A 53,977-nucleotide genomic window follows, 5' to 3' on the forward strand; every position below is an offset into this window, starting at 1 on the left:
CAAAATTAAATTATGAGAGAATAAATTATTTGAATGAGTTCAAATATTAGTTTAATGTGAATTAGATTCATATTAAAACTATAGGTTAAAATTTAATGTGTATGTGATACATATTAAAACTATAGGTTATGAGAGAAATTTATATTTGAATATGATTCAAATTTTGGATTAAATTAAATATAAGATATTTAATTTAGAAATTAATTAATTGGAGAATTAATTAATAGTTTAGTTTAATTAAATTTGATTTAATTAAATTAATTAAATTAAAATTATAGGTTATGTGAGAAATATTCATTTAAATATGATTTAAATGAAATATTAATTAAATATGATTTAATTAATTAATTAATTATTTTAATATATATTAATTTAATATTTATTTATTAAATTAATAAGAAACGTGGATGGTTTTCTCACGTTCCCATTTATTCTCTCTAACTTCCGAAAGAAGAGGGAATTCTTTGCGTACCAAAAACACAGAAGGCGTTCTCTGATTTTTTTAGCAAAAAAAAAAAAAAAGATCATCGCATTCTCTTTAGAAAACTTTTTCTCTCTAAAAAAAATTCCCTCAATCCAATTTTGGTTCCCACAAACCATCTCAATCAAAGAATAGGAAGGTTTTCAAGTGGTTGTGCCCCAAGTGGTGTTTGGTAGATTCAGAGTCGTCAACGAGAGTAAGTTCTTCTTCTCTGTATTTTCTTCACAGCGTGTTTAACCATAAAAAATTAGTTTTGTAATTTTTGCCAATGTATTGGTATTTTTAAGGTTGTAATTAAAATTGGGTCTCTGTAATTCTTCCGCTGGAAAATGTTTTCATCCCTTCAAATACAGAGTCAAGTGACATAAATTGGGGTGAATGGTGATCAAAAGAAGCCAATTTGGCTTTTTCCTTGTAGTGCCGCAACGCTCCAAGATGCTAGTTCCTATGTCGTAAGGTAGAGAGGCCGTTTTTCGAGCATATGGCATAGTGTCACGGTGCCATCTTGGAGCGTTGCGACACTCTGAACTTGTCTTGCACATGAGGATCTGTTAGCGCCACGACGCTACTGCAACAAATTTATAAAAGGTTCTTGCATCACTTAGAATAGGGGGATCCGCTTAGCAGCTGACAATTGCACGAGTTCTCTCAAGTGTTCTCTACTTTTTAGTTCTGTCTTTGAACTATTTCATTTCCCATCGTTCGACATGTCGAGAATGGGCTAAGGTACTCGTTCTAGCTTGAATTTTTGGAAATCTCCCTTTGTTCCTTTAGATTTGTGAGAGTTCGAACTTGTTTATTGTAATTTTGGTTTCAATTAAGTTCTTGAATGATAATTTGTTATATGTTTAGATGCATGGGGAATGTATGACTCCCCCTTTCAACTGAATCTTTGACTCGTGACAATTTTGATAGGATTTAGTTAGAAGTAATAGGTTAGGTTAGCTTGTTATTCTATTTTGATGGAAATTGTTCTAACCAACCTATAATTGAATCTAATGAATGTCAATTAGATGCATGAAAATTAGAAATTCTACCTAAAAGATCCGTTGAACTTGATGAGGTTGGGAAAGTCATGAATTATGCATGCTTAATGTTGTTGAATTAGAACAATTAAAATTTAGTCACCTTAAGTAGTTAAATTGGTTAGGTGAAGTTGCATATAGATAAGTGATGATAACATGAACAAATTCTTTGGATAGGGAGAGATATAGTATATCAGAAATTTAAATCTAAGGTAGGACTTTGATCTCATTTTAAAAGACCCTTCCCTTGTCCAAAGGACCAACTAAACCTCCCCCAAAGTAGTCCTTTATGCATTTAACTCTTATCTAGGCAAGCTTCCTTTCACTAGAGCATACCTCCTATCTGATAGTACTTCAATCATTGATTACATCATTAGTACTTTAAAAGTTTCACTACATCTTTGTTTGACACTTTTATTTATATCATATGATTACAAATAAGAAAAAGGTAGTTAAGGCTTAAGAAATTATGACCAAAACTTTTCTCGATTATTTGTCTTTGACTTCTTCTAGGTTCAATTTCATGCACACTTGTAGAAGAAGAAAGTAAAGAAATAGTTGCTTTAACATTATTAGGTGCACTATATGCCTCATTAACTACTTTGATCATGAGAAGTATATGCTAAAAGATCCGGCATCTCTATATTCACATATTGATATTTAGTTTAAACATATAATATATATGTAACACTATACGATCATAACCACTAAACACAATGAAAAGTTTGTGATCATACCATAGGCTTCTTCATTAGCCAAGCACCCCACACATTCTCAGGTACTTAAGTGCATAATGTCTCTAAATTAGTTCGTATGACTTCTTAACTAGTTTTTGTGCGTATCCTTATTTAGCTAGGATGAACCAGATATAAAAAGCACCACTTCCACCCCACATTTTATTTTAGATAGCCTCAAACTTATATGCATTACGTCGATCAACTTTATGGAAGAAACATAATATGAAAATGTACGACGTAAGCCATATATAATCTCTATCAACCATGACATATGGAATATTACTTTCATTTATGAAAATTAGGCTTCCTCAAATTTATCACAATAACATTTCATCTGAGGTATGGAAAGCAATGCAAAAACCATAACATTATTATTTTCTTGCTACTCACAAAATATAGTATATCAAATATATATATATCGAATGTCGTATTCAAATATATAGCAAAGAAATAAACTTGCTAAATTCTCACAAGGAACAAACCACCAATCAAGAAAACCCACCAAATCAAATCTAGAATAATTTGAAAATAAATAAATTGGAAGCATATATTTATGTAATAAGCCATGAAAACCAAAATAGCTTTAATCACAATCATATTGTAGATTGGATGTATTCTGTGTCTCTATCAAAAGCATAAATAAATGAGAGTCAACATAAACATGAGAAAGTGAAAATTTAATATGTTGAGCTCTGTCGTCCAAAGTTCTCAAACCATAACGTCAATTGAATGACTTAGTAAACACACCGTTTAAAAAATGAGCATTGAACGAAATCAATTCACCCACGAAATATTTTTCAAAAAGAAAATTTGACAATCATCATCATCATCTAATTTCTGTCAATACTAAACACATGACAATTAGCATAAATTAATCAAGAACTCTCTGTCACAAATTAAAAAACTCAATATGCTAAGTTATCCATTGATTTAATTATATGCCCAAATACCCACTTGCCTCCAACAAGTCAACGAATAAGAGAGTTACGTAAACGCTGAAGCTTCATTTGGGTACATAATTATTTTCTAATTCTGTAGAACTGTTCTATTGTACCCATCTATATATACATTATCTATATATATTGCAACTATTACACATTATTATTAATTTCCATTCTGTTGGTAATTTAATTGAAGAAAATTTCTCCCAAAATTATTCACTCCCTGGAAATTAATTAAGTGTTGGAAAACTCTTCAAAATATTTTATATTATTTCTAACCATTTTATAGAAAAGCCTTCTTCTCACCTTTTTATATATATATATGTATGTAAGGCAATATTATGAACAAATATTAATATTATTACCATTTTAAGATTAAAAATAATCAACATTATATATATTATTCACTAACCATCAAATCTGATCTAAAAACTTATGCCAAAAACAATACCGACAATGATTTCTGAGAGTTTGGTATATTTATGTCAAATTCAAGATCATTTGTTCTTATCACATAAAAATTTCTCCAAACAGTAGTTGGCTTAAGAATTATGTTTCGAAACAACCCAGGTGTTATTATACAATGTTCAATATGTCATGTAATTAAACTAAATTATTTTTTTAGAAAAGGAAAATATGTGTTATGTAAAGTATTATAACTTATATAATATTAAAAAAAATAATCATACATTTTTGGACATAAAAAAATGCAAAAAATTAATTAATAGTAATTTATAGGCGTCCTAATATGAAGAGTTGACTAAAGTTGAAATCCCTTTCAAAGAGTTTGGCATTAACTTTGTTTTTTCAGATATTTGATCATATATAAATGTAAAAATAGTGAATCCGCAAATCACAGTCTTAATAGTTAAAAGAAGTATAGATACTATCACGTACGCCAACCAAACTCGTTCATAACTCAACTGCCCACGTCTATGCTTCAACTCTTCCCACCTTCTATTCTACTCTATGAGATTATGGGTAATTATAATAGGTAGCAATTTTTAGAATAATTATTAAGTATGTAGCAATATTTTAAAAAAATTGCAAATATAGCAAAATCTATCAGTGATACACTTCTATCGTTGATAGACTCTTATGGTTTATCAGTGATAGACCAACATTTGCTACATGGTCTATCGATGATAGACTCCTATCATTGATAGATTTTGACAGATTTTGCTATATTTGCAATTTTTTTTAAAATGTTGCTATATACTTAATTATTTTGAATATAATTGCTAAATTTGCAACTATCCCTATGATTATTTTAGAAGAATACAAGGTCCTATTTTCATGTTTTTCACTTTTTAGAATATGTGTTTTTTTTTTTAAATTAATTTAGAATTAGCAAAAATATATTTTGAAATAGAAGAATTTTTGAAAATGACAAATTTGACAAAATATTTTTAATATACGACAAAATTTCAAGTCTTTCAATGATAGACATTTGATAGAAACTGATATGTTTCTATCGGTCATATTGATAGATAGTAATAGAAGGTTATCAATGTTGATAAAATCTAAAATTTTGTTAGATGTTGTAAATATTTTAGTTTATTTTACTATATTTTAAAATGTCCCTTCGAAATATAGAAAATTTTTATTCTACTAATGATAGACTTTGGGGCAACTAGCAATAAACCAAGATATCTAGTAGTCTATTACAGTTTAATGATATTTTACTATATTTGTAAATAGTTTTAATATTTTATTATATTTTATAAAGGACGTTTGTAAAAATAGCAAAATTTTTTATGATAATTGAACCTATATCATTATATTTTCTAAATTACAAAATTAGCAAATTTAAAAACATATGATATATCCAATACAATTTATCTTTTATAAATAGTTTTAATATTTTGCTATTAAATACAATCGCATAATATTCTTTATAAAAGTTCCCACAAAAAGAAAATTCATTCATTGGGTTGATTGCCTAAAAACAAGTAAACCAATAAGTTAAACATAGAGAAGATGCCAAACACATCCTTAAATTTGGCTTTTGAGTGTAACGTTTGTCTATAAAAAAGTCCAAAAATAAAAACAAAAACAAAACTTAATGCCTTTTCCATTATCATATATAAATCCAAACTAATTAAGGTAATAAGTTAGAAATAAACCAAAGATTTCATAAATCACAAACCTTATACTACATTACATGGCAAATATTACACTACCTTATACACCTCATTATTCTTCTTCTTATTTTGTATATGGCTATAATCATTAAGACTTCTTCTTTGAAGGGTTTTATTGGTATCACACAAATTTTCCTAATTATAGAGCAGATGCTATGAACAATGGTTTCTTATTGTCAACTCCATCAATGGTTTTTCCTGCCTTCAACAAAGCATCAAGTTCTTTCACAAATCTTTCCATAGCTGGAGCAGGCAGACATAGAGGCACCAATATTCCTCTCTCTCCTTTCTTATTCTTGAATGGTATATAGAAGCTTGCCACGCCTGGGATTGCTCCTACGCCTCCTTTCGCCGGTCCTCCATACATAGCCTTTCCCCACCCGAAGTCCACATCCTCGAACCCCGCTCTCGTCACGTCTGATACAAGGTACGTCCTCACCACAGTGAAATGGGGCCTTCCTTTTATCACCATAAGATCTGCCACTGACTTCATGTAATCCTCCGTCACGTCCGCCTTAGCCTTTCGGACTAATTCCAAAGCATACCCTAATGGGTTTTGACAAAGCTTCCCTGCAGTCGTCAGTGCTACTGGAAAAGCAAACGCGTTACCGTAATATCCGGTTGGCAATGGAGGGTTGAACTTGGAGCGAGAGTTGACGATGCAGAGTACTCGCACTTCCTCTTCGGGATCGGGCTGGAGAGATATAGTGCGGAAGCGCCAGAGGCAAGCAGTGAGGACCTCAAAGGAAGAGCACTGACGAAGGTGGCTAGGTAAGGCCTTACGGATAGCAGAGATCTCGGATGGGCCAAAGAAAAAGGACCGATGTGCCATGTCATCAAGCGGGATGATAGTGCCTTTGGTATCGACAACTTCATCGTACTCGCGATGATGACATGTAACTTTTGGTGGATCCCTTGCATTTAAGAGAGCCCTTTGCCAAACAGGACGAACCGAGGGAGCAGTTGCGCCACGAGCCATCTCACCAACAGCCATCATGAATTGAACAAGTCCAGAAGCATCACTCATGGTATGATTCAAACGAAGAGCAAAGATAAAACCTCCACACTTGAGTCTTGTAACTTGGATGAGCAATAACGGACAATCGAGAACCCCGCTAGAGTTCGGAACATCAAAAAGAAGCTCTTCCAGACAAGGAAACGGAGGTTGAAGTGCATCGCCGAATTGTTCCAAACTAACATCCGCATCCGCTTCAATAAACATAACACCTTCTCCCGTACATTCAACAAAAAGCTTACGTCCGGGCCCTTCTCTAAGCCGACCGGCAAAGGGATAATAAAACACCAAGGCCTTGGCAATGGCTTCCTTTATAACCCTAGCCGGGTCAGTCCCTGCCATTCTCGGATCGTGACGGTAGAATTGAATAACAGGGATTTGAAAGCGAAGGCCTTCTTGGTCATCAATATCAGAGAGTTGCTTGAACTCATGAGGAGTAGGGTCTGATGGAGGAATTAGTTGAGGTTGGGATCTTTGAACTTGAAAGACAAGAGAAGAAGCCATATTGAGGGATTGAATATAACTAGAATATTGTCTGATTTGTGAGATTTGAGTGATAGTAAAAATGGAGAGGAAGATGGATTTATAGAGAGAAAGAAATGGGAAAAGAAATTGAAAGTAGTTTGGGAATCTAACAGGAAATTGTGGGAGGGAGGTAGCTATAGGAGGAGGGATATCAGAAATTGTGGTGGCAGTTTCATGTCAAATATATTAATTCTAACAAACTTTCATGGTTTGAAAGACTAGACTTTTGGTTTTAGTATTGCATGAGGTGGGGTACTGGTGGTGCATTTTCACACTTACATATATGTAACAACAATTTGTAATAATATTATATATACATTATTATATTTAGGACTTTCAAGTAAACGGGGAAGAGTCACTATCAAAGTGGGAAAATATCGAGGGCCATTTATTTCTTTAATACAGTCAACATTTTCTATGTGTGAAGAAATCAGTAGAAACTTCATTGGTGTTTCGAATCTAATTCAAGGAAGTTTTGTTGTGATCTTCATCAAAATTAAGAAAGAAAAATTGTTGTCCACTTGAATTAGAATCTTCCTTTACAATTGCTATCCCATTTGATTGTAATTATTGTTTTGTTTTTGTTTTTCTGACTAGGTGATAAAATCTAGTCTCTCTCTATACTTTACACATACATTTACATATATTCTTAAATATGAATTGAATTCTCAATCAAATTTAAATTTTTCTTAAATTTTTATCTTTTTTTTAGTTTTCAAATCTTGGACTAGTTTTTGAAACCCAAATTTTAAAAACATTGATAAGAAATAGACAATAAAGTAAAAATTTTAGAGAGATAAAATAGTAAGTTTATGAACTTAGTTTTTGAAAAAAAAAAAAAGGTTATAATTTCTTTTTTTAATGACTTGATTTTATAAATTATATATAGAAAATACGCAATATAGCATGAAAACCATGAGTAGAATAGAAGTGAAAATTATAAAGTTGATTTTCAAGGTTTAAAATAAAATGATCAAATGGGTCTTAAAATTTTTAATTACAATATACAATCTTTATCTTTGACTCAATCTAAGATTATGTGCTGTAGCTTTAAAATAATGGCAATTAAAGTTTTAGTTGTGAAATGAAGTCAAACAATATTTGGAAAAGATTTCTTTTAAACTATTAAAAATAAGATCAAGTAGCGATAATGTTTAGTACTAATACTATAATAAGATATAATAATGTTTTGTACGAAATGATTGTGGTTTAGATATGATATTGAGTAGGTAGACATTACGTTAATCTATATTTCTGTTTATATTTAATTTCTAACTCTTTTTTTTCAAACAACTTTCTAAGTTAGTATAAGATAGATAATATAAAATTTTATATAATTTAAATTTCATGTATGCTTGTAATTTTAACTTATTTGAAAATGTTCAAAAGCTATCCTTTTACGACTTTGGGTTTTTAAGGGTGTTTGATACGCTAACATCAGATGAATTGAGTTGGTATAATATACTGACTAATTGTTTGACCTACCAACTTATGTTTGATTTGACATTTTTATAAATGTTTATATACAAAATTGTGTTTGCTTTGGTTTATATTTACGAACAACTTTCATAAAAAAATGCACACATTTTGAAATTTTTTTCATAAATATATTTTAAAAGTAATTGTACGTTATCTTGAAATTATTAATTTTTTAGTTACTTCAAACTAAACATTAATTTCATTTTTTGTATTAATTGTTTTTTGAAAAATTCAATTTTAAAAGCACAAATATATTGAAATGTAAATATATAATCATAAAAAAAATATTGATTTCCATAGACAAAATATAAATAAGATAAATAATTTTTTTCGAGACAATATAATATCAATTAGACAAAAAGATGTGTAATTTGATCACGTTCTTCATTCATCTTTATTTCACGAACCGAACGATCGTGTTCTTCATTGACGTCCTCATGATTTCTTTCACAGATGTTAAGTCGAAATAGATTTGACTGAGAGAGAAACATTTGCTAATCTCTGTATTTAAATGTGTGTTCATATACATTGAAAAAAAATATTCAAAGTATTTAAAAATAGAAGAAAAAACAAAAAGAAAGACGGAGTAAAAAATAGATATTAAAAAGGAATAGAAAAATAAAGGAAGAAAAATAGATATTTGGAAGGAATTTCTTATTGAACATAAAATAAAAATTTATTTTAAAATTTGGTTGTATGTGTTTTCTCTAAAATGATTTATTTCATAATCTTATTTTTCCAAAAATTATTTCAAATGAATGCCAAACACCTCCATTTATCTTAAAAATGAATTATTTTAAAATAAACACTTCAAAAACCAATCCAAACACTCTTAATATGTTGGTGGAGTTGAGTTGATATATTATATCAACTCACCAATGTACCAACTGACCCGAAGTCACTTTTCTTCCCAATATTTCCAATGGGTCCACCCATCAATACCATTTTACCACATCGAACTTTGACGACTGACTTTTAACTTTGACAACCACCTTTGACGATCGATTTCTGGCTTCGGCAACCACCTTCAACGATTAATTTTTTGCTCCTACAACCACCTTCGACAACCAATTTTTGGCTCCTACGATCAACTCCATCAATCGATTTTTGGCTCCAACAACCACCTTTGATGACAAAATCTGGTGAGCACCTCTAACGACCACTTATGTGTAACCAACTCCGGCAACCAATTTTTGGCTCCAATAACAAACTTCGATGAAAATAAACTTGGATGACCACCATTTTCGCGTGATGAATTTCAGGCTTCGACAACAAACTACCATTTTCTAAATCAATTTTGTGCAACCAACTTGTTATGATGTAGTCCAACTCCCTTTATTATATTGATTTATTTATTATATTGATTTATTAATTATATATTTAAATATGGTTGTTGAGAGTTTTTGGTTTGATGTTACCATATTCCACCTTTCTTAGATAGTTTGGATCTTTATTCTTTTAGATTATTTGAAAGTTGGTTTTACATAGAGAATCTTTTATGAAAGAAATCTTCCCCTTTCTGCGTTGGTTGGAATATATATTTTGACAAGTGGTAAGCGGAATGTGCACTTTAGAGAACTAATATGTGAAGATACAACATTCTGAACATAAGAGATCAATAATCTATTCAAGAATGTTTGAAGCTAAGATTGCACATGAATATTGATTAAGGGGACGTTGTCCTTATTAATGTTATGACAATTGTTATTGTACAGTATAGTTTTGATTGTTGAAGTCAAACTGTAGTCAGCACGTTGATATTACTACACGAGCAATATAATCTCTTATCATGGGTCTAACACCTCCCACATGTAGATGTTGTGTCATCAAACTGGGTTACCAAAGTTCGATGTGTTCTCTGTACTTTAATGTGCTTTCATAGTTGTTCTTTCAATTGGTATCAGAGAGGGTTGTGTTCTAGTTCATTAAGTTTTCTATGGCGTCAATAAGGAATGGTGAGTCAACAAATCGAAGCTTTTAGTTGTCATGAATGTGAATGATTTAAACATTATCAAACTAAGTGTGCTACATTTCTGAAAAAGAAAAAGAAAAGCCTGACATTTACTTTATCGGATGGTGAACTCACGTCTGATAGTGATGCTGAAGAATTTGGGCGAGCTCTCATTAACATAACTACATATAAAAAATTGATTGATGAAGATGACTCTAGCAAACGAAAAGATATTGCTCTAATCAGTGATCACCAGATGATTTATTAAAGAAATGGGATGTAGATCAAATTGCCTTGAAATAACAAAATGAAAGAATACAAGTTTTGATGGAGGACAATCATCGTTACCTATCATCTATTGCAACTCTAAAAAAGAATCGAAACTGGCCCATCATGAATTTGAATCTCTATCAAAGTATGTCAAAATGCTAACATCTGGAACATAAAGTCTAGACAATATTTTGAATGATGGAAAATCAACATCAGATAAAATGGGGTTGGGTTTATCTGAAAATTGCTCTACTAGCACAAAATCCTCTACTGTGTTTGACGTGACGAGCCTCCAGTACTGTTGATGATAGTACTGGTGTTTCGATAGTTAAAGAAGAACAGTTGGCGACTAAAAATAAGAGAAAAAATTGTGTCTGTCATTTTTTGTAGAAAGTCTGGTCATATACTACCATTTTATTATAAATTGCATGATTATTCTAATAGAAGATATTATGGAAACTCAATAGGAAATATTTTGATCGTATAGATTAGATAGAGTGGAGAGTGAAAAGAAAAGAAAATCTAGACAAATGTAATGTGATTTATACCTTTGTACATGATTCGAGCTCAGAAGACTGGTATTTCGATAGTGGGTGTTCTAGATATATGATTGGAAACTCAGTTTTTTCTTAGAATTCAAGGAATGCAGTGTTGGGCATGTGATTTTTGGTGATGATGTGAAGAGAAAAGTTATTGAAAAAGGAAACATGAGTAAACCAGGATTACCAATTCTAAAAGATGTCAGACTTGTAAAGGGATTATTGGCAAATTTGATTAGTATCAGTCAACTGTGTGATCAAGGTTTCAATGTTAAATTCTTAAAAGACAGATGTTTTGTGACTGATAGAGATGAGACTCTTATCATGACAGGTACCGATCTTATGATAATTGTTATTTCTGAATTCCTAATGTTCTTAAATTTAGTTGCAGCATCCTTAAGCACTATGAGTTTGTATCATCTTTTAAAAAATGCAAAAAATCCTTATAGCAACTAAAGTTTTCTCATCGGAAAGCCGAGATTGGTTAAGCCTTACTTTGATCAAAACAAGATATTTGTTGAGCTTCATGTGATGTGTGATGACATTATTGTTAAGGTTGCTTTTATTAAATCTCTAGCTTATGATGATTGTATTGATAAGCCTTATGTTTTTAGAATGGGTGAGATGCTAATTGTTGTTGATTTTGCCTGTTTTTGTAAAACAAAGAAAAGGGGAGAATGAATGTGGTTATGACATCATGTTGCTCTTGTTTGTTTGGTTTGTTTCCGTGGTCAAAGTTGTCAAAGCTCCTTGGATTGTTGTATGGTTTGTGTTAATCTGGATACTCAATGATGTGTTTTGTATTCTCTTAAAAAATAGGCAAAGGGGGAGATTTGTTACTAAGGTTGGTTGACTTATTTTAATGAATTAGCATGCACATAGGTCAACATCTTAAAAAAAATTACAAACATCGCAAAATTTGTCAGAATATATAAATGATAGAAGCATATCACTATATATATAGATGACCATTTTAAAAATATTAGTTTATAACTGATAAATTATAAGAGTTCTATAACCGTTAGACTTTAATATATTTGTAATTTTTTTAAAATTATTATTATACACTTGATTATTATACCTAAATTTGCTACTTATTATAATTATCTTTAATTATATTGGGATGATGTGATTCAATTTTGATGACAATTCTAAAACTAATAGTTTTCGGTGGTCTTTTGAAATATAATAAAAACTCACAAAATATTTGGAAAATATCTCTCAAGTTAAAAAAACAAACTGTGTATAAATATTTGACCATTTTTTTTTTCCTTTTTATACTTTTTGTTGACAATTTCCCTAATTTTCTGTTTTGATTATGTATCCAAATTTTGAATTAATTTAAAATGCTAACTTATAAAGGGCTCCTCGCATATATATATATATAGCAAAATGAGGGTAAGATATTGCCAAGGCAGCAAAACTTAAAATTAATTGCGCATATATTAAAATTTATATATATATATATATATATATATATATATATATATATATATATATATATATATATATATATATATATATTCTAAAATAATATTATTTTTTAACATAATGTAAAAAATAAGGCAGTCGGAAAAGTAATGTAAAAAAGAGCGTCGTAAAATCGTAGAGTGGGTACGAGTCTACGGTCCACGACGCAGAATTGAAGTTGTGTATGAGGTACATAACTCCACTCACATGTCTATCTTGTGTGACAGTTAACGCTGGTTGACTGCAACAATGTCTGATATGCAAGGCGTTGTAGACAAGGTACACAAATTTACAAATGTTGATAGCACATCGTATTATTGAAAATATAACAATTTATCAATGATCACTAATCTATTAGCTAATGGACTTTTATAACCAACAAACTTTCATACTTGATTGTTGTATATGAATGAAAATATATTAGCATGGTTCGAGATGTTTTAGTTTCTATGAATGATAACAATTTATCATTGATGATTCAATCATCGATAGATTCTATCATTATAGGATTTGATAATTAGTAAACAAGATTCACAAATTTTATTTATTAATATCAATAATAAATAGAAGTCCACCACTAATGCTTCTATTAGTAATAAATTCTTATAATCGATAAACTTCTATCAACAATAGAAGCATATCATTAAAAAGATATTGTAGTGATTTATGAATTTTGTTTAGCTTCAGTTCATCACTAATTTTTTTTTATAGGCGAAAGACGTCTATCAGTAATAAACTATATTACTATTTTATAGATTTCTATCACCTATGGACTTTGTAACAATGATATAAACTTTAATAGTTGTTTATCAATTTTGAAAGTGTTGATATTATTTTCATGAAAAATAAGTATATAGTTTTGTTGATGTTTTTCAATGTTATTGATTAGAGTCTATCGGTGACAGATTTCTACTACCAATAGACACCATTTATAGAGATTGATTTTAATAAAAAACATCATAAAATGACACATAAGAGCCAAATGAATGCAAATATTACAATCGTATATTAAATATTTTTTCAATCATCGATTGACTTTTTGACTTCTATCAATCACAAAATGGTTTGGAATTTTATATGAAGAGATGAAAATAAGAGCAAATCAGTATAGTAAATTAACTCTAACAGACACTTTAATTAAACAAAAATCAACACTATAAAAACAGAAAAAAGGGATTGCAGACAAAAATTGAAAAAGATGAGAATGAGGAAATGAAATAGATGAATCGAAGGGGGAAGGGGCGAGAGAGGATGGGTATCGATGTTGTTGGCTTATCGAAACAATCGGATGGCACGAGGAAAAGATGAAAGAATAATCATTGATTGGAGGAGAAAAGCATGAGAGAAATGGCAGAAAAGGATGGATGGAGGATAGGACGGATAACGTGAGGGAGAAAAAAGAAAGAAGAAAACATCCGGCCTTTCACGTAGGAGAGGCCGATAGATGAGATTATTTTTCCATATTAAAATCAAGTACGTGTATCTTTAGTAATTAAAAATAATAAATCAACATAATTTTTCCATCTTTTCTCACCATTCTTTCCCTTCCATGGGCTACGCACATTTTTTGTTTGGGTATGTTTTTTACTTGTCGGTTGTGCCTATCCAAGACCAAGGTTCACATTCTTGAAGTCTTTAAATTAAAAAAAAAAAAAAAAAAAAGTTCTTTTGGAAAAATTCGTAGCCTTTGGCAAGTTCACAAAATGTATTTTTAAAAAATTAGTTTACAAAACAATTCATTTTAAAGAAATCAATCAAAACCAACTTTTTAGAAAATGGATTATCGAGTGATTGATTAGGAATCCAATTTTGGGCAATCCCAAGACCTAGTCTGACCGACATTGGAAGAAAAAAAAGGAAGTATTGAGGGATCTCGGGCAATCCTAAAGTCCGATTGAGATTATTGAAGACAGAAAGAATGAAAGTAAAAGGTTCTCGAGCTATCACAAGCTGTGTTCGGTTGAGATTGGTGATAGAGAGGTTTTTTTTTTTTTTTAAGGTTGCTTGGGTAATCTTAGGTCAATTTCAACCAAGAGCGTTGAAGAATAAGTGTTCAGTAGAGTGGATTAAAGGTGCTAAGCATGCAAGAAGTTAAATTTCTAAAACAATCTATAGTTTCAAAATATCGTGATATTAATTTTGAAATATATTTCTTTCTAAAAAATCAATATATATATTTCTTTATGAAATTAGGTCATAGTGTTTAGTAGTCCTTTATTGTAATTCCACTTAAAGTATAAAACAATTTTGGTATATGACAAACCAAAATAAATTATTCATATAAACACTTATAAAAAGATCTATCCAAACATGTAAGTGTTTAAAATTTAAACTCGTTTTCAAGAAAATGTTTTGAAGGAAATGTATTCTTTAAAGACGTTTTTTTCATAGATAATCCAAACATATCCTAAGTTATGTGTCTTTGCTAGGGTTGCCATCTTCGAGTAAACTAGTTGGAAGACACATTGTGAGGCATGTGACTAAAATTTTTCTTAGCATAAAGTTTTGAGATATAATTTGAATATTCATTGAATTTAATTCTATTAGTAAATGTTTAAGCATGAAATGTAGTAATTTTTAAAAAATAAAATTAGCACTTAAAATGAAAAATTAAATAGAATAATATAAAAAATGGCAGGTGAGCAAAATATTCACTTTATACTAAAATTAAATGGGGTGAGTTTTTGTCGTTTAGTGGTATTTTACCATGAAATGTAAATTGCTAAAAGGAACATTACCTATTTGAAAACGTTTAACTGAAGTTCCATGATCCACATGAAAAATAATGCAAAATAAAATTTATATTACTACAAATTTAACATTTCTTGACACACACAAATTTTGATTTCTTGATGGTGTCATGATAAAAAAACATCAAGAAAAATATTTTTCTTGATACAATGGTTATTTTGATGGTCATGATCGTCAATAAAAGATCCCTTATTTTGCGGACACATGTAAAAACCGTAAAATACGTGAGTTTTTGAGTTGTGGTTTCGTTGACGGTTAAAAACTGTCAAGAAAAACCTTACTTGATGGACAATACATATAAAAAACATATCATATTGGTTGACGAACAATTGACATTAAGTAATCGTGGAAAAGAAATTTGGCACAAAAATGCTAGGTTTTCTGGATTGTTTTAGCCCATCAAGACATAGCGTTAAGTTGGGCACTAGTTGGCCATCAAGCAAAGACTGAACTTTTCTTTATTTGATGGAGGACTAAACAGGGCGCCCATCAAGAAAGGTCGATGCTCATCAAAGAAAACATTTCAGCTTAGTTATTTTAATTATTTTCATGGATGGGCCTAAAAAAGGAGTTTTAAGTATAAATAAAATAATTAATATAATAAATAAATACTTTTATTTGATGGACCTAAAAAAGTCCAATTTTTAAATAGTTTTTCTGGATGGGCATCGACAAGAAAAACTATTAAAGGAAAATGTTTCAGCTTGATGGTCCTAAACCAAGAAGAAAAACTATTTAAAACTTTGCATGGGCCTAAAAAGTTGCTCATCAAGGAAATTTTTTTTTTCACGAGAACAAACCATCAAGGAAAAATTTTCTTCATCGGCATGAACCATATATATCAAGAAAGGTTCGAATCTAACTCCTCTTCCTTTTCTGATTTCAATTTACTTTTCATAAAAATTGCACCTTTAAAGATTTTCCATCTGAAAACACCTCAATGGAAAGCCCTACCCCCTAAATTAAAGGTCTGCTACTCAAAGGTCACCGTTCGTCGTCGTTCGATGGTCAAAGTTGCTACATGTCGCTTGAAGATCCCTATTCGTCGTAGTTCAAATGTCTAAGTCGCCGTCTCCAACTCGAAGGTCCTTGTTCGCCATTGTCACTATCGTTGTTCGAAGGTCAAAATCCCCATCTATCGCTTCAAGGTCCATTGAAGGTCCAAGTCGTCGTCTGTTATTCGAAGATCAAAATCGACGCTATTCACCATCGATCCTCACCGTATCTTTATCGAGTAGCAGTCCTTTCTGACAACCACCCAACAGACCGGTGATGAGTCTCTTCCCTGGTCGAGTAACATTCGCCACATATAAAGGCTTCGAAATGCTTCAGTCTCTTGATTCACACCTCTATCGATCTCACATTTGAGCATCTACTGTCCAATACTCGGTAAGTCGATCCATTTACATGTCGAGTTTAAGTGCTAATATGGTTGTCTTATTCATAAATTAAGTTGTAATATTGGGAACCTTACTTAGTGTATTTTCATATTAATTTGTTAAAATTACATTGAGTGAAGGATGAAGACTCTTATTGAGTAATTGTATGAGAATTCCTTAGTGCTTAGTTTGAACATTGAAGAATTTAATCTCTAGCCATTACTACATAATAGTATTACTTGATGCATTTTCCCAATCAAGTAACTGATAAAGTATTTTTTACTTGACACTTTTAAATATGTCAAGTAATCTAGTATTAGGAATAAGATTTTTTTTTCTACATTGTATAAGCATCAAGATGAAATGTAATGTCAAGTATATAAGATCTGTTGATATGTTTTATGTGTAGAATTTGTTTAGTCTTAACGTTTATTATTCATCAAGAATATTTAACTTTCATGCTTATTACTTGTCAAATGGAAGCTTTTCTTGACACTCACAAATTGACAATTGTGCTAATTCTTGACACGTTTTGTATGTCAAGACTTTTTTTGCCAAATGAAAAGTTTTACAATTTGAAATACCCATATAATTATATTGTACCTATTTTGAAGTCCAACATGAAGGAAAACGTGACATGCACAACAAAAATTAAGGATCAATTTTACTCTAATTTCATCTAAGCAATTTAGAAATTAACATACATATATTACCCTAATTAAACTAAATTAATGTTAAAGAAAATATGTACCTTTGTAACTTTCCATTCCTCAAAATCTCCTCAGAAACAAGATCCCGAGACAACCACTAGAGTTTACCTGCTATTCTCCGGACTTAGAACCGGGTTTGGGAACTTGATAAATAAAGAAAATTGAGGAGAGAAATAATGAAAATTGGAGGGTTTGATTTTAGGTTTGAGATTTGGGAGAGAAAAACCAAAAAGAATTTGGTATTATTTTGAAAATAATAAAAATTACCAAAATTTTCAAAAGGCTTCAACTATTTGAAAAAGGGTCGTTAAATAACCTAATTACATGAAAAAAAATGCATGTAATTACTATACCAAATCTCAACACCTAACATTCCACTAACCATTGGTGAAACTTAGTGGGCTAGGTGTCTACATCTCATGTTGCCACTTATCCCACTGAGTGTTAGTGGGATTATCCAACAAAATATTGGATTTTTCTATTAACTTTAGTCCAAGGACAATATGGTCATTTGACCATTCAAGTCAAAGTTAAACTTTGACTTTTTACCATTTTGTCTATTTTGACTAATTCCAACCTCCCGAGCATGAACCTGTGTTCATTTTTTTGAAATTTAAATCATATTTGAATAAAAAGCCAGTCAAAGTTTAACTTTTCAAAGTCAAAAGTTGACATTTTGACTTTTTACAACTTTCACTATTTACATGAATTCTGAGCTTCTAAATATGAATTTCTATTCATATTTTTAATATTTAAATCACATGTAAACATCAAGCTCTATCTCATACTTATAACCAATGGTTATATCAAATATATTCGTTGGTTTATCTTTCTTTACCTAATTCGAACAATTCAAATTATTCCAAAATATTGTTCTAAGTTAATTCCATATGAGCTAGTAAGGGAACCTAATGGATCTATAGATCATGGGCTTCAAGACCTTTCAGGTATGAATAACTTTTATACATCAAAATAATTCGGAAGAATATTTGTTACTTTCTCATTAACAAATACATTTGGATATAGGAAAAAAGATAATTGTAACAAGATAGACGATCAAAGAACAAATATAATCATAGAATCTCACCGACGACGAGCTCATCACTTTCGACCAGATCCGTCTGCCAGTCCAAGATCCATCAAAGGTTCCAGCTTCGCCACCATGAAACTCCCGTTCGTGAAGCATTCTACGTTCATGAAACCCATGCACGCCTCGAACTCCCTTTGTTTAGATCCTATTCCATCGCAAAATCTTGTCGACCACCGTCAGACGAAACCAGTCATTGCTTCTTCCTGTTACGTCCACCATCGCAAAATGCAAGTCTCTATTCGTGATTGTTCGTGGCGAGTCCTCACTAGATCTGGTTTTACAGATCTCCATCCTCAAAGATCCGTCTGCTGTCCAACCCTCTCCTGTCCGCCCAACTCCACTCAAATCTACTTTATCCTCAGATTTAGTATAGTTCAGTTTTGGTTTTAACCGTTATCATATTTGTTCTGATTTCAAATCAATAGTTATTGGATTCCGTTATAGATCTCTTTATGAAAATCTCTGTTCTTGCTTAGAAGTTCTTGTTTCGTTCTTCGTAGGTTCTGTTATAGATCTCTATGTGAGGATCTATGTTTCTATCCCAAAAGTTCTTCATTTTGTTCTTCGTGGGTCCTGTCTCTTCCCTAGAAGTTCCTTGTGTTTTTGTTCTTTGTGGGTTTTTAATTCTATCCTAGGTCTATTGATTTAATTAAAAAGCTTTCTTAGCAAACTCAAGTTTGTGATAACCTTGAGTTTGAGTATTTTTGGGAAATATTATTCTTATATATTTTCTTTCCTTTAGTGTCTTTTAATTTTGTTATATATAGGGTTGTAATTTTTTATTATTATCAATCAAATATCAATATTCTATACAAACTAGCATAGTTAAAAAATTTAATTAATTAATATTGTATCATTTTGGCTTATAAGTTCATTATGTTTCTTTGGAAGCTCTCAGCGGGTTAAACAAGAAAACTTTAGTGTTGAAAATATTTTAATTGTTGTTTAAATTATTTAAGAGAACTTATGTTAATCGTTTATGTTATAATTAATTAATACAACGTATATAAAAACATTACAATATCAATTTAATATTGAATTAGATTCAAATTTAAACTTTACAATTTGATATGATTAATATTCGAATGAGATTCACATATGAAATTAATGTTAATTAAATTCATATTAAAACTACAAGTTAAAATTAATATGAATGAGATATTTATTAAAGTTATGGGTTATATGTGAGGTCCTGATCAAGGAAGTCTTGTTGAAGAGGAGTTTCGTTGAGATGAGTTATTTTGACCAAACATAAATAGAGGCATTCTACGAAAAAGGATGCGATTGGAGAAAGGGTGATGCCAAGAGAAGTATTTAAGTGTAAGAGCTAACGCGTAAAAGTAAGTAATGCATTGAGGTTGCTGGCAAAGAAGAAGTTTGTGTTTAACGGTAAGAGTTAGATGATTGGAGAAGAGTATATATTATAACCATTGTAACATACTTCTAATGCATGAATGGTGAAATTTTGAATCTATATGACATAACAATATATACATATAATTTAATTTTAATTGAAACATATATCAAACATGTATAATTAATAAAAAGATTCTAAAATGAAATGGCTAAAATCTTAATATAGTTTTATAACGATAGTTTGATTTAGTACAAACCTACTCCCGGACACTTGAACCAACTGAATAAATATCAAAATTGGGCTAAATCAGCCTAAAATACCTTGAACCAGCCCAATTTTTGGTTGAACCGGCCCAATCTAAACTCAAACCAATAAGATCATGGCGCCGGTTAGAAAGCCGGTCAGACCGGTGCACAAGCGGGCGCGCGGGCGTGAGAGTGTGGGTTGTGGGCTAAGTCGAGCGTGGGCCGAGTGGGAGCGTCGGGCGCGCGGGGCAGCATAGATCCGAGCGGTGGGTCAAGCCTTCAGGTTTGACAGCTCAAACAGGGTCTGATGCATTTTTCTTCGATTTTTCCACTTTTCTCTCTCCCGGTTCTTACAATGACAACCTAATTTGAACTTTAACGAAAGTTACAATACCCGGGAAAATTATAACATTTAATTGCAAAACTACAATTATTTATTTTAGTCCAATCTACAATTTATTAATAAAATTAAACATGTACAGTAGAAATTAGATTGAAATTTTATTTTAATTACTCTTAATTAAGATGAAACCCTAGATATTTACCAATGGCAACTGTAGTCTGAAGCTTTGTAGATCATCCAAATCAGAAAGTTGTTCCAATGGCAATTCATGAGGTGTAGGATTTTCTGGGTGCAATCAACTCTGGTTGGAATTTTTCGTACTTGAAAAGAAAAGTCGAGAATGAGTTAAGAGAGAATTGATATTGAAAGAGAATTGTATCAGAATGGGAAGGGAAGGGAAGGCATAAGAGACGAGTGAAGCTAAAAGGAAAAAGAAAGAAACGTAGAAGTAAGTTAAGTACATGGTACATTATATTAACCAATAAGTTGATCACGAAACTTTACGTAATTTCAATTAAAACACACCTATGCCTAATTAACTACTCATTTATTACTGCATGACAATCTATGTGTTATAAATTTTTAAAATACAAACCTATTTTATAGGAGTTATATTTGATTTGATTATATACCGATAATTATACGATCTGTTTAATGAAAATCTTAATTATTTTGGGGTCTTTTCAAAAACATAAAAAAACACTAAAATATTTACACTGTAATGGAAAATACCAAATATGCTTAATCAACAACACCGTCAACAACGCGTAATATATTTGATACATGATCGTTTAAATTTGACTATTGTTTGGTATATGATCGTTTAGATTTGATCATCAAAATTTGGTTATCCAACTCTAATTGATTTTTTTTTAAAGATTTGTTGTACATGATCGTTTAATTTGGTTACACGATCGTTTAGATTTGAACGGTTCAGTTTGATTTCGGATGAGATTTGTTTTACATTTTTCAGTTTGGTGTAGTTTTAGCTTCAAACCGAACCATGAACACCTCTAGGGGTAGCAATGCGGGGAGAGGTACCTACGCTAAGAGTGTTACGATGAGGTAGATATTCGGTTTAGGTGACTAGACGACCTTCTGAGGAAAAGTAAATGTATGTTGCTTCCCGAGAAGAGAGTTAGACGAGTAAAAATGTTTAGCTTTCCAAGGAGATAAGGTTAGCATCTTAAGGAAAATATCTAATCCTAGCAACTTTAGTTTATGCCTGGCGTTTGAGTTGGCTTGCATAGCGCGGCGAAATGGTAAGGTGACATGTGTAAACCATAGAAGCAACCTCTGGATGTGAAAGGTTGCTATAAATAGGACCCAGGGCTAGAAGAAAAAGGTGGAAAATGCTAAATGTTTTACTAAGTTGTTGAGAGGAGATTTTGGAGTATTGAAAAGTCGGTTGAAGGGAACCACTAGGAAAGAAGAGAAAGCCGAAAGCCAAAAGGGGAAAGAGTTGAGACTAATTATTGTAGTGTGAGTGATCCTTGTAAAAAAATTGATTGTTTGTAAATGGTTTTATGAATGAATGATCTTTCTAAATGTATGCATGTTGTTTATCACATAAACGTTGTAATTATGATTTTTTTTTTTTTTTAAAAAAAGTACTTTATATGAAAAACATTCCAAATCGTGACGATGAGTAGAGAATGGTTTGATGACTTTTTTAATACATGGAAGGAAAAAGACATGCATTAAAGTCATATAAGGCTATATTTAAGTCGTTTTTAGTTTTGATGTTGAAAGCCCCAACCCTACATAAATTTTGGTGTCTTCAGAATCTTTTTCTCACATGGCCCGTTTCTTACATTTCATTTGGTTCCTTAATGTGATTATTCTTATTTTGGTTTTGACTCTGGGCAGTTTACCATCTTCAGATCGTCATTCTTACTCTAGAAATGACCTATAATATAGAACCAAAACAAAATATAAAAAGAAAAATCAAAATAAATTTATGAAATAAGTCTGAAATTCATAGTGAAGATAAAAATTTAAGTGGAGTGGTGAAAACAAAGAAGAATAGAATTTGTGAATTTTTTTTTTCTTTTTTTATCACTTGTTTTATATTTAATTAATTTCGTGTGGCTTAGAAATAGAGTTTTGGAAACGTTTAAAATGGAAGTAGCTAGAAACCCCACATTATTAATTTTTCCTTTTATTTATTTATTATTATTATTTTTTTTTGGTGAAAGACGATGTTCCATAAACCCCGCATTATTAGTTTTTTCTTTCTTGGACATCTCCCTGTCTAAAACTAATGAACAAGAAGAATGCCGCGTTTCACCCACTAGGAAACATTTAATAAGATGGGGTTACTAGAAAACTACATTTTAAAGGTTTCCCAACTCTATTTCTATAAGCCACCCAAAATTAATTAAATATAAAATAAATAAAAGACAAAAAAATGGAATTTGGTTTTTCGATCTTATAATTTTAACTTTAAGTTTTGAGTTTAATTCTTATTTCTTGGTTTCAAAATGCTACAATTTTACCATTGAGTTTTATTTTTGGGGAATCCGTGGAAATGACAAATATAAGAATAGAAAATAGAAAAATAGCAAACTGTTATTTTTTTTATTTATGACAAAGCTAACTGTCTTAAATATTTTTCCACTTTTCTGGGTCGAAATTACCCCTCAACGGATGAGAACTATCCAGATACAAATACAATGTATTTCATGAGATTGAAAAATCAAATAAAATATCACATATCCGATTAAAGTGTATTTGTAAACACACTCACTTATGATAATTATTAACTAAATCAAAAAATTATTATATTCTTTCAGAGATCCCTAAACATATTCAATTGGTTTTAATATCCCATAATTATTCCGATTTTTACCTTCAAATTAATGAAAAATAACTTCGAATATTTAATTTTTTAATGCAATAATTATAGATTCAAAACTATATAATGCAGTAATTATTTATTATCATAAAAAAAAATAAGAAATTAACGAAAAAGATATTCAAATCTTCATTTTTGAAATTTTGGAATTATACATTCGAATGTGAATACGTCCTAAAATAATGGCAAAGATAATGCAATAATTAATTATTAACAAAAACATTAAAAAAGTAACAAAAAATCATTTAAAAGATTCAAATTTCAAACCGCACGTAAATACCAATCATTCCCTAAAATTATGGCAAATATAATGCAAATAGTTAAGTTTAGATTCAAATCTCAACCCTCCCTAAAATCATGCAAAATACAATGCAAATATTAATTATCTAGGGAAAAAAATGTGGAATTAAGGGAAACGAAATTAAAAGATTTGCCGGAAGACCATATTGACAATCAACCGAAACGCTCATGGATGAAAAATGTAAATTTGAACGAAGAACGTAGCAAAGGATATTATTTTCGAAATTTTAACTGCAAAAATCCAATGAAAGATTGAAAAACAAACACAATGGTACAAACGATCAAAAGGTTGAAGATCGATGGAAAGAGATCTGGGAACGGTTCCGATGAAAAGCAATTAGTGGTGCAAAGCGATTAAGTGGGGAGCAATTTTAAAAGTTCCAGTGAAAAGCAATCGATGGTGCAAACCAATTAAAAAAGGAAGGTCGCACGTACCTAGAGTGAGGGTGGAAAGCGTTTAAAAAACGGAAGAGAAAGCGATTGTATTTTAAGAAGGAAAAGGGAAGGAAAAATCAGGGTTCTCTTGGAGAAGTGGAGTGGTTGCATGCAGAAGATGTGATGTTTTACATAAGATAATTTCTTTTTTTGGGGGAAAAAATAGAAGATTGAACGGAGTGCATAGTATGTATTAATTATAGGGTATTTGTGGTTTTTCTTACTATTGTATTTAGGAATCTATATTGTCAATTAAGCAGGGGCATTTAAGGCATAGTTGTCCCATTAATTATGTGGAAATTAATTGTTTTGCTATTTTGACAATTTAAAAATAAAATTGTCATTTATCCAAAGTAAACCTTATATTTTGCTATTCTTCTTATCGCCCCTTTATTTTTACTCTTTAGTATAAACTTTAAGGGGTTGTTTGGGCTTAGTATTAACACTGTGGGGTTGGTTTGGATAACCCTAACCCACGTTTGGGCCTCATTTTATGGAACCTTAGTTTTAGGGTTTCCATAATACCCATTTTACCCCTTTAACCCTTCATTCTTCCTTCCTCAAACTTGCCGAGTTTTCTTCTTTCTTTCTCCCCTTCAACCCGTGTTTTGTCTCTTCAATCAGTGTTCCCCCTTTCTTGAATCCTTCTACAAACCATCTTCAACCTATCCTTAACCCTTCTCTTTTTCTCCCTCAACTGCTTGATACACGCTACACAATTTTTTTTAGCCGATCCGTATGTTTGTGAGAGCTTCGCCATTTGTTTTCTTGCCAAAATTTTTTTCCCTTGGATCTAAAAGCTCCTTCTGTTCTCTTCACAATCCATCTCTAAATCGGTTCCATATTCTCTCTCACTCTTCCAAACTATGATTCGTCTTGTTGAAGGCTAGTTCCAACCGTGTTGCCTCCGAGACTTTTTGGTGTCGTTGAACGGTTGGGACGATTCCTTGCCTCTGAAACCTTGCCTTGCATATTCGATGAGTCTTCTCGGTGAACATGCAAGTCCTTCATTGTTGTCCCTTGGAATTCCTTTTGTCGCTCAACTTCTTTTTTGTCGAGGTCTTTCCCTTGTCGATCGATGTTTTCCTTCACTGAGTTAGGACAGGTGCTATACATTCCTTGTTGTGGCAATAGGTGATTTTCGAGCATGGTTGGGAGGTAATTCTTAGTTTGAATTGTTAGAATTTATGTCCTAAAACTCATAGTTTGTAGTTAAAACTATATTTTATCTAATAAAGTGTTTATTAAGGATTTATTAGTGAAAATAGAATACTATAATCTTGAATCAAATAAACTAAGGTCTAGAGGCTATCTAGTGTAGACTTGAAATTTATGTAGAGACATAAACTTAGATCAAGTTCGAGTATATAGCCCTAACGGTCTATAGTGAATGAATAAGGTTGGACACCTTATTCTAGAATCACTATGGATGCGGCCCGCTTTGTAATTAGTACAAATGAAGTGATCCTAAATCGTTCATGTAGATACATGGAAGTGGGGCCATCCTCTATAAAGAGTTTACATAAGATTGGAACCATGAAATAGTCATTTTTTAGTTATAACACCATGGACTATATAAACTGACTATTTCGTTTATGTTGACCTAGGTGACTTATTTTTAATCCTCAACTAACTATGAACTTCTGTTCAAACGGTATTATCCTTAAATCTGCATAGGTAAGGGCAACTCAACAAGCCTTCCATTTCAAGGGTAAGACCGGGTGGATGGCTAGGGACATAAGGTGCAAGATGGAATTCACTCTTACCCACTTTAGAGTTAGTAGATAGGTTGTTCCCTTAAAGACTGAATCCAATTCTTGAACAAGGGATCCCACCCTCTCATTAGCCTGAGAGGGATTCGGTTTATAGGTTGGACCTTAAACCAAATGTTCAATAGTAGATCAGTGGGACTTAAGGAACAAGATGTAATCTCGGGGATAAAACGGTATTTTGACCTAATCGAGGTTACAAACAACCTGTGAAGGACTAACTTACTGATCATGGTTATATCAAATGGACAAAAATATATTTATAGTGAGGGGAGTGCAACTACAGGACTTTAGTGGAATGACCCGTTAGTTAACGAATGTTAATTAGCTCGGTTTAAAAGGGTTTAGCCAATTAATCTTAGATCGTTGGAGCCCACGATCTATAGGTTCATTAGGTTCCCCTGCTAGCTCATACAGAATTAACTTAGAACAATATGTTGGAATAATTCGAATTGTTCGAATTAGGTAAAGAGAGAGAAACTGACGAATATATGTGATATAGTCATCGGTTATAGGGCTTTATGTTTAAATTCAATTTAAATGTTAAAAATATGAATATGGATTCATATTTGGAAGCTCGAAATTGATGGAAATGGTCAAAGTTGTGAAAAGTCAAAATGTTGACTTTTGACTTTAAAAAGTCAAACTTTGACCCGTTTTATATTCAAATGTGATTTGAATTTCAAGAAAATGAATGCGGATTCATGTTTGGGAATTCGATATTAGTCAAGATGGACAAAATGATAAAAAGTCAAAATGTTGACTTTTGACTTTGACTAGAATGGTCAAATGACCATTTTGCCCATTGACTAAAGTTAGTGGAAAAATTCAACATTTTGTTGGATAATTTGACTAACTCTTAGTGGACTATGTCGAAGCTTATGGTGATGACACCAAGCCTACTAAGAGAAAATGGAATGGTGAATAATCCATTAATGGATAGTGGATTATGAGGTGTTGGGCTTTGTTGGTCTAATTACATGCAAATTTTGAATGTAATTTGTATATTTAATGGACAATTTTCATTTGGAAGAGAATTTTTGCCAATTTTGCAATTTTGAAATACAAAATAAAACCTTATTCTCTCCCAAATCTCACACCAAATTCCCCCTCTAATTTCCATCTCTTTCTCTAATTCTTTCACTTAACGGGTCCCACAACCTGGTTCTTAGTCCGGAGAATAGCGGGTTAACACTAGTGGTGGTCCGGTTCGAGTTTGAGAAAAAATTTGGAGCTTCTGGAAGCTACAAAGGTAATTGTTTTATCTTAACCCTAATTAGTATAATTAGGACTTTTTAGTCTTAAGCATGTTAATCACTAAATCAAGTTTAGTTGCAATTAGGATAAAAATTCCATCTTATTTTCGCTGCGTTCGTATGCTTTCCATCATGAATTTTTTTTTTTATTTTCGAAGTCGATGATGATGTCTATGATTTTGATTTCAATTTTTTTTAGCATATTTGAATTTGTTTCCTTTTTTATATGTTATTTTAAATTTTCATACTCTGTGCTAGTTGGGATCTGTTATTTTAATTTGTTTTTGCATCCTGTTTGTTTAGGTTTGTATTCTGCTATGTTTTACCGATATTGGTTTGATATGTTTCTATGTTTGTATGTACAATAGTTTTTGTTAAGGTTGTTCTTTCGTCTCGATGAGGATTGTACCTCTTTGGAGACTGTTCATTTTGAACTTATGCTACCTCTGTTTTTGTGATTTCCATTCACTTGCATTTACTTGTTTATTTCAATATCTGTATAATGATTGGTCTTTTGAGGAATTCATTTGGTCGCTGTCTCTATTCCTTGTTGATTGTTTTGTCTCTTCAATCCTTATGACAATCGATGTTTTGTTGATATGTTATTTTAATTGATGTTTCTACTACTAGAAATTTGGTTGAAATTATTGAACGAATTTCTTTCCTCTGAGGCTATTTTTTTTTCTAAAACCATTTACATTTTTGAAACAATGTTACTGAGGTTATTTTAGGAGTAAAAAATAATATTTACTGTAGCAAGAGGGTGATTATTGTAATGATAGTTTTTGCTCCAAACATGCTCCAAACATGTGTACACTTATTGACGCACAAAGTTTTTGTTCAGCTAATGCTCTAAAAAAAATCACATCGATAAAACTGTTATTTAATTACATTTTAAAAATATGTTTAATTAAAAATAACTCAGATTAAGCTGGGTTGGAAGAAAATTATGAACCAACCCAAAGTATCAAGTTAGTAGAAAATGATCCCTATCTGTTCAATATGTAAGCGTCAACGATCCAACCCAACCTAAAAAACTAGGTTGGGTTGGCGGGTTGGTTTTTTTTCATCTCTCTATAATTTAGACAAATTGTGACATTGTTTTTTAATATATAAGGGAAGAAGTTCTCATTCAAAATGCAAGGTGACATATATATGTTATACATTCAAATTCCAAGTCTACAATATCCATTCAAAATGAGGTTTATTTTTAGTTTTTAGGTTTATATATAGATATATATACATACATAATTTGATTGTGCCATATCAACCTAACCTCTTACTTGCACGACCCGACTGGCTACCTTGTTAAATTTTTTTTTCTCCAATTTTTTAGTCCAACCCAACCCAACACAAAATTTAACCTAACCTAACCCTTACGATTTGAATTGGGTAATTCAGGTTGGTTAGGTTACCAATTTTTTTAACATCCCTAGCTATCAAATCCATTCATCAAATAATGTGAAGAAAATTTTCAATAGTAGATCGAAGAAAATGAAATATCGTATTGTTGATGAAAATTTTTGATGGTTACAAACGTTTAAACCGTTATCGGACCATTTTGATCGCTACGATTGTTATTGATCGTTTTGATCATTACACCATTTATCATGTAGAACTGTTACGTTTTCCTCCACAATATATGTACGACACACCTCCTTCTCATTTCAACATATAAAAACAAAATACACATTCCTCTCCTCCTATCTTCTACCTTGTATTCTCTCCCTTTATGTTTTTTTTTCTAATTTTTTTTTTCGAGCAACTAAGTATCTAGCGAGTGTTGGTACACTGGTTGGTTCAAGTGCAGTTCCTATCAACGAATTAGAGGACCAGAGGTTGTTTTATCCTAGAGATGATGTGACAGTTTACATCTGTTTACACATCTGAGTAGAGTTGCGAAACGTCTTAAAGAGAGCGAGATCCACGACTCAGTCATTTTGTTAACGTACTTTTATTTTGCAGGTTTCTTCTACTATGATTCTTAGCTCCACCTAAGTGCAACGACACATGTATACTAAAAAAGCTAAAATATCCTTTTTGACGAAGAATACCAATGAATGCATTCAAAAATTTTTCCAGGGCGTTTGGAAAAATAGTAAAATAATTTATGATTATAGGGTCCATGCCACTACATTTTATAATTTGCAAAAGTAGCAAATTTAAAAGCGCATAACCCTCATAGAGATGCCCACGAAGTAGGGCAGAGCCGGGGATGCCACTCCCCGTCCTCATCCCCCTATCCCATTCCCTATCCCCACAAATTTTCCATGAAGATTAGGTTCCCCAAAGGGAAATATTTCCCCTTTTTTTTTTTTTAAGTTTAATCTCATTTTTTTAATATTTTCTTGAAATGTATATACTTTTCCAACGTTGTTTTATTTTCGATAGAGTATTATCAATTTCTTATTTAAAACAATTCAAAATGTCAAATTCTTTATTGGTTATAAATGTAAAAATTCAATTACTAGAGAATGCATTTAGAAATCCATCCATAAAATTCAAAACAACTTATAAAAAAAATTAAAGATCAACCCATAAGTATTCCAACAAAGCCTTCAATTACATCATATTTTTTAACACACAACAACATATTTTTTAAGAAAAGTTTACAAATCACAAGACAAGAAGCAACATGTACATTAAGAAAAGTTCACAACATAAAAATGAATTAAAAAAAAAAAAGAAATGAAATAGTCAAAAGAAGGAAAGGAAGAATATCAAAATAGTTTTTTTTTACTCTTTTACGTATTATTAAATAAGTAAACAAAGAAATACTTATATTTATATTTATTTAATTAATTATATATATATATATATAGATATATGTATGTATAAGTTTAATTATAGTTTTGTTCGGGGCATGGTGGGGGATCGAAGTGGGGTCGAGGTTGCGGTCGGGTTATGTATTCCCCATCCCCAGCCCCGTGTTGTCAATGGAGAAAAGAATTTTCCCACTCCCTCTCCCATTCCCCGCCTAGTTACTGATAGCCCTCTGATAGTTCGTTGATAGCCATTTGATATATCTAATTACTTGTCATATTTGTCATATGCAAAAAGTTAGGTGTTATGGGTTGCTTAGTTGTTTTTTCTAAACGTTTTTGTCATTTAATACAATTTTTCTAATATTAATCTTTTTAAAAAAATATCAATTTTTTATTGAACATTATTATAAATAACATAATTACTATTAAACTTATAAATATAATAAAATTTCAGATTCTATCACTAATAGACATTGATAAATTGTTAATAATTTTTATTAATATGTCATTGGATGTCTATCTATGTCTATCACATTGATAGACATTTAAAATATTGTTATATTTTATAAATATTTTGGTCCATCTCATTATATTTTTAATAATGCCTCATTTTTATTAAGTGCAGTAACTGTTCTTAAGAAAGCTCATCATATAAGAAATATTCATCCAATTGTGTATTACCTCCAAAAGTGAAGTTGATGTTGGCCATTTCAAGTTTATCTATACGTAGTCTTTCTCTCTCTTTTTTTTTTTTAGGACAATAATCGTGGAGAATGGATTGAAACTTTTACTTTTAGATGCAAGGTCATGCGAAATACTATTGAACTAAGCTTACTTCTCTCTTCTCCTTTATCAAAATTTCAAATTATTTGATCTTTATGATTTGAGAATAGGGATCTTTTTTTATAAATAATGTATTTTAAAAAACTAATGTCAAAAATAGGGTGGAAGCCAAACTATTGACAAAAATAGGGTAGTTTTGTGGAAGTCGTGTACCCCGTACACGACTTTGCTTGCGTGTACCCCACTTCCTTTATTTTAAAATTTAAAGATATTGAATATATATATATATATATATATATATATATATATATATTTATTTATATATATATATTTATTTAATTAATATTTAATACGTGGGTCCCACATGTTTTTAATTTTTAAATTTAAAGATATTATATACGTGGGCCCCATCCTATCCCATCATCTTCTCCACGCCGTCCCCCACCATCTTCTTGTCATCCCTCTCCATTTTTCCACAGCGGTCGACGCACGATAGGATGGAGGACGGCGGCGATTGAGGCGAGGAGAAATCGAAAAGATAGGGTGGAGGAGGGCGGCGAGCGACAGGGTAGGAAATTGACTCCCGGCGAAAAATGAATCCTGTCGCTCCCCGCCGTCCTCCACCCTATCTTTTCGATTTCTCCTCGCCTCAATCGCCGCCGTCCTCCATCCTATCGTGCGTCGACCGCTGTGGGAAAATGGAGAGGGATGAGAAGATGGTGGAGGACGGCGAATGGAGAGGGATGAGAAGAAGATGGTGGAGGACGGCGAATGGAGAGGGATGAGAAGAAGATGGTGGAGGACGGCGAGGAGAAGATGATCGGGTAGGGTGGGGCCCACGTATATAATATCTTTAAATTTAAAAATTAAAAACCTGTGGGACCCACGTATTAAATATTAAATAAATAAAAAAAAATATATTCAATATCTTTAAATTTTAAAATAAAGGAAGTAGGTCCACGCAAGCAAAGTCGTGTACGGGGTACACGACTTCCACAAAACCACCCTATTTTTGTCAATAATTTGGCTTCCACCTATTTTTGACATTAGTTTTTAAAATACATTATTTTAGAAAAAGATTCTATATAAATTCTAATCTGTTTATTGTTTATACCTAAAAAAGGTTAATTCCTATAGTATTTGACAACCCTCTCCTCAATATTTTGTATAATAATTGGAATAGTGAGAGTTTTTGTTTTTATGAAGTTTTGTCAAATTATTAAAAAGAACATTGAAAATAGTTTCAATTTTCATTTTATTCATAACAATTTTTCTTACTAAAAATTAAATTTGAACTTTTACAAAACCATAAAAATTAAAATTTTTATTTAATTATTTGCATGGATTAGTTTTCACTCGTTCCCTTTGCATATCCCCTCCCACCTATCCACACACACCCCACCCTCACCACATACGTGGCTTCACCATCACCTTCGAGTGAAAAACAATATATTGAAGACAGGTGTCAAATAATAGACCATTAACCACATATGTTTTAGAAAAATAAAAACGTTTTTCATCGCAATATAATCCAAATAATTTTCAAATCAATTTATATGTTTCAATTCATTACTTTCTAAACATTTAAATAAATGTTTTTTATTCCAGATGATAAATGTGTTTTTTAGGTAGAATAGTTATCTTCTCTCTTCGAGGAACGTAAACTAGTAAAAGACAGAAGGCTCTCAATCATTCTTTACGGATGAGATATGCGAGATTGTTTTGGGTAGGCGATTGAGCTACTCAAAAGGTCTTAGTTTGGGCCTGAAGCCTAAGTGATGAAAGAGTACTGCTACTAGTTCTTCCTTTTCATATGAGTAAAAGATGCACTCAAAGATGTTAGCGAATTCAGCTAACCTTGAGACCCCTAATTGATTAATTAAAGAACAACGAAGAACATTAAAGTTGCATGCCTGACAAATGGAAGAAAATGTCCGACAAATGAAAGGAAATGCCCAAAAACTGGAAGAAATGAGGAAGATGATTCAGGAAATGAGTTGGACATAGAGATAACCGTGAACACATGGGGTACATATTTTTCAACTTTTAATTTATTTAATTTGTCATTGGTGATATATATCTAAATTACTTTTATGTTATTTGTAGGTTTGGAATTCTTTGAATTTAGCGTCCGTGACAATAGTTAGGAGTTCTTTTTTTTTTCCTTTTCATGTAATTGTTTTGAACAATTCAAACAATTTGTGATTTTTCTTATTCATTGAGATTTAGTATTTAATTTTATAAATTACAATTTTTTGTTTTAATAATTTGTTATTAATTTTGTTTATTGTCTTTCGAATCGGAACCCAAAAGAGTACCTCAAGATAGAAAAAAATAATTTGAATAAAATAATTTAAAAAATAGATAAAAATTTCTTTCGATGCCTTATGTGCATCTAGAATAAAGCCCTTTCCTCGACATCGTGGAGAAAGCATCAGGGCAAGCTTCTCCAATGCTGTGTCGAGAGAAAGGTACACTCGACGCATGGAGGGGATGTCAAGAGTATACCACTATCGACGTCCACCACCCGTCGGCATTGACGGTGCCGAGAAGAAAGTATTCTTGACGATGTCTCATTTGGGCATCGGTTCTCCCGAGACGCATTATGGTCGATGGTTTTTTCGATGGTGCTTCTGGCGTCAAGGGAGGTTTTTCCAATGCTGTTGGGTACAAATATCAATGTTGGATGACGTCGAGAGTTTTTCAATTCCTTGCAGTGAAAATTAATGAAAATTAATTTAATTATTACCAAAATTCTTTTAAAATTAACTAAACAAAAGAAGTAAGTTTTTGGTAAAAAAAGGTAAAAGGGTAAATCTTAAAAATTGAAGATGTAATGAAATAAATCATAAATCTTAAAAATTGAAGATGAAATGAAATAAATCTACAAATCTTAGGAGTAAAATTGTTCAAAACTCTATATTATGGAAGTAAAAACATAACATTTCAAAACCCAATTACCAATCAAAAAGGCCGAGAAAAGAAAAAAAAGCATTCCCTCCCCCAACCTTTTTTATCGACAACTATTCCTTTCCCCACTCTCACTTTTTCCCTATAAAATACTACTTTCGAACGCTAAAAAAATCAAATCACACATCTCTTCTCTCTAGCAACAATTATAATTTCTTCATCTTCATTGCCTTTCTTTTTCTAAATGGCAATATCATCCCATAATAATTTTGTGTTTGAAGTACGTCGATGCCAACCTGAATTTGTTGCTCCAGCAAAACCTACACCCTATGAATTTAAGCAACTTTCAGACATTGATGACCAAGAATGTTTCAGATTTCATGTTCCATTATTATTTTTCTATGCTAATAATCCAAGAATGGAAGGAAGTGATCCGGTGAAAGTGATAAAGAAGGCAATTTCAGAAACATTGGTATTTTATTATCCTTTTGCTGGAAGATTAAGGGAAGGCCCTGGAAAAAAGTTGTTTGTTGAATGTACTGCTGAAGGTATTTTATTTATTGAAGCTGATGCAAATGTAGATTTACAACAATTTGGTGATGCTGTTCAACCTCCTTTTGCATTTCTGGATGATGTTTTGTACAATGTTCCCAACTCCGATGGGATTATTAATTCTCCATTGTTGCTTGTTCAGGTATGTACATGTATATATACATATATATACACTAGAAGAGTAAAAAGAGAACTTAAAGTTCGATGGATAATTGTACTGATCCTCAATTAATATATTGTAGGTGACGCGACTCAGGTGTGGTGGTTTCATCTTTGCCATTCGTTTAAATCACACGATGACCGATGGTTTTGGTTTAATGCAATTCATGAACGCAGTATGTGAGATGGCTTGTGGTGATACTGCACCATCTGTGCTTCCAGTTTGGCAAAGAACTCTCTTAAATGCAAGAGACCCTCCAAGAGTCACCCATCGCCACCATGAATACGACCAAGTTGTTGACACAAAACAAATCAACATTCCTCTCAACGAGATGGCTCATCGCTCCGTTTTCTTTGGTCCTACAGAGATCTCTACCCTTCGCAAAACCTTACCTATCCACCTTCGCCATTGCTCTTCCTTCGACCTCATCACAGCTTGCCTTTGGCGCATCCGTACCATAGCCCTTCAACCAAACCCAAACGATGAAATGCGCTTACTTTGCGTCGCGAATTTACGCTCCAAATCAAAGTATTTACCCTCAGGATATTATGGCAACTCGTTTGCTTTACCAGCAGCAGTCGCTACTGCAGGCAACCTTTGCCAAAACCCATTAAGTTATGCAGTAGAATTGATTAGGAAAGCTAAAGCAAAGATGACAGAGGAGTACATGAAGTCTGTGGCGGATTTTATGGTAATCAATGGAAGACCTAATTTAACTGCTGTGAGATCGTATGCTGTGTCAGACGTGACAAAAACCGATTTTGAGAAGTTAGATTTTGGATGGGGAAAACCAATTTTTGGAGGCCCTGCTATGGGAGGGGTTGCAACTGTCCCTGGTTTGACAAGCTTTTATATAAGTTATAAAAACAAAAAAGGGGAACAAGGAATAGTGGTGCCTTTCTCATTGCCTGTTCAAGCCATGGAAAGATTTGTGGTAGAACTTGATGCTGTGTTCAAAACAAAACCATTGAATGAAGTGGGAAACACTAAAAAAGGGTTCATTCGAGCTGCTTTATGATGGAAAAAACAATTAGGTTTTGGGAAACAAACATGAGAATTATATTGTAACAAAAAAAAACTATTGCTCTATGTAAAACAAGGAAAGTATGAGGGGAATTTGTAGGGTTTTGTGATGTGATTTGAAAAATGTTATTTCCCTTTGATGTTTGATAATATAAGTTATTGAATGCTTGATTGTTTTACTAATTCTTGAAAATTTTTATGCCTCACCCTTATAAATTTTGGAGATGTTTTGGGCAATAAATTGGTTATTATAATTGATTATAATAGTTTGTGTTTGTGTATGTGTTTAAAGATGTACCCTATTTTAGTTCGAGAAAAAAGGATAATAAAAAATAAAAAATTGATAAATGTAAAATAATATAAGTGGTAGTACATAGCAAATATATTGTAACAAATAAGGGTTTTGAAACAATGTTACCGTGGTTATTTTAGGAGTAAAAAATAATATTTACTGTAGCAGCAAGAGGGTGATTATTATAATGGTAGTTTTTGCTCCAAACACGTGTCCACTTATTGACGCACAAAGTTTTTGTTCAGCTAACGCTCTTGAAAAAATCACATCGGTAAACCTGTTATTTAATTACATTTCAAAAATATGTTTAATTAATAATAAGTCAGATTGAGTTGGGTTGGAGAAAAATTATGAACCAACCCAAAGTATAAAGTTAGTAGAAAATGATCCCTATATGTTCAATATGCTAGGGTCAACGCTCCAACCCAACCTAAAAAACTAGGTTGGGTTGGTTATTTTTTTTTTCATCTCTCTATAATTTAGACATATTTTGATATTGTTTTTTAATATGTAAGAGAACAAGTTCTCATTCAAAATGCAAGGTGACATATATATGTTATACATTCAAATTCCAAGTCTACAATATCCATTCAAAATGAGGTTTATTTTTATTTTTTAGGTTTATATATACATACATACATGCATATATATATATATATATATATAATTTGATTGAGCTATGTAAACCCAACCCCTTACTTGCACGACTCGGCTGGCTATCTGGCTCACCTTTTTTTTTTTCTACAATTTTCTAATCCAATCCAACCCAACCCAACACAAAATTTAACCTAACCTAACCTAACCCTTACGGTTTGGGTTGGGTAATTTGGGTTGGTCAGGTTACCGATTTTTTTAACTTCCCTAGCTATCAAATCCATTCATCAAATAATGTGAAGAAATTTTTCAATAGTAGATCGAGGAAAATGAAATATCATATTGTTGATGATAAATTTTGATGGTTACAAACGTTTCAACCGTTTATCGAATAGTTTTGACCTCTACGACTGTTACTGATCGTTTTGATCGTTACACCATTTATCACGTTGAACCGTTACGTTTTGCTCCACTATATATATGGCACACCTGCTTCTCATTTCAACATATAAAAACAAAATACACATTTCTCTTCTCTTATTGTCTACCTTGTATTCTCTCCCTTTCTGTTTTTTTTTCTAATTTTGTTTTTTTAGCAACTAAATATCTAGCGAGTGTTGATACACTAGTTGGTTCAAGTGCAGTTCCTACCAACGAATTAGAGGCTGTTTTATCCTAGAGATGATGGGGCACTTTACATCTGTTTACACATCTGAGTAGAGCTGCGAAACATCTTAAAGATAGCGAGATCCACGACTCAATCATTTTGTTACCGTACTTATGTTTTGCAGGTTTCTTCTACTACGATTCTTAGCTCCACCTAAATGCAACAACACATATATACTAAAAAAGCTAAAATATCATTTTTGACGAAGAATACCCATGAATGCTTTCAAAAAAATTCACAGGGCGTTCGCAAAAATAGCAAAAGAATTTATGATTATAGGATCCATGTCACTACATTTTATAATTTGCAAAAGTAGCAAATTTAAAAGCGGATAACCCTCATAGAGATGTCCACGGGATAGGGCAGGGCCGGGGATGCCACTCCCCGTCCCCGTCCCCCTGTTCCATTCCTCAACCCCCCAATTTCTTTGCAGGGACTTCTCAGGGATTGGTTTCCCCACAGGTAAATATGCCCATTTTTTTAAGTTTAATCTCATTTTTCAATATTTACTTGAAATGTATATACTTTTCCAATGTTGTTTTATTTTCGATAGAATATTATCAAGTTTCTTATTTAAAACAATTCAAAATGCCAAATTCTTATTGGTTATAAAAGTAAAAATTCAATTATTAGAGGATACATTTAGAAATCCATCCATAAAATTCAAAACACCATATAAAAAATATTAAAGATCAATCCATAAGTATTCTAACAAAGCCTTCAATTACATCATATCTTTTCAACAACATATTTTTTAAGAAAAGTTCATATATATATTTCAACAACAAAAACTATATATATATTCTAATTATATTTTTGTTCGGTAGGGGATGGGGGATCGGAGTGGGGCCGGGGTTGGGGTCAGGGAATGTATTCCCCATCCCCAGTCCCGTGTTGCCAACGAAGAAAAGATTTCTCCACTCCCTCCCCCATTCCCTGCCCAGTTACTGTAGCCATCTGATAGTTCTTTGATAGCAATTTGATATATCTAATTACTTGTCATCTTGCTCATATTTGTAATAATATGCAAAAAAAAAAAAAAAAAGATGCTATAGGCTGCTTGGCTGCTTTTTTCTAAAAGTTTTTGTCATGTGATGCAATTTCTCTAATATTAATCCTTTTAAAAAAATATCAATTTTTTATTGAACATTATTATAAATAACATAATTACTATTAATACTTATAAATATAATAAAATTTCAGATTATATCATAGATATTGATAGATTGTTCATAATTTTTATTAATATATCATTTGATGTCTATATCATTGATAGACTTTTAAAATTTTATTATATTTTATAAATATTTTGGTCCATCTCATTATATTTTTAATAATGCCTCATTCAGTAACTGTTCTTAAGAAAGCTCACCATATAAGAAATATTCATCCAGTTGTGTATTACCTCCAAAAGTGAAATTGATGTTGGCCATTTCAAGTTTATCTCTACGTAGTCTTTCTCTCTTCTTTCTTTTTTCAGGACAATAATCGTGGAGAATGGATGAAAACTTTCACTTTTAGATGCAAGGTCATGCGAAATACTACTGAACTAAGCTTACTTCTCTCTTCTCCTTTACTAAAATTTCAAATTATTTGATCTTTAGGATTTGAGAAAAGAAATAAATTCTTAGTCTCTTTATAGTTTATACCTAAAAAAATTAATTCCTATAGTACTTTACAACCCTCTCCTAAATATTTTGTATAACAATTGGAATAGTGAGTTTTTGTTTTTCTGTAGTTTTATCAAATTATCAAAAACAACATTGAAAATAGTTTCAATGTTGATCATTTTATTCATAACAATTTTTCTTACTAAAAATTAAATTTTAACTTTTACAAAAGCATAAAAATTAAAATTTTAATTTAATTATTTTACATGGATTATTTTTCAGTCACTCTCTTTGCATATCCCCTCCCACCTATCCACACACACCACCCTTACCACATACGTCCCTTAACCATCACCTTCTAGTGAAAAACAACATATTAAAGACAGGTGTCAAATAATAGACCATTAACCACATATGTTTTTGAAAAATAAAAACGTTTTTCATCGCAATATAATCCAAACACTTTTCAAATCAATTTATATGTTTCAATTCATCACTTTCTAAACGTTTAAATAAGTGCTTTTCAATTCACTTTCTTTTCTTTCTTCAAGATACGTAACCCACAACAAATTAAAAGCATGCTTTTGGCCTAAAAAACTAAATGGAAATCATTAAAGTAATTTTTTTTATCCGTTACATGTATAATATTAAATTTTCATCGATATGTTAATATTTCCATGGATATTTGTACGTTTTCGTAAGTTTAATATTGATATGATGTACAAATGAATATTTCCATTATATTATAGAATAAGTTTCAAAACATAGAAAATAAGTATTAAAATGCAACTAATAATTTAATAAAATATTTATTTATTAATTGAAATATGTTTTTTGAATTTTTTGTTTTTATATTCTTTTTCAAAAATATCAATCGAAACCAACATTTTAACGATATCTTTATCCTGATTTTCATAAAATTAAGATTTCGATATTTCCGTAGATATGGATACTTCAAAACTTGGTTGCTTGGAAGCATGGTTTGTGTGTTTAATGTACCCAATAGAACAGTCATAAATATCCCAGGTGGGATAATAAGTAAAAGCTATTTTTGAGAAATAATTCTCAATAATCTTCCATGAATTAATAATTAAAAGGAAAAAAAGTCTCAAATAAATAAAGAATAATAAATTTGAACATCAATACTGTTCAATTTTAATGAACTATGGATAGTGAAATAGGACAATAACCTGACTTAACTAAAATGAGTCTTCAACTCTATCTCTCTCTCTCCACCATAGCATGTTTTAGTCATGTGTTTTCAATAATTTTGCGATACACAGTGAAACATGTCGTAGTTAATTAATGTCATGTATTGAGACCTTTGGTTACCATGTTCATCCTAGCTAGAAAGATACCCTTAAACATGTGTGTAGGACCATGGAATTGTATAGAAACTAAAGAGTTTTGACTGAAATATGAATGAAAAAAACAAAAATCCTAAAGAGAGAGAAAGAGAACACATTTAACGTATTAAAGTCTTTAGGTTCTCTCGGTCTGTTTTCATATTTCATCAAAACTCTTGAACTCTCCGATTTCATCAAAACCCCTACTAAAAAAAAGAGGCTTTCTTGACGGTTGCATTTTTTTTTCTTGATGATTTTTGGAAAAAACGTCAAGAAAGGGGTGGTTTAATAGGAAAACCGTCAAGAATTTTTATGAAAAAATGGAGGGTAGGCAATTTTTAGTTTTCTTGACGGTTTTAAACCGTCAAGAAATATGAACATTTTCTTGACGGTTATAAACTGTCAAGGATTATCTTCTAAATTATTGACGTTTTTAAAACGTCAAGAATTTTTATAAAGTTGACATTCTTGACGTTTTTCAAGATGTCAAATAATATGTAGTTATCCTTGACATTTTAAAAACGTCAAGAAATATCGATTAAATTCTTGATGTTTTAAAACGTCAAGAATGTTTATGAAATGCAGAGAGGAGTAATTTTAAAATTTCTTGACATTTTTAACGTCAAGTAAGAGGATTTTTTCTTGATGTTTCAGAAACGTCAAGAATTACTAAATAATTGAAAAAAAATTTAAACATAATTTTTTTAAAAAAAAAAACCTATTTTTTTTTTTTACTTTTTAAATAAAAAACTAATTTCATTTTAAAAAAAAATAAACGTCCAATTTCCCTTTCGCTATTTTCCCACACAATTCCCCCCTCCCACCATAAAATAAATTTATTAAAATAAACTTATTAGAAATTATTTTAATAAAAAATTTATTAAAATAAATTATTTCATTAAAACTTTCCCTCCAACCCCTTCATCTCCCCCTCTCCCTTCCCCCTTTATTAATAAAAAAAAATTAAAATTTTGTTTTTAAATAAAAACATAATTTCCTTCAAACTTTACCAAACATCCAAAATTTTCCCATTTATTTCTAATTTCCCTTCAACCACTTTTCATTAAATAATTAATAAAAAAAATCATTATCTCCTACTTTCTCCCTATCTAAATATTTTTCTTTTCCCTTTTTTATAAACAAATCTTTTCCCTCTTTTTTTTCCCCCTAAATTTCCTTTCTTCTCTCACAATACACGAAAATACCTTCTTCCTCTTCCTCAATTTTTTCTCTCAAACCCTATCTTCTTCCTCTTCCCCAATTTTTTCCAATCACACGCACTCCCCATTCTCCACCACTGCGCGAGTCCTCGCTCTATCAAGCTCCAGACGAAAGTCATTCGCGCATCGTAGACGTTCCCCACGGCCGGTTACCGAACGTTCCCGCACCACAGATAGCAAATGTTCCACCATAAACGTTCGCGCACGGGTGGTTTCCAAACATCTAGGCCGCCCCAACTACGCTCCACCACACACGGCTGAGGATAACTACAAAACTTCTTGGTCCACCCAAACGCATAGCCATTCCGGACGCCGACCATGAAAACGCTAAAAATGTTGAAATACTTTTTTGACAAAATTTCAACGAACTCCTCCTTTTGTCAAAAAGAGGAGATTTCTTTTTTGGTTCAAGTCAACACTTCTCAGAACCTTCTCATGAAGCAACAGACAGCAAACATCCATATTCATCGACATAACAACACAACAGATCAACACAAACATTAATAGATCATCACAGATTAACATATCAACACATCCAACACCATATTCATCCAATAATAGACTAACTAGCACATCATTTGATTTCATTAATTTTTAAACATCATAACGAAAGGAATTAAACAACATACTAACTTTCAACAGTTCAACAATAAACTTCAAAAGAAAAAACTTAAAAAAAATTTCAAGACAAACAACAACCCCGCTTCAGCTTCATCCAACCAGCTCCAACTTCTTTTGCCTGCCCCTACTACTCCTCCCTTGAATCAAAAAGAAATATCACTCGGGACCATGCTCTCCCGTACTAGTAGAAGGAATCAACGTTTTCAAGTGGCAGATAAGCGAATCAACCTCCAACCGTTGATCAGAAAACAAGTTAATGGAAGTAGAGAGAGCGCGAGACTCAGCAGTAAACATATTAACGATTCTGGAGACTAAGTCTCGATGAACAAAGAAGCCTTCAACACCTTCAGTCAAATATTCCATGTCAAAAATACGAGTATGTAATTCAAAGATAAAGTCTTAGAAGCTGATTGTATATAAATAAACCAGCATCTACTATTTCATCATTGCAAATCTTATGAAGGATGACATATTTTACACTGAGAGAGACAGCTAAAATTCTATTCGCAAGCCAAGAAGATAAAGTTCCACCAAATACATAGAAGCCAAAACTTCATTAGATGAGTTTGATGTAAAGAGTTGGGTTTGACATTGTTACCCAGAAATCTATTAATTAACGCACGAGAAATCTTGAATTTTAAGCACTGAATGTGAACTGTCTGGTAGTCCAGACTACTAGGATCGTTAAAATTAAAAGGCAAATTTACAATGAATTTCATAATCCGCTAAGGATAGAAGGGCCCGACATTTGATATCGTCTTAGAGAGACCTGCCTTTTCAATAAGACCCATGACACTCAAACATGAATGATGCTTATTAGAAACATTTACCTCATCTGCAATCCTTCGCTGCACACAACATATTTCCATCTTTGAACACTTTCTTCGAGATGAAACGAGATTTCATCAATGGGAATAGATGAAATGTTCGGGGGTATCTTCTTTCTTTCAGTCTTTGTAGTAATATTCCATCGGTTTTGTTGAAACTTCTTACCCTATGACCTAGATATACCAGAAGATTGTTGAGTCTCGAGTTGGAGTTCTTCATTAACATCTGGTTCGACAGTATTGGTTGCACAAGTATTAGTAGGTTCAACATGGGCATCAGCAGCTAGAGACTCACGAGTAGGAACATTATTCCTTTCCACATTCTCAATTGATTCATCAACATGATTAAGTTTAGGCGCTAAATGTTAATCAGTAACAGAAGCATCGACCTGAATCGATGACTTAACAGGTGGAGATCGATGCGATTAACCAGCTCCTTCATTTGTCGCTAGCGGATGACCAGGTGTTGAAACAAAATATCTTTAAAGGACGATCTCTCATGAGAAAGAACATATGTGACATGATTTACAGATTTAGCCAGGACAACATTGAAAAACAACCCTTTCTTCAACAATCTAGCTAAAGGAACATTGTCACGCTCATCTGAATCCATATCGGTAGTATGAGTTTCAAAGACACTTGGTGCAATTTCAACTCCCTCTGCAGCACTTTCAGTAACAATCTCATCATGTACAGGCAAATAAGAACTTTCAGAGACATTTACCTGAGGTTTCTCGGAAGTCGATACAATCTCCGTTTGAGAGTGCTTTTGAAACGACGACCCCTCATCCGTACACCATGCATGTTAGACTGAGATGTAGGAGCTTCATTAACAGCACCAAACGATTTTGCCTGATAGTTACCTTTCCAGGTGTTCACCATTGTTGACTCTGAAGGAATAATAGCAACAATCACGACTTCAAAGTACAATTCTGAATTTTTGAAGATAAACGATTACTTTTGAAAAACAGGAGCCTTAAAATATCAAATACTTCCGGCTCAAAAGCCATAATAACCTCTATTAATGCCTATTATGGTGCTGACATGCCCATTAACTTTGATCATGACATACTTTCTCTACCTTTTTAGACAATAATAAAAGAATAAAAATCAATTTTATATACTCCTAACCCTGCGCGTAAATGCTCAAAATAAATTTGCGTCTAAAGGTTTAGGGAATATATCTGCTAATTGTAAGTTTGAACAAACATGTTCTAAAGTGATAATTCCTATCTTCAATAAGGTCTTTGATAAAATGATACGTGATATCAATATGCCTTGTTCGGCTGTGCTGGATGGATTTTTGGAGATATCAATAGCACTCATATTATCACAATATAGATTCCTAAAATTCTACAGAAAGCCATACTCCTGCAACATTTGCTTCATCCATATAAGTTGAGTACATGCACTCCCTACTGCAATGTATTTACCCTCAACCGTAGAAAGTGAAACATAGTTGTGTTTCTTACAAAACCATGAGATTAGATTGTTTCCTCGAAAGAAACATCCCCTATAAGTGCTTTTCCTGTCATCCGAACATCCGCCCAATCCGCATCACAATATCCAACAAGAATGAAATTTATATCATAAGAATTATCCGCAATATATATATATATATATATATATATATATTTCTTCAATAATAATTTCACAAAGATTTTGATGCAAGATTCCTAAAATAAAAAGGATCTTTTTATCTTTTAGAAATTAAATATCTTAACACTTAAAAAGATAATCTCATAAAATATTTTTGACAAAATCCCAACAAATATCTATAAAGTTTTAAAGGGATCACTGGCCAAGTATAAGTATTTGTTTGGTAGAGATATATATGTTAGGATATGGAACCCAAAACATCCCAAGTCTATTTTTTTTTATTTAATCCATAAGAATTTCTTTGATTGTTAAATCATGGAGGTGGAAAAATTGAGGTTACAACAAAATATACATATAAATATGTGGTTATGTCTGAAGAAGAAATTGCAAAAGATGGCTGCCGTGAAGGTCCTCGTTGTTGCCAGAGAAACAAAAATGCACCACACGGCAATTTGAAGACTTTACTTTGAAGTTCTTTAAATTCAAGCATGTCATTTTTAGTGTAAAAGGGAGAAATTGTACTGAAGGTTTCTGTTATTGTACTTAAATTAAAATCATTTGTGAATTTTGAAATGTGTTATGGGTACTATATATTTATAAATAATAAAATTAGTTATATAATTATCTACTAATATTTAGTTGACAATAAACAATTTGTTACGAAAAAGAACAAATAAACAAAACAAAAGAAAAACGTGAGAAAACAATAGAGCAACCAACACTTAAACTTCAAGTACAAACTCTCTTGACGTTTTTTAACGGTCAAGCATTATTATTTTTTAGTGTTTTTAGACTTTCATTAAAGCCAGTGTCAGGAAAGTCGAAGTTCACGATAGTTAATAAACTTCAAGAATAATAAACATTGATAATTTATAAACGCCAAGTATACAAATGTTCATGACAAGTAAAAACATGTCAAGTATGTTGATATTAACGACATTTAAAAAATGTTAAGAATGTATTTGTTTATGACATTTAAAAAATGTCAAGAATATACTTGTTTATGAAATTTGAAAACGTCAAGAATATACTTGTTTATAATATTTAAAAAACATCGTCAATCCTAGATTTTTTTTTTTAATTTGTAACTCAGTTACATTTTTGTTCCTATATATATTGCTCATGTAATTCCTGTAGTGTTGTCCAACAATCTCATAAATATGCATGAGGACGATTTCAAAACTTTAACGTATATTACATTCACCATATATATATATATATATATATATATATATATAAACATTTTGAAACCTTACATATTTGTTCAATATTGTCATATACAAAACATTACTTCCATCAACTCCAACCTAACATGATAATTCCAAAATTATAAAACTAATCCAACTATGCTATTCCAAAAATCACAAGATTATAATTCTAGTTCAAAAAGCACAAACTTAATCAAAGAAGCCTTGAAACTCAATGACCTTGGATGAACTTGGCTTCAAATACAAACTTGGAGATTCCACAACCTAAACCAAAATATAACAATATCAAGTTAAAATGGATTCACATAGGAAAATTTTATCAAATAGTTGCATTCTTTATGCTACTAAAGAATTTTAAAAAAATAAAAACAGGGAAGAATTGTCAAAAACTACAAAATCTAATAGTTCCAACAAGAAGATCAAAACAATGAAGAATGCCAAAAACTAGTCTAATTACATAGTAGACTAGCTCTAGAGTTTTAAACAGGGATTGGCAAGCATACCTGCACCAGAATTTCTATAACATTTTCCACGTTGAACTAATTAACCTTTAGGTTCTTTAAGCTGGCCAGTTCCTTGGCAGCAAAATCTGTTAAACTATCATAGATGCTCTCCAAGCATTCACCAACACCAAAAAGGAGAGAAATTAATTTTGGAGACCTAAATTTTTAATATTAAAACATCATTTATATTTTCCTAGTATTCTTGATGTTTTTCAAACGTCAAGTAAACATAGATAGCACTTGATGTGTTTAAAAACGTCAACAAATGTCGCTATGTGAAAATTTTTTGAAAATTCGGCCACCTCCACTTTTTTATAAAAATTCTTGATGTTTTAGGTCAAGAATTTAATAGATATTACTTGATGTTTTAAAAACGTCAAGTAAAGATACATAGCACTTGCATTTTTTAAACATCAAGAAATGTTTCATAGTGAAAAACTTTTCATAAAAATTACCCCACCTCCACCTTTTCGTAATATTTTTTTTATGTTTTTGAAAATGTCTAGAAAACAAAAGATATTACTTGACATTTTTGAAACGTCAAGAAAAAGTACTTATCACTTACATTTAAAAAATGTTTAAAAAAGCTGAAAATTGGCCCACCTCCGGCTTTTCATAAAGTTCGACATTTTATCTTTGAAATCACCAATTTCTTGACGTTTTTTTTTAACTCATCAAGTACTTAAAATCACAAACGTCAAGAAAAAGTCCATTTTTCTAGTAGTGAATAAGTAGATATAACAGAAGTAACACTAGACATTGTTAACCCAGTTCGATGACACAACATCTACATCTAGGGGTCCTTGACCCATGATAAGAGATTTTGTATTGCTTTGTGATATGATTCATAATTACAGACTTATGACTATTAGTATAGAATTCACAACACATTTTCACCATTGTGTACTTTAATGACTCTTTCTTACTGACTTATGAAACAGTAAAACTAAGCACTAGTATTCATTATAAACATCATAAAGGAATACCTCCCCCTTAATCTATAATCACTTTTAGCAATTGACCTAGCTAAGTTGCATTTGATCTTCAACAATCTCGAATCACACAATACTAATTCTAATTTAGAAAAGCTTTTTCAACATCTTCAACTTACCCACAAGAACAATTACACTCTTAAGCTTTTTCATCTTCTTTTCATATCACTCAATCACCTGAAACCCTTATTTTTCTGCACACCCAAAGGAACCATAACACAGAAAGATAAAAACCCAATGCCCGAGAAACAACCAATTACCCACAAAAGTAGAAACAAATCTCAACAACCAGAAACAATCTTAACAAACGTAGTCAAAACAAAGATATTTTCTCAAAATATAATAATAAATAAATATCAGAAAGTGGGATCACCACACAACAAACTCCCCCTTAGGACCATCTTCCTTTATTTGTTTAGACAAGTACACCAACCAATCACAACCACAAATAGAGAGAAGAATAGTCAGAGCACAGAATAAAACAACATACAACAAACAGAGAAATTGAAGAAACCAACCAGAAACCATAACACCATTTCTCATTTCATTCCAAAAGACTAAATCAACACCCTGAATAAGAAGCAAGAAAAAAAAATAGAATTGTTCTGCTGTATTGAGATCAAAATAACAAACTTCACACAAAATAAAGCAAGGAACCAAACAAAAACAAAAAAAACTCCCCCTTGTTGGCTGACAAATAAACTAAGAAGCAGGACCAGAAGAATCAGAAGGCCTCTTCTAAGACTCAACAATTAAGAAATGAAAAACATGAGGCATAGAATCAACAGAAATCGTCTACCAAACAGATCATTGTCCACTCCTTATAAACTGTATAGAAACACTAAGAGTCCAAGATTCATCAGAGAGCAGCTAAACCACACAAGACGCCAATTTATAAGATAACACTAACCCAATAGATGAAATTCTCATATCAGCAATAAACAACTGAGGTTCAGACCGAGGAGGACGAAAACTGGCATGAAGATCAGGCACATGGGACCATTGAAACTACTGATAAAACTGAGAGATAAAACTTTGAGAGTTGGACCAGCAATGTCAGTTTCATTGAGAAAGGACAAATGTTAGGATAGCAAAAACTCACACAAAAGTCGAAGGAAAAGAATAGAGATGTTGATACCAAACGTAACCACATGCCGCAACACACAGTCGAAATATAAAGTCACCAACATCCACCTTGGAACCAGTACCAACCAAAAAGATTAAATTGGCAAGAATGGTAGTGATAGTGGATACATGAGAGAATGGGTACCAATTAGAAATGCCAATTTTTTTGCAAAATGGCATCTTTAACACTAAGCTTAACAGTAGGCAATTGACCATCGGTAGGCCAAGAACGTAGAGTGTCACAAGATAGCTCCAAAGCCAATTGCCCAGGAGACGAAAGAACTACTAAAAAATCAGCAAGCATTGAGAAGAGCATAAGAGATGTTGAAACATAAACCACGAACATGCACTTTTTGATACTCCGCAGCACCAGGGTCATTCAGATTAGTAGGCAAATTTACAATAAACTTTAAATCAACTAAAGATAGAAGAGACCAACCTCAGTGATGGTAGGAAGAAGACTAATCCTATTCATCAGATCAATAACATGAGTGCAAGAATGATGTTTATTAGATATAGTAGATTCATTAGCAATACGACAATGGACCACATTCTTCCACTTATGTGCATTATCCTCCAAACAGAGGGAAATACCATTTATAATAATAGCAAGCAAATTAGAAGGAAGTTTGTGTCTGCTGGCCTTAGTAGAACCACCTTTTACCCACTACTAAAAATTTAGGTTTTAACGACGCAAGTTTTGCATCATAAAGACTTTCAACGACACAATTTTTGCGTCATTGAAGCCACTGTCAAGAAAGACTATTTAACGACACTTTGAAAAATGTGTCATTAAATATGCTTAGATGACACCAAAATTGTGTCATTAATACCTTTACCTTGACGCAATAAATATGTCACCGTTATCTATAACTCGACACCAATATATTGTCATCAATACACTTATATTGACGCAAATCATGTGTCACCGTTATCTATATCTTGACACTAATATATTTTCATTACTCTTAGATTAACGCTTTAAATGTGCCATTGTTATCTATTACTCGATACGAATTTATTGTCATTAATAACCTTATATTGACGCTTTAAATGTGTAATTGTTATGTATACCTTGACACGAATATATTGTCATTAATACCCTTACATTGACACTTTAAATGTGTCACCTAACCTATCATTCGACAAGAATATATTGTCATTAATACTGTTATATTGACAATTTAAATGTGTCATCGTTATCTATTTAATGAAGGCTTTGACGACTCTGTTTCTATTTAATAAAGGCTTATATGTCGACACATGTTTGATGTCGTTATTCTTCATTTTCGCAACACATATTTTTCTGTCATATATTTCTTCTTTCAAAAAAATTAAATACTAAATTTCAACATTACCCAAATATGTTTGGAAAGATATTTATATCGATAATAAAAAATATAAATTACATTTTCGGTAAAGTTTTTATAATAATCCAAAAAATAAATTAACTGTAATGTTACATGTATGTGTGACCTAATCTAATCAAATTGACGCATAAATGAACTTGATTGATACCATAGTCCATGGATTCTTCAACTATTTGCAAATGCATAAGCATAAACATTAAGTACATGCCAAATAGAAATCACCTTCTTAATAAGCAGACTAATAAACTTTTCAAAATAAGCACCTAAAGTTCATACAATCAAGGTTTTTAATAAAAGACCTATAAGGAACGCAAAAGATATAAAAATAAAAAACACCGACTACATAGGCATAAACATAAGCATAGTATATAAATGTTGAAAATGTAAGTTTCAATTCAATCTTTAGATTCCAAACAATGTTCTAGTTTGCATCAAGTTGAAATTTAGCGTAAATTTACCCTTAGGCCCCCCTCCTCCAAAGCCATTACAAAACAACATGATTCCTATAACATATGTCTAAGCATATCAAACAAAATAACTTTTCAATGACTGCCATAACTACAGGATAGTCAACGTAACAAAGTATCAAGTTCCTAAATACATGTCAACACGATTCCTAAAACATATGTCTAAGTGGATTGCACAAAATAGCTTTTCAATGGCTACCACTGTAGGATAATCAAAGCAACATTCCTAAGTACATGTCGACATGATTCCTCAGACAAAATAGTTAAGTTATGGTTGCAAAACATAAAGCATGCTTACTAAATCCCCACCCCCATATCTTGATTACCCTCCACAAAGGCTTCTAATAAATGAAGTTAACATCATTATCAAAGTTATTCCAAGAACAAAAGTTGCAACCAATGTTATGAGAAAACAACGAAAATGTAACAAATAACAAATACTCTAAAAATTTACATTAGAATGTGACTCCAAAAATCCAAATAATATATAAAATGCAGTTGCAAAAATAATTAAGTTTCAAAACTTTCTTACCATGAGGATTGGGAAGTGTTGTTATCAAAGATTTCTTGTAGTTCCCCTTCTATCAAATTCAACCCAAAAAATCAAGTAGACAATACATTGATCCAAATAATCCTTGTTTTTCCCTGGAAACCATAGCACAAGAAAACATCATCATTGACATACAACACATAAACAAATCTTTAATGGCTTACATTGAGAAGTCATAGTTTTGTATCTTATCCTTGTATAATTTTTAATTTAGTCTATCACTATTCATAAATGTTAAAATTAGATGATAACGAAACTTACATAGCATGATACTTCATAGATTAGCACAAGTTTGAAAATGTAAAAGAAATCATCTAAGTAAGGAAAATTTAAATTTTTTTACTAATTGGAAGATGTAATATACTAGTTGCAAGCCAAGAACCAACAAAAAGTATAAGGAACTCACCAATTTAACTTAAAAAAAAAAAAAATTACTCTTACTTTAAAAAAAAAAATTACTCTTACTTTTTACCATAGATTGGTGGCATGTTGGGATGTCAGACCCAAGAGAATGATTGCTAATAAAAATTCTTGAAACCAAAGCTTGAAAGGAATGGGGTTAGTAGAAAAAGGAAAACATAAAAGAATATGTAGGGAATATCAAGAGAATTTGTAACAAGAATCAAAACAAGTTTTTTAGATGCAAATTTAATTCGCAAACAAAAATTTAGAAAAAAAAGGAAGAAACTCTAAAAAAAATTTAATACTCATTGCCCTCTTACCTCTTAGAAGATTACCTTTCCATTGGATTAAAAAAGATTGCTGGAGTTTTTGTGAGAAAAATGGCAGAATGGAGAGAGAAGAGTACATAAGATTGCTAGAGTTTTTGGGAGAAAATGACAAAATAGAGAGGGAAGAGTTCTGACTAAATAAAATTTAGAAAGATTTTTTGTGAAAATTGGAGTTGAATTGATGAATTTTGAAAGGAAAGTGGTTAGTAGAAAAAAGAAAACATAAAATAATAAATAGGGAATATCAAGAGAATTTGTAATAAGAATTAAAACTAGTTGTTTTTATATGCAAATTTAATTCCAAACAAAAAGTATAAATAAATGAAAGAAACTCTCAAACAAATTAAATACCTATTGCCTTCTTACCTCTGTCGTGACGTGGAGCGACCAACATCCTCGATTATTTAATCTTAATAAATAGTAGATTCTGAGTCACCACCAACTATATTAAGGTGTGATTGGTCACAAAAAACACATTGGTCTACGTAAATTCAGAGTTACGGTTTGGAAGTCATCATGGAAAAACACTAGAGACATGCAGCAGCGGAAGATATAGATCATGCTTTACTCTATATGCATCTAAACGATTTAGAAGCTAACATGCACATGCTAAGCGATGGTCCTAAGCGAAGAGCCAAAAAGGTAAACGAAGAACTTACCTTTTATAGTTCTGGGCTTCTTCTTCAATCCAAAGCTTCTTCTACACCTGAAAATCACGAGCAAGGACAACCACCAAGTAGACCTACTATGCTCAGGACCAAGAACGAAGTTGTGGGACTCGATTATATGAAGTAAAAATTAAAGAGAGATGGGAAGTGATGTATTGCTTAGGTGTTCTTTTCCAAAGAAAACGTCATCATTTTCTCATTCGGTAATAAGAAGTTTTATATGAAATTTACATGCAAATTGCATGTAAATTATTTAATATATTATCAACACCTAATCAATTCATTAACTCTTTAATGAAATTAGTGGCTTCAAATTCACAATAATCTGCCACATTTCTCATTAACCGTTAATTAATAAAGTAATTATCAAAGGGACATTTTGGTCATTTGACCAATTAAGTCAAAGTCAAACTTTGACTTTTCTTAGTCAAAAGTCAACTTTTTTGACTTTTTACTAATTTTTCCGTCTTGACTAATTCTAACCTCCTGAGTATGAATCCGTATTCATTTCTCTAAAATTCAAATCATATTTGAATATAAATCCGGTCAAAGTTCAAAGTTAAAAGTCAACATGTTGACTTTTACAACTTTGACCGTTTCTAAACTTTTCAAGTTTTTAAATATGAATCTATATTCATATTTTTTTAAATCATATTTAAACACAAAACTTAAAGTTTATTTCTATCGACTTATATCTTATATATTTGTCGATTTCTGTCTCTTATCTTTATTCGAACAATTCGAATTACTTCAACATACTTGTTCTTAGTTGAATCCATATGAGCTAGTAGGGGAACCTAATGGACCTATAGATCATGGGCTCCAACGATTCGAGATTAACTGGCTAAACTCTTTTAGACCAAGCTTAATCAACATTCGTTAACTAAAGAGTCATTCCACTATAGACTCTTAGTTGCACTCCCTTCACTATAGATATATTTCTGTCTACATGATATAACCATAATGGGTAAGTCGATCCTTCACAGGTTGTTCGTAATTTTGGCTGAGTCAAAATACCGTTTTACCCCCGAGATTACATCTTTCTCCTTAAGACCCACTGATTCACTATTGAACAATTGGTTTAAGGTCCAACCTTTAAACCAGAATCCTTCTCGGGCTAATGAGAAGGTAAAGTCCCTTGTTCAAGACTTGGATTCAGTTCTTAAGGGAACAGCCTATCTACTATTCCAGAAGTGGGTAGGAGAGAATTCCATCTTGTACCCTATGTCCCTAACTTTCCACTCGGTCTTACCCCTAAAATGAGAGGCTTATTGGGCCAGCGATGTTGAGTTGCCCTCACCTATGAAAATCTAAGGATACTACCGAATGAACAGAAGTTCATAGTTAGCTTAGGATTAAGATCAAGTTACCTACGTCATCATAAATGAAATAGTCAGTTTATAGTTTACGGTGTTATAACTAAAAGTGACTATTTCGTGGTTCCAGTCTTATGCAAACCATTTACATAGGACGCCTCCACTCCCATGTCTCTACATGAACGATTCAGGATTAAATCATTTGTACTAACTACGGAGCGGGCCGCATCCATAGTGTTTTTCCAGAATAAGGTGCCCAAACTTATTCATACACTATAAACTATTTGGGTTATTAACTTGAACTTAATCCATGTTTATGTCTCTACATAAAGTTCAAGTGTATCTGAAAAACTCATTAAAATAGCATCGGGACCTTAAATTTATTGGTTTTATGATTGTAGCATTCAATAATAAAATTAATTGAATTAAGTAACAAAGTACAAATTTTAGGACATAAATTCCAACAAATCAGTTGTGTGTAAGGAAGGTGTTAACACCCTACCACACCCATAAAAAAGGTTACCAAAATTTGTCTTTTTAACTAAATTACAGAGATTCACAAAACAAGGTTTTTTATTTGATTTTTTAAAACTGTCTCATGGTTATCAATTCACATCTAAGAAAAAAGATGAACATGAATTGATAATTAGATGGGTGGCATGAGAGCCATTAGAATAATGATTTTTTTTTTTGTTTCAAAAGATTATTTGTTTTATTCACCTCAAGAATAGTAAAATATCAAACTTTAATATTTTGATCTCCATCATAGACGTTTAGTGGTTCATTTCATGTATCTAAAGAATTAATAAATTAAAAAAAAAAACACTATTCAGTCTCATTCTAAAATATAAAATTGTTGATATATTTTTTATAAACAATTTATTAATTAATTTTTCAAAATGAGAAATTTCATGTATTTAGGAAATTTAAATCATAAAATCCATAAATGAACATCGCTTCTTTTTCGTCTCAAAATTTTATATCCATATGACAAAAAAAAAAAAAAAAA

The 53,977-nt window shown here is 31.6% G+C and overlaps 2 protein-coding genes and 1 long non-coding RNA gene across 3 annotated transcripts; 1 reads left to right on the forward strand and 2 right to left on the reverse strand.

Annotated features, from left to right (window-relative positions):
• Nucleotides 1-5,311: 5,311 nt before the first annotated feature.
• On the reverse strand, nt 5,312-7,018 carry LOC103501099 (benzyl alcohol O-benzoyltransferase-like). Its single transcript, NM_001328466.1, is given in 1 exon segment — nt 5,312-7,018. A coding segment is annotated over 1 exon segment (1,380 nt). The 5' UTR covers nt 6,848-7,018; the 3' UTR covers nt 5,312-5,467.
• Nucleotides 7,019-33,715: 26,697 nt separating this feature from the next.
• LOC103501100 (benzyl alcohol O-benzoyltransferase-like) lies at nt 33,716-35,445 on the forward strand. Its single transcript, XM_008464596.2, has 2 exons — nt 33,716-34,221; nt 34,322-35,445. The coding sequence occupies exons 1-2, from the start codon at nt 33,772-33,774 to the stop codon at nt 35,255-35,257; spliced, it is 1,386 nt and encodes a 461-aa protein (XP_008462818.1). The 5' UTR covers nt 33,716-33,771; the 3' UTR covers nt 35,258-35,445.
• A 9,835-nt stretch (nt 35,446-45,280) lies between these two features.
• LOC107991934 (uncharacterized) lies at nt 45,281-48,456 on the reverse strand. Its single transcript, XR_007815551.1, has 2 exons — nt 45,750-48,456; nt 45,281-45,510 (listed from the first exon to the last, which is right to left on the reverse strand). It is a non-coding gene; the product is annotated as an uncharacterized LOC107991934 (long non-coding RNA).
• Nucleotides 48,457-53,977: the final 5,521 nt, after the last annotated feature.

Source organism: Cucumis melo, chromosome 11, assembly GCF_025177605.1.
Source record: "Cucumis melo cultivar AY chromosome 11, USDA_Cmelo_AY_1.0, whole genome shotgun sequence".
NCBI classification, from domain to species: Eukaryota; Viridiplantae; Streptophyta; class Magnoliopsida; order Cucurbitales; family Cucurbitaceae; genus Cucumis; species Cucumis melo.

What these genes read in the sequence shown, in the direction of transcription:
- LOC103501100 (XM_008464596.2), top strand. Translation starts at nt 33,772, where the DNA reads ATGGCAATATCATCCCATAATAATTTTGTGTTTGAAGTACGTCGATGC. An exon ending in CTCCATTGTTGCTTGTTCAG is followed by an intron (nt 34,222 to 34,321) that starts GTATGTACATGT and finishes AATATATTGTAG; the next exon opens with GTGACGCGACTCAGGTGTGG.